Source organism: Xenopus laevis, chromosome 3L (genome assembly GCF_017654675.1).
Source record: "Xenopus laevis strain J_2021 chromosome 3L, Xenopus_laevis_v10.1, whole genome shotgun sequence".
Taxonomy (NCBI): Eukaryota; Metazoa; Chordata; class Amphibia; order Anura; family Pipidae; genus Xenopus; species Xenopus laevis.
In genome coordinates this window covers 152290912-152363000 of record NC_054375.1, presented here as the reverse complement: position 1 = coordinate 152363000, position 72089 = coordinate 152290912, and the positions used below count along the sequence as shown (strand labels likewise).

The 72089-nt window shown below is 42.0% G+C and overlaps 3 protein-coding genes across 5 annotated transcripts; 1 reads left to right on the top strand and 2 right to left on the bottom strand.

Annotated features, from left to right (window-relative positions):
* The first annotated feature begins 18284 nt into the window (after window positions 1-18284).
* Window positions 18285-24560, top strand: LOC108711739 (neurosecretory protein VGF). The gene is made up of 2 exons (XM_018253744.2): window positions 18285-18409; window positions 20824-24560. The coding sequence occupies exon 2, from the start codon at window positions 20826-20828 to the stop codon at window positions 22749-22751; it is 1926 nt and encodes a 641-aa protein (XP_018109233.1). The 5' UTR covers window positions 18285-18409; window positions 20824-20825; the 3' UTR covers window positions 22752-24560.
* An 8487-nt stretch (window positions 24561-33047) lies between these two features.
* Window positions 33048-51584, bottom strand: ap1s1.L (adaptor related protein complex 1 subunit sigma 1 L homeolog). 2 transcript variants are annotated; one of them, XM_018250850.2, is made up of 5 exons: window positions 51431-51584; window positions 43849-44027; window positions 39494-39602; window positions 35460-35597; window positions 33048-33598 (listed from the first exon to the last, which is right to left on the bottom strand). In XM_018250850.2, exons 2-5 carry the CDS (start codon window positions 44025-44027, stop codon window positions 33551-33553), a joined length of 474 nt encoding a protein of 157 aa, XP_018106339.1. In that variant the 5' UTR covers window positions 51431-51584; the 3' UTR covers window positions 33048-33550.
* Window positions 51585-61754: 10170 nt separating this feature from the next.
* Window positions 61755-67942, bottom strand: serpine1.L (serpin peptidase inhibitor, clade E (nexin, plasminogen activator inhibitor type 1), member 1 L homeolog). 2 transcript variants are annotated; one of them, NM_001097051.1, is given in 9 exon segments: window positions 61755-62078; window positions 63619-63702; window positions 64255-64341; window positions 64590-64690; window positions 65635-65833; window positions 66060-66254; window positions 66724-66969; window positions 67173-67417; window positions 67500-67594. In NM_001097051.1, coding segments are annotated over 9 exon segments (1212 nt in total). In that variant the 5' UTR covers window positions 67517-67594; the 3' UTR covers window positions 61755-62040.
* Between the last annotated feature and the right edge of the window lie 4147 nt (window positions 67943-72089).

Below are 72089 nucleotides of genomic sequence, written 5' to 3'. Positions count from 1 at the left end.
GCTGGGAGGGGTGGGAGCTACAACATGGAGCTGGTCACTGCTCCTGTATAACTATAACAAACAAGGGAAAGTTGTGCTCACCACTAATTTTTAAAACCATTAGGCGGGGGTGCAATGAGGGTGTGACCACAAAATACATATAGACACATACAAGAGTCCTCTGCACTCAACCCAATATATTTAAGACAGCGACAGTGGACTTCGCAGATTTACTGGTGCAGGCGTAACTTCGCTAGTGAAAGAGACAGACGCTAGAGGTGATTTGCACTCTTTCGCCAGGCGAATTTTTGCTCTGGCGAATGGACGTTACTCAGCAAATTTTACTGAACGTTACGCCAGACTTGCCTTCACCAGCTCAGATCAAGCGAAGTGCAATGGAGTAAATCTTCTGTTACTTACATCATATTTTTTAGTGGAAAAAGTTTCTAAGTCCCAAAAACAATGGCGACTTTTCCTTTTTTCAGAGTGATAGCCTGCAAAATTCCTTAAAAGTTTTTTTTTGGGTAACCGGGTTTCCCCCATACATTTTCTAACATATGGAACATAAACTATACACTGGACTCATGTGTAGGGCAATATAACAACTTTATTGACTTTATTGAGGTTCCCTGGACTTGTGTAATGTAATGTATCTGCTGCAACATATACGTCCATTCAACTTTATAATTTCTCGCCGTATGCAAATTAGCCTGAGCGAAGACCCCTAACGAAGTTTTGCTAGGCAGGATTGAACGCTAGCGCATCTTCGCTTTGATTTCTTCGCATTGCCGAAGTAACGCTAGTGAAAATTCACCAGCATTCGGCGTCCTGGACGGAACTTCGTATTATAGTAAATTACAGTTGTCTGAGTGAATTTTCACCTGGCGAAGTGTTGCGATGGCTGCAAAGCCGTCGATGGCAAATTTTCCCCTTTAGACAATAAGGCTGTGGACACAATAAACTTTCTACACTTTGAACTGTTGGCCTGGTGGAAGTTTGCCTTCATTGAGGGCCTGCTCCCAATTGGTTTTTCGGTTTGTCCGCCCCCCGTGCTGAGGACTCAGGGCGGTGCACCTGGGCCACTTCCCCTGTGTGGTGAATAATCACTTTACTTTTGGAGACCCTAATACCATAGATGTATCTTTGTTATTATTCAGACAATATAAATAAGCCCCTAGGTTTCAAACAAACAAAGTAAAAGATTTGACTTGTAAAGGCAAAAAATAAGCCCCCCATTTAAGTAATAATACAATATTATAGATTTCTAAGTATATAGTTTATATATATATATATATAATACACAAAAGCCATGAATATCTTGTAAATTATATCCTTATAAACGGTGAGTTCTGATGTCATCAGTTATAAACGGTGAGTTCTGATGTCATTTCTGTCACATGACTCACATGAAATTTGTGTATTATAATAAATAAAGTACCCCCAGTTGTAAAATATGAGGATATTAGAAGTAACCTCGGAGTTCCAAGAAACTCCTCGGTAACTTATAATATCCTTATATTTTACAAGAGGGGGTACCGTATATACTCGAGTATAAGCCGAGTTTTTCAGCCCCCAAAATATGCTGAAAAACTCTACCTCGGCTTATACTCGGGTCAAGCGCAAAAACGGTCGCCGGAGAATAGTGGCCGGCGCCTAAGAATATTCGCCGGCGCCTTAGAATAGTAGCCGGCGCCTAAGAATAGTCATCCAAAAACGAGATTGAAACTTACCAGAAGCTGCTGCATTTCTCACCCTCGGCTTATGCTCGAGTCAATAAGCTTTCCCAGTTTTTGGAGGTAAAATTAGGTACCTCTGCTTATATTCGGGATGGCTTATACTCGAGTATATACGGTACTTTATTCACTATATATATATATATAAATATCTGGCCTGCTTTATGGCTGAGATTCAGCAAGGCGACTAGGATAAGAAAGCTCAGGAAAGCAGAGGACAGAACAGCACCGTTTCCCAATATACAATCCCATGGTTATATTTAGTAGCAGAACCAGTCGAGCACTAATAAGATGTGCATAAAAAATGAAGTGCAAACATTTGAACAAGACCAAGATAGTCTCCCTCAAAGCCTTTGTGTTTTTTTTTAATAGACTGGCAGTTGATACGCCGGGCCATTTCAAGCTGTAACATGTGACTCATGAACAGAAGCAGCAGAAGGGAATGAATCGGTGAATTGTTGAAGTAACGCAGAGATGAATCAGAAGCCAGGGGAGAGAAAGACGTGCCGAGCTCCAGGGTAGAAATCAATTGGAAAAAAAAGAGCAGGAGATGATTTTCAGAGGCCGCATGTTCAATGGCATGTAATTGAGAGAGGTGTGAGACGGGGATGAAATATAAAACAACTCTTGGGATAAAGGGGTCGGGGGTGAAAACAATCAGAGAGCTCATGGGAAATAATAAGAAGCAGAGACAATGGGCTGAAGAACCACTTCTCTCAACCCCCAGACACTGTTTCACACTCAATTTACATTATTGTTATTTATTGCTTATCCTGTTTATCTTCCAGCCTGTCACTCAAAGCTCTGCCTGGTTGCTATAAACACTGGGGCCCTAGCAACCAGGTTGTGTTTAAACAGAGACAGAATTAAATGAAATCTAATGGAAACCATGCCCCTTGGGTGGTTATAAGTGCCCAGGTATTTATCAGAGTGGTCTGGAATCGAAGTTCTACACAGGCCTAAAACCCTACTGCTTGGGTTACAGGTTTGGGGCAATGCAATATTCCTCTAAGGGGCTCGAATTTAATAAGGTCCTCTTCCTTCTTTATCATGAGGTCAGTATTCCCCAGTCCTCCAATATCCCCCCTCCTGCCATCTTTTATGTATATATACCTCCAGTGAGTGCCACATTAGTTCTACTTTTGGAAAGAATGGTTTAGGGTTGTGCATAGGTTGACTTTTTGTCAAGCCCCACATCACTACTGAATCGGACACTGAAAATACCCGCCATTAGGGTATTAGTGCAATTAAGTCTGAGGTTTATTGAGGATTAGTTCACTACACTGGGGTTTAACTGGGAGGGAGAACCTCATAAAATAACAATAAAGTGCTATGAAGAATCAAATGGTAGGGTCGCTGAAAATAATTACCTGACATGCCTTACCTACAGAACTACACAAACGACTGGAATATTCAGGACACACTTCCAAACTGAACATGTTGGATTATGGTCAGTGCCTCATAGCACTGGAACCTTCACAGGACTAGACCACCCTGTAACTGATCAGCGAATTGGAACCTTCACAGGAATAGACCACCCTGTAACTGGAGATCTGGAACCTTCACAAGACTACACCACCCTGTAACTGATCAGAGAGACCACTGGTAACTGGAGATCTGGAACCTTCACAAGACTACACCACCCTGTAACTGATCAGAGAACTGGAACATTCACAAGACTAGACCACCCTGTAACCTATTGGAGAAATGGGACCTTCATAATACTAGACCACCCTGTAACCTACTGGAGAAATGGAACCTTCATAAGACTAGACCACCCTGTAATCTATTGGAGAAATGGAACCTTCACCCTGTAACTGATCAGAGAACTGGAACCTTCGCAGGACTAGACCACCCTGTAACTGATCAGAGATCTGGAACCTTCGCAGGACTAGACAACCCTGTAACTGATCAGAGATCTGGAACCTTCGCAGGACTAGACGACCCTGTAACTGATCAGAGATCTGGAACCTTCGCAGGACTAGACGACCCTGTAACTGATCAGAGATCTGGAACCTTCGCAGGACTAGATGACCCTGTAACTGATCAGAGATCTGGAACCTTCGCAGGACTAGACGACCCTGTAACTGATCAGAGATCTGGAACCTTCACAAGACTAGACGACCCTGTAACTGATCCGAGAACTGGAATATTCACAAGGCTCGCCCACCCTGTAACTAATCAGAGAACTGGAAGCTTTGTACACTATAGCTTGTGTGTATGTTACTGAATCCTGGATGCAGGGGTCATTTTAGGACTGAGACACCAGATCCAATGCCATGTGACTAGTCCAAGGTATTCTACCCTGACACAAACCCTTTTCCTCAGCCCTGGTGCCCTAATTCCCCAGCCCCAGTCTTTTGGGTGGAACGGTATCAAATGCATTCACAGAATCTCACTACATCACATCAACAGCCGTGTCCTGATCCACTTTACCACTGATTCTTCACAGAGGCTAATCTGATTTGCTTGGCACTAGCCATCCTTCATAACAAACCTGTGCCGTCTCTCTCTCTCTAATCAATTTATATGTTTTATAAGCTAATTCTGAGTGGCATCTATTAATATCCATTTAAATAAATCCATTGCCCAAGTACTGAGCCGTTGCTCATGGAGCTCTGTTTCCTGGTCGGGATCTTGTTCCATTTATAAATATTGTTCCTACAGGGGCTTCGTATCAGTCTATAAAAAGGAGCCCATCAATATTGCATGGACTTAGGTTCCTATCACTAAGCCGTAAGTGCAACACACCTGCAAAGGGAAAGTCATCCCAGTAAGATGTCCATGGGATGCAGGAAATGTCCTTTATTTTACACATACAACAAAAATGTCAGTAATTGGATGATGTTTGGCAGTTTGGATGTATATCTGGATGCGTCTTGGACCATTTCAATGGATTATCTGACCTGTTTGCTAAAAAAAAGCCACATCTTATTTTTGTTGTTGGCCTGAGCCAATGAAACGATAGCATGTGGCCATGTCTATGTATAGCCCATCGATACCTTAGCCAATGAAACAATAGCATGTGGCCATGTATATGTATAGCCCATAAATACCTTAGCCAATGAAATGATAGCATGTGGCCATGTCTATGTATAGCCCAACGATACCTTAGCCAATGAAACAATAGCATGTGGCCATGTATATGTATAGCCCATCGATACCTTAGCCAATGAAATGATAGCATGTGGCCATGTACTGTATAGCCCATCGATACCTTAGCCAATGAAACAATAGCATGTGACAATGTATATGTATAGCCCATCGATACCTTAGCCAATGAAATGATAGTATGTGGCCATGTATATGTATAGCCCATCGATACCTTAGCCAATGAAATGATAGCATGTGGCCATGTATAGCCCATCGATACCTTAGCCAATGAAACAATAGCATGTGGCCATGTATATGTATAGCCCATCTATACCTTAGCCAATGAAATGATAGCATGTGGCCATGTATATGTATACCCCATCGATACCTTAGCCAATGGAATGATAGCATGTGGCCATGTATATGTATAGCCCAACGATACCTTAGCCAATGAAACGATAGCATGTGGCCATGTATATGTATAGCCCATCGATACCTTAGCCAATGAAATGATAGCATGTGGCCATGTATATGTATAGCCCATCGATACCTTAGCCAATGAAATGATAGCATGTGGCCATGTATATGTATAGCCCATCGATACCTTAGCCAATGAAATGATAGCATGTGGCCATGTATATGTATAGCCCATCGATACCTTAGCCAATGAAATGATAGCATGTGGCCATGTATATGTATAGCCCATCGATACGTTAGAATGATGAATGGCCGATGAATTGCCCCTCAAGCTTAAAATGAGCATAGGACTGCTGTGCTAATTTAACTCCCATCAGGCCAATGTGGGTGTATGCCACTTGCACCAGGTGATTCATGCAGTTTTCTCCTCATTCCAAGTCTAATTATATTCCAGGGAATAACACGGCTGCCGTTAATGCACATTGAACAAGGAATTAGTCCATGTAATGGCCTATTTGATGCTCAAGTTTTGACACCCGGCTATAAATCTCTCTGTTTCCGGCACGTATGGTATTAGGATTTACCCAAGAGACTTCCCCTCTAGTAATCACTCTGTATATGACTGCATTTATAATGACAGCGCTTTCCACTACCTCTGCCCAGTGGATCCCGATACTTCCCCATCTCATCTTTCTATTCAGGCCTCTTCTATTCATATTCCAGTCTCTTATTCAAATCAATGCATGGTTGCTAGGGTAATAAGGACCCAAGCGACCAGACTGCTGAAAATGCTGGAGAGCTGCTGAATAAAAAGCTAAATAACTCAAAAACCACAAATAATAAAAAATGAAAACCAATTGCAAATTGTCTCAGAGTATCCCTCTCTACATCATACTAACAGTTAAAGGGATTCTGTCATGATTTTTATGGTGTCGATTTTATTTCTAAATGACACTGTTTACACTGCAAATAATTCACTCTACAATATAAAATGTCATTCCTGAACCAGCAAGTGTATTTAGTTGTAATATTGGTGTGTGGGTGCATCTCAGGTCATTTTGCCTGGTCATGTGATTTCAGAAAGAGCCAGCACTTTAGGATGGAACTGCTTTCTGGCAGGCTGTTCTTTCTCCTACTCAATGTAACTGAATGTGTCTCAGTGGGACCTGGATTTTACTATTGAGTGCTGTTCTTATATCTACCAGGCAGCTATTATCTTGTGTTAGGGAGCTGCTATCTGGTTACCTTCCCATTGTTCTGTTGTTAGGCTGCTGGGGGGAGGGGGTGATATCAGTCCAACTTGCAGTACAGCAGTAAAGAGTGACTGAAGTGACAGTATGTCTAGCCCATGTCAGATTTCAAAATTAAATATAAAAAAATATCTGTTTGGTCTTTTTCAAAATGGATTTCAGTGCAGAATTCTGCAGGAGCAGCGCTATTAACTGATGTGTTTAAAATAAAAACATGTTTTCCCATGACAGTATCCCTTTAATTTAAAGGGGAACAACCTCTTTAAAGCTTGGAGTGGCACGTTATGTGCTGTAATGCACCGGCTGCACTGTAGGTCTTGGCAAGGACCAAGGGCACAGCTATATTTGTAGACAGATAAAGCAGAACTCCATGTGCCAGTTCTAGACACAACCCTTTTTGTTGATACATTTATTTGGGAAAAATGAAAGCAAAATGGCCCCTCGTGAGCTCATTCAGCACTAAGGCCAGTGAGATCTGTTCTGTCTCTGTCTCTCTGTGTCTTGGTATATGAGCCCAATGGGTGTCTATCTGTATAAAGTGGCTGTGCCAGTGGGTGTATATAGTAGGTACAGTAATGTGTAGAACTGCATGTGGATGAGTGCCACGGGGTAGGAATAAGTATGCCAATATACAGGCTCCTGTAATATAGATAGATAGATAGATAGATAGATAGATAGATAGATAGATAGATAGATAGATAGATAGATAGATAGATGGATAGATAATATATAGTATATTATAATATAGTATATAGTATCATAGATAGATAGATAGATATATATATAGAGAGAGAGAGAGAGAGAGAGAGAGAGAGAGAGAGAGAGAGAGAGAGAGAGAGAGAGAGAGATAGACAGATAGATAATAGATTGATGGATAGATAGATAGATAGATAGATAGATAATGATAGATAGATAGATAGATAGATAGATAGATAGATAGATAGATAGATAGATAGATAGATAGATAGATAATAGATTGATAAATAGATAGATAGATAGATAGATAGATAGATAGATAGATAGATAGATAGATAGATAGATAGATAGATAATAGATTGATGGATAGATAGATAGATAGATAAACAGATAGATAGATAGATAATGATAGATAAATAGATAGATAGATAGACAGACAGATAGATAGATAGATAGATAGATAGATAGATAGATAGATAGATAGATAGATAGATAGATAGATAGATAGATAATAGATAGATAAACAGATAGATAGATAGATAATGATAGATAAATAGATAGATAGATAGATAGACAGACAGATAGATAGATAGATAGATAGATAGATAGATAGATAAACAGATAGATAGATAGATAATGATAGATAAATAGATAGATAGATAGACAGACAGATAGATAGATAGATAGATAGATAGATAGATAGATAGATAGATAGATAGATAGACAGATAGATAGATAATAGATTGATGGATAGATAAATATCCCAGGGTACCCCACACAGATGTTCCAGTTGCTAAGCTGCCATAAGAATATAAAGGCCCCAAAGAGAGAGGGAAGCAAAGGACAGCTAATTAACTATTGCAGTGGAACCGGTAACAAGAATCAAAGGCAAATCAAGGTGCCATATGGCCAGTCTGGCAGTGCAATGTGGGTTCCGACTCTCTGACAAATGATGATAGATGAAGGAGGTGGCAGCAGGGTCTGAGCTCATATGTATTCTCATACTCACATCCCCCAGCTCACCTTGAGACAGCAGCGCCTGGGCACCCTATACCAACCCAATCACCTCTGCCTGATTATCTGAGCAATAGCCTGAGCTCGACAGATGCTTTTATCAGCCTGAGCTATTATATACATATTTATTTGCTGATTTCTCATGTTCCTCTATATTTAGATCATGGGTTAACCCAATGATGCCCGAGCAGCACTGAAAAATCTCCCATAACATTGGGGGATCATGTAAAGCAACGGTAGCTGCAAGATATTCATGGTTTAAAAATAAGACAGAAACACTGTTAAAATTACATAAGAAGGTTGTTCTGCTGTCAAGAAACCAGTACAGTCTACATCATGTACACAAGTCTTCTTAGTATAGGGAGAATATTGTAGCTGCCATAGATTTATGGGATCTCTCTGTACAGACTATGAGCAAACTTAGGGGCTGTTCCTGCTGAATTGTGCTTAGTACAGGAGAATACCTATGTACCATAGTTTTATGGGATCTCTCTGTACAGACTATGAGCAAACTTAGGGACTGTTCCTGCTGAATTGTGCTTAGTACAGGGGAATACCTATGCTGCCATAGTTTTATGGGATCTCTCTGTACAGACTATGAGCAAACTTAGGGGACTGTTCCTGCTGAATTGTGCTTAGTACAGGGAATACCTATGCTGCCATAGTTTTATGGGATCTCTCTGTACAGACTATGAGCAAACTTAGGGGCTGTTCCTGCTGAATTGTGCTTAGTACAGGGGAATACCTATGCTGCCATAGTTTTATGGGATCTATCTGTACAGACTATGAACAAACTTAGGGGACTGTTCCTGCTGAATTGTGCTTAGTACAGGGAATACCTATGCTGCCATAGTTTTATGGGATCTCTCTGTACAGACTATGAGCAAACTTAGGGGACTGTTCCTGCTGAATTGTGCTTAGTACAGGGAATACCTATGCTGCCATAGTTTTATGGGATCTATCTGTACAGACTATGAACAAACTTAGGGGACTGTTCCTGCTGAATTGTGCTTAGTACAGGGAATACCTATGCTGCCATAGTTTTATGGGATCTATCTGTACAGACTATGAGCAAACTTAGGGACTGTTCCTGCTGAATTGTGCTTAGTACAGGGAATACCTATGCTGCCATAGTTTTATGGGATCTATCTGTACAGACTATGAACAAACTTAGGGACTGTTCCTGCTGAATTGTGCTTAGTACAGGGAATACCTATGCTGCCATAGTTTTATGGGATCTATCTGTACAGACTATGAGCAAACTTAGGGACTGTTCCTGCTGAATTGTGCTTAGTACAGGGAATACCTATGCTGCCATAGTTTTATGGGATCTATCTGTACAGACTATGAACAAACTTAGGGGACTGTTCCTGCTGAATTGTGCTTAGTACAGGGAATACCTATGCTGCCATAGTTTTATGGGATCTATCTGTACAGACTATGAGCAAACTTAGGGACTGTTCCTGCTGAATTGTGCTTAGTACAGGGAATACCTATGCTGCCATAGTTTTATGGGATCTCTCTGTACAGACTATGAGCAAACTTAGGGGACTGTTCCTGCTGAATTGTGCTTAGTACAGGGAATACCTATGCTGCCATAGTTTTATGGAATCTCTCTGTACAGACTATGAGCAAACTTAGGGGCTGTTCCTGCTGAATTGTGCTTAGTACAGGGAATACCTATTCTGCCATAGTTTTATGGGATCTCTCTGTACAGACTATGAGCAAACTCTCAAATGTCTCCCGGGAATACCCACAGATCCACAGGTCTGTATTTCAGTTCATTTAACGTGTGCTTTTCACTAAACTTTCGTCTGTGCTCTGTTCTGTAATCTGCAGATTATCTGAGCTACGAGAGATCCGACTTCTTCCCAAAATGAGCTTGTAAATGTGAAAACAGGAACCCTGGCTGCTGCTGCTGTACTTCTGAGCTGGGCACGATTCATGAAATAAACCTAGTGAATCGTGTATCCTAAGGGAATCAATATGGAGTCAATGTTTTATTTATCATTTGTGATCGAGTCAGTTCTGATACCTGATTTTTTTCCTGTAATTAATGTTTATCTACAATAGTCATTTACAGTAGAACCTTAAAAACTTAAAATTGTGGGATGTAAAATTGAGGTTTCACTGTAAATTTTTAATACTTATTTATAAATGTTTCACCTTTATATGGTCACAATACCCCTCAGTGACTTCTAATATCCTTATCATTTACAGTAGGGGGTACATTATCACTTATAATACATGAGTGATACTCAGAGTTCCCTGTATAACTCAGCCTGCAGCCTTGTGTCTTTATATGGTCACAGAAGCCATCAGAGACTTCTAATATCCTTATCATTTACAGTAGGGGGTACATTATCCCTTATAATACATGAGTGATACTCAGAGTTCCCTGTATAACTCAGCCTGCAGCCTTGTGCCTTTATATGGTCACAGAACTACCCCTCAGTGACTTCTAATATCCTTATCATTTACAGTAGGGGGTACATTATCCCTTATAATACATGAGTGATACTCAGAGTTCCCTGTATAACTCAGCCTGCAGCCTTGTGTCTTTATATGGTCACAGAACAACCCCTCAGTGACTTCTAATATCCTTATCATTTACAGTAGGGGTACATTATCCCTTATAATACATGATTGATACTCAGAGTTCCCTGTATAACTCAGCCTGCAGCCTTGTGTCTTTATATGGTCACAGAACAATCCCTCAGTGACTTCTAATATCCTTATCATTTACAGTAGGGGGTACATTATCCCTTATAATACATGAGTGATACTCAGAGTTCCCTGTATAACTCAGCCTGCAGCCTTGTGCCTTTATATGGTCACAGAACAACCCCTCAGTGACTTCTAATATCCTTATCATTTACAGTAGGGGGTACATTATCCCTTATAATACATGAGTGATACTCAGGGTTCCCTGTATAACTCAGCCTGCAGCCTTGTGTCTTTATATGGTCACAGAACAACCCCTCAGTGACTTCTAATATCCTTATCGTTTACAGTAGGGGCAAGTAGTATAAATGCATTATATATAATATTAACGATATATATATTATATACTGTATATATAAGAAGGTTGGATTTGAATTCTAATATTTATATACATCCAGGTGTCTCCCATGTGTCTTTGCTGGGTGCCCCCCTTCTACTCCCCGTCCACTTTGTGGTGACGCAGGGTCTCAGAGCTCTGCAGAATGAGTCACTGGGAGTCCGGGGAGAGTTTAATGGATTTGTGAGGCTTAGGGGCAAGAAACCTGTGTGTGTGTCGACTGTAGCCATTGCCTTGTGTTATCTCCGCAGCACAATATTCCACATAATAAAAAAGGAAGCAGCGGATAAGGCAATCGAGGGGAGAGAGCCACAGGTTTCCTATACATTTTTATAAGCCACTTAGAAAAGGAATAAATTCTCTGACTCTGTAGAGATACTCTATATATTTATAGATAGTATTACTTGTGCTTTGCCTTTATAGCACTGATTAAACAACCAATGTATTTACTATGAAACTAGTATTTATTTCAGTACAGGTATCTGGAAACCCGTTATCCACAAAGCTCCGCATTACGGAATGGCCATCTCACATAAGCGAAATAATCCAAATTTTGAAAAATGATTCCCTTTATCTCTTGATAACTAAAATATAAATAATCCTTATTGGAAGCAAATCCAGCCTATTGGGTTTATTTAATATTTATATGATTTTCTAGCAGACTTAAGGTATGAAGATCTTAATTGAGGAAAGATCCATTATCCGGAAAACCCCAGGTCCCAAGCATTCTGGATAACAGGTCCCATACCTGTATTTGTTTCATGATCTCTCCAGATAACAGAGAAGGTAACCGCAGACTGGCAGGGAATGCTGGGATTTGTAGTGTAACGGCAGCTTTATAGATTAATCGGCACAAAGGCATTAGCCCCGCTCTTATCTCCGTGTTGCACACTTGTTGCCTCTGCATGGTTATTATATATATGAGTAATACTCGCAGGCTCGCAGCTATGTTATCAGATAAGCTGTAATCACAGTGGGACGAATCGTTAACCACACTTTTGTCTCCCTACACAGGCACACAAAACTGCAACACAAATAATTTGCAGCTACACAAACACCAGTTACGGTGACGCAAAAGCTTCGCTTTCGTTGCACCCGCAGAACCATTGTCATTGTCAAATCCCAATGTCATCCAGCAAGGACACACACATACAAAAACCTGCATTACACATCAGGAACAAAGACAGACCCGAAAATTGTCTGAGTGAGTAAGTAAAAAGCACAACCCCCGACGATGAGACCCCTTTCCTACACATGCACCGACGCCCACACAATCTGCCACCATTTTACCGCACTGCGACAGGCGAACGCAGACCCAAAGGCACAATGAGACATTTAAGGGGTTAATAACAGGGTCAGTTTTTGGCACATTAAAGGTTAACGGAGTAATGGTCAGTAGGCAGTGCGTGGGGGACAAGACGGGATGATCATTTGACAAATACAAAAAAGTTGAAGAAAAAAGGTTCTATTGGTCTCGGCAAGTGAAGGGTTAATGAACAGACAAAGGGTGGGAGAAGTGTTAAAAAAAAGAGCAATATTCTGCTATTCTCATCAGCCGGGAGAAAGCTTAACAGAGTAATGGCAGCCTCAGATATTGGCAGGTATCTGGCAGGGTTAGGGTTAACAGCGCAGAACATCGTTAGTCAGAAAGAACAGGGAGATGCTCTGCAGGTATCTGGCAAAGAAATGGTTACAGGGGCACTTTATCAGTGGCTACTAGTTAGCAGCCAGGCAGGTTTTACATAAACGCAAAAGGTTGAACTTTTCCAACATGAGTTACTGTGTTTTATTAGTAGCCTCGAGGAAAAGAAAGGACAGGTAAATGCACTGCAGGTATGTGGCGGGGGAAGGGTTAAGAGAGCGCTGTCATGCTACCATGCGATCGGCGCAGACAAATGAAGGCAAGGGAAGAATTCTAGAAGCACCACATTAGTAGTCTCATATAAATACAGAGGACAGGGTGATGCTATGCAGGTACCTGGTAGATAAACAGTTAAAAAAGCACCACATTCTTAGCTTATGACAAGAGAAGGATTGGGTGATACTCTGCAGATATCTGGCCAAGGAAGGGTTAATGGAGCATCATATTCCTAGGAAGGATTGGGTGAAACAGATATTTTCCCAGGGAAAGGTTAAAGGAGCATAACATACTTCGTTTAAAGGGTTAAAGGAGCATCACATTCTTAGTTTAAGACAAGGGAAGGATTGGGTGATTCTCTGCAGATGTCTGGCCAGGAAAGGGTTATAACAAATTATCACAAGGTCTCAAATAAAGGCTGGATGGGGGGAATACATTAGCGTCTATATCAGGAATGGCTACTAAAGAGAGATACTCAGATATCTGATAATGAGTCCAATGTTTGTCTGTAGAGATGCTCTGCTGGTACAGTATTGTGAGATGAGACGTGCTCTGCAGGTACTATTAGGGTGGGCACACAGGAATTATGCTCTGCAGGTACTGCCAGTGACCACAAAGAAACATCGCTCTGCAGAAAGATAATGCTCTGCAGGTTCTCGGCATAGAGGTATGATGCTCTGCAGATACTATGTGAGAGAAACAGAAAAGATGCTCTGCAGTAATTGTGTGAGAGAAGGGACAGAGGAATGACAGAGAATAGGTCTGGAGCATTGATGCTCTGGGACTAAGTCTGGAATATAAAGCACCTCAGGAAGAAGTCATTGAACACAACAGTCTGTATGCGTCTTGCACAATACTAATATGGAGAAGCAGTTTGGGAGTAAATGCACATTGAAATAGTCTACTAATATATGAGAACAGAGAGTAATGGCATGTCCCTAGCAACAAACTATGCCAACACTTGACAGCAAAGTATATCCATCAAAGTATTCCCAGATCTCCTGATACAAAAGAGAGACAACAGCAACCCCTTCCTTCAACAGCTCCCTTAATAAACCCAAAATCAGAGACTTACCCAGTGTGAGAGGCACCCTACCCACATCATGTACTGGCACAGCAGCTGGCAAAGGGCAACCATTGAGAAGAAAAGGAAGGAAGGACAGGAATGAGGAAGGAAGGAAGGAAGGAAGGAAGGAAGGAAGGAAGGAAGGAAGGAAGGAAGGAAGGAAGGAAGGAAGGAAGGAAGGAAGGATAGATGAAACTGGGTGGACTTCATAAGATGATACATTTTCTAAGAAAGGCTTTCATGAATTTAGAGACTGGAAAGTGTGAAAATAGACATAAGAATGTGGCAGTAGAGGAATACAGAGAAGAAGACAGGGAAACCTGTTAAATACAAAGTGAAACAGAAGAGGAAAGTGAGGCCCTAGAGGAAATATAATTGAGAACCTTAGAAAAGAATGGATGAATGAAGACCGCAACCGGAAGTGGAGGCCCTGGTACGTAGAGGAGAAGGACAAGGAAGAGAAGAGGAAGAATTACCAGATGTGAGGAAAGGAAGATCCTGGCAAAGGAACAGAGGAAGGAAGAAAGAAGAAGAAAGGGAAGTACCAGGAAAGAAAATACAAGAATAAAGAGAGAGAAATAATAGAAATGTGATACTCTGGCAGGTAAAAGAAAAGAAGGAAGACAGAGGAGGCAACAAAGGTAGACTTTGGCTGGTAGCGGAGAAACACAAGGAAAGGTAGAGGAAGGAATATAATAAAGGAAGACTCTGGCAAATGTATAGATGAAGAAAGAGAGAGGAGGAAAGGAGGCCACTGTCAGGGAGCTGGAGCTGGAGGAATCATGAGAAAGAGAATGCAGAAATGAGAATCTAAAAGGAAAAAAGGAGGCAGCAGGCCCCTGAGAAGAATATAGAAGGAATATAGACAGAGAAGGGGACAAATAGATACCCAAGCAGATAGAAAGAGAAATGAAGGGAAGGCAGGAAGGACAGACATGTAGAAGGAGAAGTAAAAGATGGAGGAGGATATTGAGACTGAGGAGGTTGCAGGGGTAATAGAGAGACATGGGCAAAGGGAGGCCCAGACAGGTAGAAGGTGGACTGAAGAGAAAGGAGGAAGAAGAGGCCCTTAGTGGATAAAGAAGAAATACAAGAAATAACAGGAGGATTGGGAGACCCTAGACGGGGAAGTAAATAGAGAGACTGAAGAAGAGACTGGGACAAGAGGAAAGACAAAGATGTAATGGGGAGAGAAGTGATCTTCCTGATCATGGAGCACAGATATAAAGGCAGGAGAGTGAATGAGTGAATGAGAAATGAAAGGGCATGGAGAGAGAGAGAGAGCTTCAGACTAAGAATTATGTGACTCATTCATAGGAGACAGAACAGGGTGGAGGGACAGAGAGAGACAAGAGCAATGAGTGAATGGGGGAGTATAAACAGAGGCAAATAATAGTCTAAATAAGAAGGATAATAAATAATAAGCAATGGGTGGGGGAGAACTGGACCATTGAAAAGTAAGGTGAAGGGAGACATTTACATTGGAGAGAAGGAGAAATTAGATACTCTCCACTGCTATACATTACAGCTTCCTGCCTCGAAACAAAAAAAAAAAATCAGCCCCTTCTTAATCCCACAACTTTAAACCAGTCAGGAGGCGGCGTTGCCATATGAATAGTCAAGTGGCCCTGCACTCCTCTCTCACCCCTTACACTATCTGTCACTTCCAGGCCTGCTTCCCAACTGGCGACAGACGCAATCAGTGACGTCATTGGCCGTCTCCCTTCCTTCTTCCACAAATGACAATAAGGGAGAGAGAGAGAGAGAGAGAGAGAAGGAGGGGAGAGATTAGGGATTCATACACTTGTTCCTTACATTGTATGTGTGTGTGTATATATGTTGTATGTGTGTGTGTCTAATTGCACTTGTGTCTCTCTGGGTCTGCCACTGTCACTTTGTCTGTCCTCTTGTCACAACATTCATGCTTGAGTCTGTCCACTGTATAGTCATCTCTCTCTCCCTCTCTATTGTTTTGTCTCTGTATCTATCTATCACTCTCTGTCTCTCTCTATAACATCTCTGTCTGTCTCTATCATCTCTCTATCAATCTGTCTTTCCCTCTCTCTCTCTCTCTCTCTCTATCATCACTCTCTCTCTCTCTCTCATCAATCTCAGTCTGTCTCTATCATCTCTCTATCTATCTATCTATCTATCTATCTATCTATCTATCTATCTATCTATCATCACTCTGTGTCTGTCTCTATCATCTCTCTCTCTATCTTTCTCTCTCTCTATTGCTCTGTCTCTGTCTCTCTCTCTATATCTATCATCTATCTATTTCTCTCTCACTCTTTCTACCATCTGTCTTCCTTTCTATCTATCTTTTTGTCTATCTATCTATATCTCTTTCTATCTGTCTGTCTGTCTGTCTGTCTGTCTGTCTATCTATCTGTCTGTCTGTCTATCTATCTATCATCTATCTATCATAATGCAACTGTTTCTCAATCTGCCATCTCTCTCTCTCTCTCTCTCTCTCTCTCTCTCTCAGTACCTATCTCTTTCTCTATCCCTCTATCCTTTGTTCTGTCTGTCTGTACATCTACGTATCCATCTCATGAGTATTTGGGCATGTCTAGGAGTATTTGCAGAGGCTGTGGGTATGTAAGTGCACAGGTGTTTGTGCAGTAGAAGTAAGAGAGCAAATACGTGTGATTGTCTGTTTGTGTCTGGGGGAAATGAGACAGCCGGTAAGGAGATCAGTGAAGTGGAGAGAGAAATGGGGGATTATACATTGGTAACATATTCAGCGAGATAGCAGATACAAAGGAGAGGGAGCGAGCAGTGAGGTAAATACATTAGAGAGTGAGAATAGAGTTATGGGGTGGGGGGGATACAATCTATAAAGGTGTCTATATTGCAGCTGCAAAGCTGATAATGAACTGCAAATCTCACCCAAACCACAGCCCAGTTCATGGAGAGCTGGTTGAGCAGCCCTGGTGCAGTGTAATTAATCAGAATGGGAGATAAATGGGAGACTGCGGGCGGTGGGAGATTAAGGTAGAGGGGTCCACCTCCCACAGAATCCACTCAGCGCTGCTGCCAGACTAATGATGGGGGGGGGTGATGTGTTGGGAGGCAGTAGGGGTGCTGGGAAACAAAGAGAAATGTACTGGGGGGGGCCCTTAGGGTGAATATAAGGTGAGAGATGTAAGAAAGGAGGGAGACAGATAGAAATAAAAAGGTGTAGGGAGGGGTGGAGAGATGAATAGATGAGACAGACAGGGAAAGGATTATAACAGAGATAAGGGGAGCGGGGGGGGGGTACCTGGAATAAAGAGAATCTGAGATCATGAGACGTGTCCCACCTGATGCTTTGCCATTCCTATAGCTCTCACACACACACACATATATATACACATATATACACACACACATACAGTATACACACACACATATATACACACACATACATATACACACATACACACAGACATACACACACACATATATATATATATATATATATATATATATACACACACAGACATATATACATACACACACACATAGACACACATATATATAACACACATACACTGTACACACACACATATATATATATATATATATATATATATATATATATATATATATATATATATATGTATATATATATATATATGTATATATATATATATATATATACACACATATATAACACAGACACACACACATATATATACACACACATTTACACACATACTTATATATATATACACACACACACACATAGACACACACACACACATATATAACACAGACACACACACACACTTATTCCTCTATTGTCAGATGAGGATCCAGAGCCTCCCGCAGCCTCGAGTAAATCTGGATCGTTCATTCATGATTTTCTCCTCTCCCAGCCCCCCTCTTCTTTCTTCATCGACTCATTCATGTTTTCACCCCTCTCTCTCTCTCTCTCTCTCCCATTCACCCCTCCTCCCTCCGCTAAGCTCCATTCATGCCTCGGCTCGTTCTCTGTGCGCCTGCGCAGCGCCGCTCCCCCCACCCCTCTCCTCACCTCCAGCCAGGGCAACAATCTTATGAATGAACATTGACGTCAGGGAGGGCGGGGCCGGGAGGGGGGAGGGCACGTGACCAGGGGCTGTGGAATATTTAAAGCAGCCGCGCTGTCCCTGGTGCTGAAATTTGCGCTGAGACTCGGAGAAGCCGGAGACACCGGAGAGACCGACTTACATTGAAACTGCGGAGAGAGAGAAAGAAAGAGACTGCACGAAACAAGTGAGAGTCATTCCTGTGCATGGGGACAATATGGGAGATCAGTCAGTATAAATAAAAGCCTTTATTATTATTATTATTATTATTCTGTATATTAGTTCCCTGCCTATAAGAATCTCATAGAGCAGCAGGGATAGGGATAGCTGTAGTTCTGGGGCCAGCTGTTTATTAGTAATAATAATAATAATACATAAACATATATATTTATTTATTGTAGGTGTTTCTACTAGAGTTCACTGGGTGCTGGAAAAGCCCTATTGATTTTGTACAGACTGACAATAATGAATTGTAATAGAGAGAGTTACAAGCAACACATCAGTAGGACACAAAGCTGCCCATCAATTCCATCAATTCCCCCATCCCCTGGGGATGAATTAAGGACAGATTAGCCCATACACAATCATTTATTTATACCTCTCTTTTTTTTCTACCTCTCATCTCAAAGCCTTTAATCTCAAAACAATGTTAATTCTCTCTTATGGAGTGGGAAAAACAGGAAATTGCGGTGCCATTAAATCCCACAAGCTCACAGGATCTTTATTACTTAAGATTTTAGCACATTTACGTCCCTGCTTTATGGTGATGCTGTAATGTTTCTGTCGCTCGCTCTCATTTACACTGAGAATTAACCATGTAGTATTACTGCACTCCAGCAAAGGTGGGGTAAACAGAAATATCACTTTGTGGGGGGACCCCAGCTATATGAGAGTTAAATAAATCTCTATTTATAGTTGTGAATGTTTTTTTTTTTTTTTTTTGCTGTGTTTACTGGCAGGCATGGTGACAATAAGAATAGGCAATGATTTCTGAGTGCAGACCCAACATTAAAAATCCAGCTGGCGTCAACAGCAAATCAAATTGCTTATTTATTCCTGATTTGAGTGACGCGGGATCCTTAATGGGTTTAAATGCCCCTAATGAACGAGTGACGCATGTACTGACACATCTTATTATGATACATTGCCTCCTCCTTCCCAGATATTGAGCAGCTTCCATAGAAATGTGATATGGACAAATCTTATTGGGGTAGCCAGCCCCATTTTATTAGGGTGGGTTACGTGTATTGGAGACATGCTGGTGAATGTACTGGTATAGGGGTTTCCCAAAAACCTACATGCAAGAAGTAATAGACAAAGTAGAGAATAATCACTGATGGGAGGACAGGCACATAGAAGAGGTTCATAGAGAAACAGGAAGACTTAAGATTTAAGGATTGAGTGCAAGCCTTTGGTCCTATTTTGGAATTGCAAACAATCATCCAGCACTTTAGTAACAGGAGCTTACTTTTCAAGGGCTGCACGCAGAACAATGTGTTCACCTTCACATCCTCTTATACAAAATCCATAGAGAATTTCCTATTTTGGAATTGTAAACACAAGTGCCAATGATGTACCCCCTATTGTATTTAATGCAGCAGCAGGGCATCCCCTTATAGTGTAGGAGAGGGAAATCCTTCCCGATCTCACAGGGGTGTGTAGACTCCCACACCAGTCCCTCTGCAGTATTTGATGCAGTATACTTGTGCATGGGGGAGGAAAGGGAAAAAAATACTGGGAGTGGGTGGGAGGGCGGAAGGGGTCTCCTGTAGCCTCATCTCAGGTTCCTATAGAAACAGGCTAATGTTGCAGATAATGTCTCGGGATGAGAACAGAGAGAGAAAATGATGAAGAATATAATAATTCATTAGATACATAGCCCTGTATATTTACAAACCCATTCCCCATCATGGCAAGGCTGGAAGAAAGTATCGTTGGCCACACTCAGAGATTCCGAATACAGAATTAGTCCCTCACAAGGGTTAAATGTGTAGTGTAGGTTCTGATGGTGTCAGGATGGATTAGTGAGCCAAGAGTTAAAAGGCTTGAAAGAGGGAGAGAAATGGTGTAAGGGAATCCCAGACTGTGCTCGGCTGACAGAGAAATGTGCCCTGTAATCAAACACACAAAAAAAGACCTTCATCCGTATTGTTTTGTTGGATCATTGGGTGCTCTCTATAATATACTGTATAAAGCAAGGAGGGAAGATTTGGGAGAGACCCTCAGGATTCCCTTATTGGGACTCCCTTTCTGTCTCATACCTCCACTCCCACCCACGCAAGCACAATCTCTGTCTCCCTGCGTTCTGTCTGTGGCTCCCTCTCCTACGCTTCTCTCCCCGCCAGGCAAACATTTCCAAGAAGAGGTTGGTCTGCACTGTAAGCAAAACAGAAATGTCGTGTTCAGTAAAAACGTTTCTCGGCCAATAAATGTTTCTTTCTCTCTTTTCTCTCTCTCTCTCTCTCTCTTCTCTCATAACCTCATTTTTCCATTTATCCATATTTTATCTGAAACTCATTTTTATATGTTCATTTATTTCTATTTTCCCCTTCTGCTCATCACACTTCTTGTTTTTACTGTTTTTTTCCCCCTGTCCTCTAGAAATGTTTCAAGCTCCCCCTCTCCTCCTAACCCTATCCCTAACCATCCTACATTTCCACTTCTATAATGCCATTCCTGTCGGAGAGGAACAGAGACACCAGGCTATACATCAGAATACTCACGAGAGCCCTGCTTATCCCTCTGAAGCTGTAGATCATCAGGAAGCATCTTCACTTCCCAGAAGCCAGCATGAGAAGAGGGAGGGCAATGAAGAGAGTGAATCCACACAAATGCTTCCTCCAGCAACACAAGCTGAGGGAGATGAATTGTTTAGAGATATCAGTCCAAAGGCCTTGGCTGCTGTCTTGCTACAAGCCCTTAATTCTGATGGGGAAGAGCAGACCCCTTCAACCTTTGCAGAGAAAACTCCCCCTGACGATGACAAAGCCTTGAAAGAAGAGAAAGAGAATGTTCTGACAGAAAGCGTAAAGAGCAGATCACAACGTTTAGAAAAAGAGGAGGCTATTAGAGAAGATGCAAAAGTGGGAGATGAAGAAGACATAGAAAGCGTGAAGTCACTGTTGCAAGAACTTGAGAGTTTTCAGTCCCCACCTAAAGCAGATCAAGAAATTGAACAGTACACAAACCCTGATAATGATGACTTAGAAGAGCTAAAGGAGCTTCTAGGTATAGGAGGTGAAATAGAAGAGGAAAAAAGGGGCCCGATCCAACCTGAACCAGAATCACCCAGAAAATGGGCAGGAGAAGAAGAAAGTGATAATCTAGCTGGTGTTGCTCAAGACCTTCTGCTACAATATGTCCTGAATGGAGCTGAAAGTGAAGGAGAGCAGGGTGAGGAAGAGAATAATCAAGATGAGGAAGGTATTGAAGAAGCAGATGATTACCAAGGTGGAGACTTTGTTGGAGGTCAGAGGCCTATGTTTGAAGATGAGGAAGATGCTAATAACCTGGAGAAAAGATCAAATGATGATGATGATGATGATGAGGTTGATCCTCAAACTATTGACAAGTTGATTGAGCTCTCCAGTCGCCTGCATCTTCCAGCTGATGATGTTGTTGATATCATAACTGATGTTGAAAGGAGGAAAAGGAGAAGGATGAAAAAGAAGAAGGCAAGAGATGACTTCCTTGGAAGGAAGGAAAGGACAAGAGCCCCAACACAATCTTGGCCTGATGCTCCAAAACCTGCCTATTATCCCAGGAGAAGGCTGGAGCAAGAGCCAGTATGGAATAAAGTGCAAGATCCAGTCTGGAACAAGGTTCCCGAACCAATCTGGAGTAAGAAAAAGGAGCCAAGATGGAATAAGTGGGCAGAGCCCAGTTGGAATAAGCTGCAGGAACCAAGATGGGATAAAGTGCAACAACCAAGCTGGAATAAAGTGCAACAACCAAGCTGGAATAAACCAAGCTGGAATAAAGTTCAACAACCAAGTTGGAATAAAGTGCAACAACCAAGCTGGAATAAAGTGCAACAACCAAGCTGGAATAAAGTGCAACAACCAAGCTGGAAAAAGATGCAAGAGCCAAACTGGAAAAAGATGGAAGACCAAGGCTGGAATAAGGTGCAAGATTCAAACTGGAATAAGGTGCAAGATTCAAACTGGAATAAGGTACATGATTCAAGCTGGAGCAAGTTGCCAGAATCCAGTTGGAATGAAATAGAAAAGCCAAGCTGGAATAAGGTACAGAAATCAAGTTGGGATAATATGGAAGACTCAAGCTGGAATAAAGCAAAACAACCAAGCTGGAGAAAAGTTATGGAGCCACCTCCCCGCAGATATCGCACACGCCCTTCTTCATTCTCAAATTATATGCGCCCCAGGGCTTTCCAGTCCCCCCCACGATATTATTACAAACCTCCTCCCCCACAGATTGATGACTACTTTGATGAAGACAAGGATAGGCAGGAGGAGATGGAGAATTATATTGAAAGGCTCCTGCTGACCCATCCTGAGGTCTTCCAGTGATTTGTCCCAAGTTGTAGTCCCATAGAATACAACTCAACAACTCAACCCAGCTATTGAATCCAACTCAACTACATTGAACATGACTCAACTGAGCAAGATATTTATCTCTCCAGTTGCACCCTGTTTTGCCCAACTCAAGTGATTTTATGACCCACCATAATATATATATATAAATATGAAACTCTCTGAAAATGTCTGTGCATTAACCAACTTGCCCTCGGTGATGCCACAATAACAAACTGACAAAACCAGTGATGTTTTCCATAAATGACAAAAGAACTGCGTGGACACTAAAAACCTAAAAAAACAAAAACTTAAGAATCACAGAAGAACAAAAGACAATATGGATTGTTGAAACACCTGTATGTTTCAGATCAACCTGTGATAAATCTAAAAACTTTCTTTCAGAAGATCTGGTGCAGTTTTGGGCAACTTCATGCTCTGGGCAGATATTACTCATCAGAGTCAATATCAAGTAGTTCCTAAGAGAATGGTCCAAATTACAATCTCCCTAAGTTATGTAAACCTGATCAAGGCCCGTCCTACTCCATAAATATATATATCTATACATAAAAGAAAACTAAATAAATGATAAGAGTAATTTGCACTAAAGAGGTTTTGCTTTGGGACATGCAGAATCGCCCATACTGTTGAGACCTCTTTAAAGGAGAAGTTCACTTTAACCAAATTTTCAGCATTTGTACATTGAAGTTAGACAGACAGTCAACCGGTCAGAGGTTTTTGAATTATCTGTGTTTTGTATTTTGCCTCTCCCCAAACTGAAGCAATATGGTTAGTTAGGGCAATTTCTGAAGACCCCCTGCAGAAGTGCAAGAGCACTAAGGGGCACAAGAGCTCTTGCAAAGGAGAAAAGCACAGCTCCCTGCCATAGGACAGGCAGAAATTACAGGGCCCCATTGTAGCCTATGTCCAGTGCAGACCCTCATGAATACAGCTCTGCTAATTGCAAGCAGCCCTGTATTCATGAGGGCCACTGAAGGTGCTCCAAAATAAACAGAGACCTGCGGCAGTTAACTAGAGAGTAAGACAGGGTGCAAAGTGCAAATAAAAAGCAGATTGTGCCTGTGCTTTCCACTTTGTAAATTACCCTTAATGTGATTGGTAGATGGGTTGTTGGGATATATTTGATCATCAATATTTCTTTTTATTCAGCCCTCCCTCCACGATGCCTCGTTGCTGGTGTCCGTAAACCTAGCAGCCAGATAGTAGTTTCAATGCCAAACACGAGACCTGCAGAACAAAGAAAAGTTAATCCACAAACACACGAAGAAAACCATCTGCATTTCATCTTTGTTGATAGCATACTAAAATTTATTCTTAAAGTGAACTCCTCCTTGAAATCGCCTGTTGACGGACAGGAGCGTCACATTACGACAAGTGACAGCTTTCTCCCGCAACTGTCGATTTATTATGATTAACGATACTGTTACAACCGGTGAGATGGCAGTAGCCCTGTCAACTCGCTGTCTTTTTGAGCACAATATTTGTAATTATACCCAAAATCACAAAAAAAAAAGAAAAAGTATATATATATGATTTGAAAGAATCTCTGCATTAGGGGGTACATGGTCCCCTACTGGGCCCTCAAGTTCCTGCCTGACATTGCCTCCTGGATTCACTCAGTTTGCATGTTCCCCTTCTCCTTTCCCTCAGTGTCTTGGCTGCTGTGGCCCTCTCTGTGATGCTGTCAATGTTACCTTGCTAATAAAGAGCTTTCTCTCCTCTCCTGTTTGTACATATCACATAAATACTTTTTCAAAAAAAATAAAGCTGACTATTTTATTATGAGTTATGGTTGTTATTTGGCCTGCGAAGGAATCCCAGGCCTCGGGGAAACTGGTGAAGAGTAGAAGGGTTTTGGACCATGGAAGTGGTTCCTGGAGTCTTGTTCCTCCTCGGGGCTGGCACCACAATTAGTGTGAGCCAACCTTCCTTTAGGGCGGCAGATCAAGGCAGACAAAAGGACTTACAGTGTCCATCAAATCAAAGGGTGGTACAGTCAAATAGATGAAAGGCCCTTTGCTATGTTCTCATAAGCCATTGCAGAAGATCATTTGCTTGCTTTTAGCATTCTAGCCGGCCCAGTAAAAGTATGATGTGTAGCTATGGTGGACATCATCAAGACAGCAACAATGCACTGGTGTTACTGAAATTATTAGGTGGCCAAAGTCCACCTGTCAACAAAACATGAGCAAAGTTTTAGCTCTGACAAAATTTCTGCAAAGGGGAAATATTCCCATACAAAATTTCAAGTCTTAAAAGTCCAAGAAACCAGCAGAAGTAGAAGTAACTTGACCTTCATACATACATAGTTTTTCCATAGTCTGCAGGCCTTGGCCAGTAGAAGTTTGGAGGCATCCTTGTGATACTTTACAGACAACATTTACAGGCCAGGTACCAAGTCAAAGGGCCAGGTACCAAGTCAAAGATGAGCAACTACTCATAATGGAGGCCCCCTCTACTTTTGAATAATTGTGTAGGACCATCCATGAGTTATATATGAAAGCATCTTATCCATTGTGACATCTTAGACAGTCTGGAGGCATGCTCTTATTACATGAAATATAAGGATAGTAAGAACTCTATATCAGAAAGAGCGGCAAGAGCTTATGCTTATTTACCGAAGACTACCGTGGGGAATGGTAGGGCCTGATACCAGAGTTCATTTGTAAGGTATCAGATATTTTTCCCATGCACTGCTGCTTTTATGAGGATATTTACTTAACATAGCCTTGTATGAACCTGGGACCCATCCCCGTTGACTATTTGAGAAGTTATAGGAAGCTTCTTAAAAGACATGGAAATTTAAACTAAAGAAGTAGCTAGAAATGTTGTACATTATGTTTTGGGCTTCTGTACCAGCCCCAGGCAACCACAGCCCTTTAGCAGTAAAGATCTGTGTCTCAAAAGATGCTCCAGTAGCTCCCCATCTTCTTTTCTGCTGATTCACTGCACATGCTGGTGGGTCCTTCTGGCCCAAACTCTCCCTAATCAGTTTGGCATCTCTTGTCTCTTATACTCAGTACCCACCATTCCCTTGGTGATATCAGGTTCAGGTTTTGCTATATAAGAGAATGCAGCACATGAAAATGGGCTAGGCCTAAGTTGGAAGAGGGTGGGTTAGAGTTGGGGTGGGTGTGTAGGCAAATATATATATACACACATACAATATTGCCCTGGTGTCCAGTCTGCCGCTAGTCAAGATACCATTGGAGACCCAACTAGATGATGAGTCAGTCTGGGAGAAGCTTAGGGTTCTAAACAGACCACAGTTTGTGTAGTCTCAGACCAAAGACCTGCGGTGGCAGAGTTGGGTTGCAATGTCGCTTGCATAGATGCTGGGCCATGCCATTACTCCCACTCTCTGGGTTCCAGTCTGCCACAGCATACGTTATTTTGGGTGCAACACACACACATTCGGACCTGGAATTTTCTGTGAGACCAGTCAATATTAAATTGACACTGTTTAATATTTCTTAACTGGCACCTGTTGTGCGAAAATATTTTCCACAACCAATGCTGTGGGCTTATAGAATCCACACTCTGCTTGGGGGTATCGGGAGGGAGCTCACAGCGTGAACAGCCATGTTGTGCCGAGCACATGTGCATAACGAGCTTCTAACGTCCCACGCCTAATGAGTAAGTTGTGCCATCTGGTCATTATGTGCATGCGTGTGCCCCAACATGGCCGCTCAAACCCAGGAGCTCCCTCTCTGTGCAAGTGTCCTAGCGCTGGTGGGGGGCAATTACATCAAAAAAGAAAAAAAACTACTAATACCCCCAACTGGAGTGTGGGATCTATTAGCCCACACCCTTGGTTGGGGAAAATAGTTTCACCCAACAGGTGCACTTTAAAGGTCCTGTCTTGCCACGACAACTTACTCCATGGTACTAATTCTATTTTTGCTGGAACTCTATGAGAAAAAGGCAACACTTCTTCCACACCTAAAATTAGAAGATCAAGCAAGTAACTTAGGCTTGATGCATGCAGGGCTATATGGACAAAATATTCGGAAGAAAAATAGAGTGGCACACTGCCTCTTGGAGTAAAAAATACTATTTATTAGACATTAAAAAATTAAAAATTTAAGTTGGAGTGCATTAGATGCCGAACAAGTTTAGGAAACACCATTTAATCATAGGCTATATGGACACACTTCTAATTATGTTATTATGTACAAGGACACTTGTCTAGGGCAGTTCTGTCCAACTGGTGGTCTTATGTCTCTCTTCCTATCCCACTCACTCTACCTTGTCCTGCTCCTGGTCAGGTCCTGGATCCTGGATCATACTCTGGCCCTCTAAGAATTTGAATTAGACTTTCCGCCACCTAAAATCTGCCGAATTCCTGTATAAGTCAATGGGAGAGGTCCAGTGACAGTTTGTAGCCTTCCTGACATTCAAGTTTTTTTTCGGAGAAAAAACTTGAACCGATTTTGATCTGAGTTTTCGGGTCTGTAAAATTTGTTTACGTTTTCAATTGCTTTATAATTTTTTTTAAATAAATTCCAATCGAATTTTAAGTATAATCGAATTCATGTGAGTTAAAAAAAAAAAAAAACTCACATGAATTTGAAATTAGTTAAATGTGCCTCTAAATGTTGTATGGTCAGTGCCATTTAATGTTGGGTGGTTAGTGCCATGGTTACTGTGCAATTTAATGTTGGCTGGTCAGTATGTTGAGGTTTGGCCTTAAAGGTGGGTGTGGTAAAATGGGAGTGGCTTAAAGTAGATGTGGTTTAAAAAAAACTGGGCATGGTCAACACTCACTTCCATTGTCTGCCCTCAACCACATTGTTGAGAAAATTCCGGCCCTTGGTACCTCAGAAGTTGGACAGCATTGATCTAGGGATAGAGGTAGACACTAGATTTAATTCTTTAATATTCTCCAGATGTTAAAGGGAAATGATATGAGCAAACTATTTACACTAAATACAGAAAAGTTTGCTTCTTGGGAGTCCATAAATGGAGCACTTGCATCTCTAGATGTGCTGTGCTCTGGGTGCAACACCGTCAGGCACATGGGAGCCCTTCACTTAATATCTGACAATTAAGAACCGTGCTGCCAAGCCTCTCGCTTCCCCTTGGGCTGCTTGACTAAAAGATGCAAAAGATACAGGGTGTTCACACAATTTCCTTACACTCTCCTCTGTATAGAGTAACACTGGATTGGGCATTTTAAGGTGGTCAAACACAGGGTGATAAAAACAATTTGGTCCTTCTTGTGTCCAGGATTTCCAGGGAATCTTAGCAGGTTTCTTCCTTTGACTCCAGCACTACCACAACACAATATATTCAAAGGTGGTCTGGAGCCCAATCGGAGATACCTGGAGCCAGTGCTGTCCAACGTAGAACATACAGGCTGGAGTGCATTAAAATGCTGATGTCATACCGAAAACTCCATGGAGCCGTTGAGTAGACCGAGGGCCATAAAAATCCTTTGGAGGGTCACATCCAGCCCATGTGCCTCCAGTTTTAAAGCCCTGCCTGGAGCTGTAGGTCAACAATATATGGACTGTCAGCCTCATCTAACAGACTTTGCTCTAACTAAGCCAGGGATCCCCAACCTTTACAACCCGTGAGCAACATTCATAAGTAAAAGGAGTTGGGGAGCAACACTAACATGAAAAATGTTCCTGGAGTACCAAATAAGGGCTGTGGTTGGTTATTTAGTAGCCCCTATGTGGATTGTCAACCTACATTGAGGCTCTGTTTGGCAGTACACCTGGTTTTAATGCAGTAAAACTTGCCTCCAAGCCTGGAATTCAAAAATAAGCACCTGCTTTGAGGCCACTGGGAGCAACATCCAAGAGGTTGGAGAGCAACATGTTGCTCGCGAGCTACTGGTTGGGGATCACTGAACTAAGCCATTATGATTTGCAATAGCTCCCCACATTATTAAAACAGAGCAGTCACAGTGGTTTCGTCTCCTATAATAAGCACCCCATCCCTCCTTGACCTCCTAGTAATTTAATTAAAATGTAATTCTGCCCTGAGGGACTATAGCTTATTTATGTTTAAACTGTATCCATTGCCCTGGTTTCTATAGTTACTGAAATACTCCCAGTCTGATGCTCGGTGCCCTGCATTAAATGTGCTTTTATTTTTTTCCTTTAAAGGGGGACAACTGCCCACCTAGCAGCTTGAATGTGAAACAGACCTAGTAATTAGTGCAAGGGGGCCTTAGGCTGCCTCAAGGTTCACCCCAAACAGCTCATCAGGGGTCAAACATACAGATGGAGACACTTTCTTTTGTAAGTTTATCGCACTGGAACGCTGGATAAGCAGTAGCGCACCTATCCAGCTCAGTTACACTGCCCCAAACATACAAACCAGGCTGTATCTGTACAACCAACAATGTCACATGGCAGCATTACGAGACACAAAGAGGAAAGTGTATCCAGATCCGGCATAGCAGAGCTCAATCTAATCTCAATTAATTAGTCAGTCAGCCTTACGACCAAACATGGCGCTTTAACATCCGGCCCTTTTCCCCTTCACTTAGATAAATTCAACACACACTAGGAGTTTATTCCACCCGTACCCAGGGCCACCATCAGAAATCACATACAAAAAAATTGCACCCACCACAAGCCCCACCTACAGGTCCGCCTTCCCCACCCCACCGGTCCACCCCCCACTAAAAAAAAAAAAAATTGATGGCTATGGTTCCCACATGTTAATAAAAAAAATATTGGTGGTCAGCCCCCCCCACACATTATAAGAAAATTGGTGGCCAGGGCCCCCCTTAAACGTCCATGTAAAGTTTAAAAAAATTTGGTGCCCAGGGCCCCACCACACAACAGGGACCGCAAATGGGGGGCCCTGCCATGTCACACTTACTTCATTAGTGTGGCCCACCTGCAGTCAGTGAGCTGCCAACTACAGAAGGGAGGAGGGGAGCACAGGTGGCTGCATCTTCCTCCAGTGACAGCATTTTCGTCCCTTATTGGTCACAGAATTTCAAGTCCTGGTAAAGCTGCATGGTGATTGGATGAGCTGGAGGAGAAGTTCAAACCTCAGCTATCCAATCCCTGAGCAGCTCAACCGGGACTTCAACTCAGTGACCAATAAGGGGAAGTAATGGACAGAAGAATCCACCCCTTGTGCTCCCGCCCTGCCTTCCCGAAGTCAGCAGCTCTCAGAAAGCAGGGGGGCCCGGCTAATCAAGAAAGTGCAGCGTGGCCGGCCCCCCTTACCCTCGGGGCCCCCTACAACTCTCCCCCCTGATGACTGGCCTGCCCGTACCTCTCACATTAAAGTAGTGTCGTTAGTTATAGGTGATCCTAAAACAAAGACACTGAGTTTATTGACTAATAGGAACGAAGTAACAGGTGCCGAAAAACATTATTACCAGCCTCAAACTAAAGGTTCAGCATCTCTATAGTAATTATGATTAGGGATCCACTATTTTGGATTCAGCCGAATCCCCGCCGAAAGATTTGGCCGAATACCGAACCGAATCCTAATTTGCATATGCAAGTTAGGAATGGGAAGGGGGAAATTTTTGTGACAAAAAGTCACGTGATTTCCCAGCCAACCCCTAATTTGCATATGCAAATTAGGATACGGATTCGGTACGGCTGGGCAGAAGGATTCGGCCGAATCCTGCTGAAAAAGGCCGAATCCCGAACCCTGGCTTCGGTGCATCCCTAGTTATGATCCAGGCCTTCAAAGTTGTCACAGGAGTTTCCAATTTTTTTTAGTAGTGTCAGTGGCACTGCACATGCTCAGTGGGCTCTGAGCAGCTGTTGAGAAGCTAAGCTTAGGTGTCGTCGCTAATTATACATCAGAAAATGAGATTTGTCAGCTTCTTCTGCGGTAATCATCGTGTGTTGACGGCATTTTTGGTGCGTGTGCCCGAACAACTGCACATGCACTGAAACTCATGAAGATTACCAAAAACCTTTAGAAAATTTCCGTGACTTTCGGCGCATGCGCAGTGGTTTGGGACCGGAAATTTACTCCAACTGTGCATGCGCCAAAACTTCAGAAAAAGACTGAAAAAAGAAGATGGCTGCCATGAACTCTGAGAACAGAATCTGCATGGAGGGGTGAGTAAAAAATTAGGGGCATTTGCTGGGGGGAGGAGAGAGGGTTTTTTTATTACGGGTTGAATTCACCTTTAAGAATAGTAATAAAAGTTAAGTTTTACCCATTGACAGAGAATCATGAACCATTAGGTTGGAAGTTTTGGCATTAGGGGTCATTCTTTCCCTTTCTCTTTGGGAGAAATTACTTTTGACCCTGCACACCACCGTTACTTCTCTACAGGATGGCAGGTGCGCCCATACAATAATACTTTTTGTCCGTCTGGGGCATCTTCAGGGGCACAGATCTTCCCTGCTTTAGGGCTGTGGTTGCCTTGAGCTGGTATAGAAGCCCAAAACTTAATGTACAGGTATGGGATCTGTTATCCAGAAACCCATTATCCAGAAATCGATGAACTACGACGAGGCCGTCTCTGATAGAGACTCCATTTTCTCTACATTTTTTCAAATGATTCCCTTTATTTGTGTAATAATACAATAGCTTGTACTTGATCCCAACTAAGATATAATTAATCCTTATTGGAGGCAAAACCAGCCTATTGGGTTTATTTCATGTTTATATGATTTTATTTTATACAGAAAGATAACAGGTCCCATACCTGTACAACAATTCTACCCTACTTCTTGAGTTAACCTTTAAGTTTCCTTTAAAATATGCAGCACAATTGCTAAAGAGCATTTCATGGGACTGTGATCCTTTTAATTATACAATCAAGTAACATATACAGCTAACCCCAACCCTATTACCAGATTCACTGTAACCAGACATATCTTTTACAATTTTGGATCCAATCACTCAGCCATCACTATATATACCGTATATACTCGAGTATAAGCCGAGTTTTTCAGCCCCCAAAATATGCTGAAAAACTCTACCTCAGCTTATACTCGGATCAAGCGCAAAAAACGGTCGCCGGCGCCTAAGAATATTCGCCGGCGCCTTAGAATAGTAGCTGGCGCCTAAGAATATTCGCCGGCGCCTTAGAATATTCGCCGGCGCCTTAGAATATTCGCCGGCGCCTTAGAATATTCGCCGGCGCCTTAGAATATTCGCCAGCGCCTAAGAATAGTCATCCAAAAACGAGATTGAAACTTACCAGAAGCTGCTGCATTTCTCACCCTCGGCTTATACTCGAGTCAATAAGCTTTCCCAGTTTTTGGAGGTAAAATTAGGTACCTCGGCTTATACTCTGGACGGCTTATACTCGAGTATATACGGTACTTAAAACCATATCCTGCACCCCAACAGTCCCATGCACCCACACATACACCCTTTACTAAGAGTGTATTAGGCACTGTACCAAAATAGTCAGATATCAACTGGACAGGTGTGAAAATTCATTTGAGGACCGTAATGCGGTATCAGTGCAGTTCTCTCCTGACTCTGTAAGTCCTCATTGTGAGCCAATCACTGACTCAATGGCCAAACAAACGATTGGATCATCCCGACCTCATCAAACATGTAGATCTTACCATGAATGCCCAGCTTAAAGCTGGCCATAGACTATATCTGACAAATGATCGGCCTTGCCAATCTTCCGACCTGCATCTAACCATACAGATTAATATTAAGTAGTAAAGAGAACAAATCACGATGCTCCACATTAAATGATTCCTTCTTATTTAATCAATTAATAACCAAAACAGGGGTCCCCATCCGCCAGGCCGTGGGCCAAAACCAGGCCGCGGACAGTCCTGAAGAGGGCCGCCGAACAATAAACTAAATGGACCCCTCCCGACCCTCTCCCCTCCCTGAACACCCCCCTGGTCCTGGCAAAAAAATGTGGCTCTTCTTTGGTCCCCTGGCCAAAAAAGTTTGGGGACCCCTACTCCAAAAGGCTTATAGTCAGGCTCTTCAACAGTTTAGTAGAGTAGCCATCTCCACAGCAGTATCATATATAATGAAAAGGACTGGAGAGCCTTCCAGTGTGAATAAATGTTGTTTTTTTGAAGCACTACATGTTTCGGATCACACCAGAGGAACTGGTGAACTTGCACCAGAGGAAGGACCCGTGTGGTCCGGAACATGTAGTGCTTCAATAAAAACTTCATTTATTCACATTGGAAGGCTCCCCTTCTAATTTGCTTAATCACATGCCATCTTGGAACCACATGGACTACACTTCCTAGGCTCCTCAGCCAACTAGGAGTGTGCTCACTTTCAACCACAGGAGCATACACACCATTGTGAGTTGATTTGGAACAAAATCACAGATACAACGGCTGAGATAAATTAGCAGCACCTATGTTTATTCCAGAACGTGCAGAGGGGGGTCCTCGTGTCAGTTATTGAAGGAGGAAAGGATGCCCTTAAAAAAAAAATTACAACTCCCCGCATCTTCTTGAGCTCTGCTGCGGGTCATAGAGCAATGGGCAGAGAGCAAATAAAGGGGCAAACACAAGTGCCCATTACCAAGTGTGCAAACAAGTTCATCTGTGCAGCTGGATATACAGAAATGGAATGATCTGGTGGAATGGAGAGTGTGTGCTTGAGCGGGAGTAGGTGCGGCTGAGCGATTGGTCCCTTTTTCACATTGCTTTCAGACAGCAGAGTGCACAAACACACAAGCGGCGACACACGGTGACACACATACCTATACAAACTCCTAAATGGCAGTGGTCAGTGTGTGAGCGGAAGAAGGGGAGAAGTGTTTAAAGAGTCGCAATGATGGGAAGGGTGGGAATGTCGCAGTAATGGGGAGGGGATGTATGTGGGGTCTCGGTGTTTCAAGCCAGTCCCATCTCCTCTAGAACGCTGCGTGGTGACTCATCCTCCTGCAGAGACGGAGAGAACAAGTGTACAGGGGTCAGATGGAGAGAAATCAAAATAAAGATACGCTTAAAGCAAAGCTTCTTTAGATTTCCTAGTGTACAGCAGCATTTATTTCTCCTTCTCATCGGTTCTGTAGTCATTCAGTACTCACTTATAAAACCTACACTTCAGCACTTTCCTTCTCCATCTCTCAGTCTTCTTTCGCCAGATTAAAACATGAATTTCTCCACCTTAAACTTTCCCCTTTACACAGTCTCCTATTGCTTTAAGGGACACTGTTGCTCCTTTTGTAAATCTCTTTGCCGCAACATCAAACTTACGATGCTCCTCTCGTGATCACACACTAAATGCTCTCTCCGCAAGCCTCTACTCTCTCATTAAACCTCCATTTCCATAAAAAAAATTTTTTGCATTGCATTTATATAATGCACATCATCTACCCATCATTAACCCCCGCCATCCTGAACCCCTCTCCCTCCCACCAGAACTCCAGTGTAGAAATTTCTTGCTCTGAAAGCGAGTGGGTGGGAGTCAGTGAGCTGTGACAGGACAAGAGAGATGTGTGATTCATCCACTGCAGAGAATGGGGGGGGGGGAAGAAAGAGCAAAACAAGGAGAGCGCGGGAGACACAAAGGAGGGAAGAAAAGACACAAAACAAAATAAAAACAAGCGGAGACATAAAAAAAGACGGCACAAGCAAAGGTCTTAGATGTACGTACAAATGGGAGAATAATACTTGTCAGTGATATGAAAGACAAGCAAACGTAACCTGAAAAGGTGAGAGAGAATATAAAGCGCCTTTCCCTCGCGGATCACTCTCCCCCTTTCAATTAAAGGGGAACTATCGCGAATATGAAAAAGCATTCTCATACTGAAATAAAGAAGTTTTCTAAATATAATCCATTAAAAATTCTGTACAGTTTCTGAAATAATTAAGTTTATCTTCACTATTGCTCTCAGCATCTGTTTCTCATCATTCTGTCTTCATGCAGCAGTTGGGTGTCAGATATTCACTGACAGTTAGATCCAATATATCTTATAGGGGGGCTCCTTTTGCCTAGATGTATTAGAGCTCACTCTATTGAAATCACCAGACATCATGTCTCTCTACATGCAGGATTTGTGCAAAAGGCAGTTATTTTGTTAGATGAATGATGCAATATATCTTATAGTGGGGCTCCTTTTGCCTAGAAGGTGTATTAGAGCTCACTCTATTAAACTCACCAGACATCATGTCTCTCTACATGCAGGATTTGGGCAAAAGGCAGTTATTTTGTTAGATGAATGATGCAATATATCTTATAGTGGGGCTCCTTATGCCTAGAAGTTGTATTAGAGGTCACTCTATTAAAATCACCAGACATCATGTCTCTCTACATGCAGGATTTGGGCAAAAGGCAGTTATTTTGTTAGATGAATGATGCAATATATCTTATAGGGGGGCTCCTTTTGCCTAGAAGATGTATTAGAGCTCACTCTATTAAAATCACCAGACATCATGTCTCTCTACGTGCAGGATTTGTGCAAAAGGCAGTTGTTTTGTTAGATTTTGTTTGTACTGGAATCAGCTATTTGAATGCGTTCTAATACATCTGCTAGGAAATGAAGCCCCCCTATAAGATATATTGGATCTAGCCATCAATGACTATCTGACACCCAACTGCTGCATGAAGAGAGAATGAAGAGACACAGATGTTGAAAGAGGGATAGTGAACATAAACGTGATTATTTCAGAAAAGGTACAGAATATTTAATTGACTGTATTTATAAAGTTTCTTATTTCAGTATGCTGAAGCTTATATTAAATTTACATTTTTGCGATAGTTCCCCTTTAAGGGCAAATGTTACTTTCCTGTCCTTACCTCCTGCAGCATGTCTGACTGCTCAATTGCCTTCAAGACGCTTTTCTTGGACGTATCCTGTATTTCCCCTCCCATCAGGAACTCGTCCAGGATGAAATAAGCCTTCTCAAAATTAAATATGATGTCCAGCTCACACACCTGCATGGAGATTGGGGTAGGAAAGAAAGAATTAAGTCTGATACAGAATAAAGTAGCTGACAAGAGAAAGGTAGAAACGAGAAAGAAGGAGAAGCAGGTTGTAATGGAAACAAAAAAAGAAAGGAAGGGATGGATGGGGGGTACAAAGATAAGTTAGATAGGAACAGACACTGGTTGCTTCCAAGTACAGGCATTGGGACCTGTGATCCAGAATGCTTGGGACCTGAGGTTTTCCGGATAACGTATCTTTCTGTAATTTGGATCTTTATACCTTAAGTCCACTAGAAAATCATGTAAACATTAAATAAACCCAATAGGCTGGTTTAGCTTCCAATAAGGATTAATCATATCTTTATATTACCTTTCCGTAATTCGGAACTTTCTGGATAACGGGTCCTATACCTGTACATTGATTTCAATTCATACGCAAGGTCATCGTTACACTGCATATTTAAAGGGGAACTATAGTGAAAATGAAAATTGAATATTAAATTCATCATACTGAATTAAGAAACTTTCATTCAGTTAAAAATTCTGCATTGTTTCTGCAATAATCAAGTTTATAATACACAAAAGCCATGAATATCCTGTAAATTATATCCTTATAAACAGTGAGTTCTGATGTCATCAGTTATAAACGGTGAGTTCTGATGTCATTTCTGTCACATGACTCACTGAAACTTGTGTATTATAATAAATAAAGTACCCCCAGTTGCAAAATATGAGGATATTAGAAGTTACCTCGGAGTTCCATGACCTGTATAAAAACACTCGGCCTTCGGCCTCGTACTTTTATATGGTCATGAAACTCCTCTGTAACTTATAATATCCTTATATTTTACAAAAGGGGCTACTTTATTCACTATATATTCACTATCCCTCTCTCAGCATCTGTTTCTCTTCATTCTCTCTCCATGCAGCAGTTGGGTGTCAGATGAATGATCCAATATATCTTATGGGGGCTTTCTTTCCTACCAGATGTATTAGAGCTCACACAAATAACTGTTTCTAGTACAAACAAAATCTAACAAAATATCCGCCTTTTGCGAAAATTCTGCATGTAGAGAGACATGATGTCTGGTGATTTTAATAGAGTGAGCTCTAATACATCTTCTAGGCAAAAGGAGCCCCCCTATAAGATATATTGGATCATTCATCTGACACTCAACTCCCGAATGAAGACAGAATAAGGAGAAACAGATGCTGAGAGAGAAATAGTGAATATAAACTCGATTATTTCAGAAACGGTACAGAATATTTAATGGATTGTATTTAGAAAGTTTCTTATTTCGGTATGCTGAAGCTATACTTGGATTTTAAATTTCGCGATAATTCCCCTTTAACCAGAATGAAGGCTGTGATATTTGGGGGTTTTGCCTTATCCATACGGCAAAACACATTTTCTGAATTGTGATCTCATACAATTCTTTGTGCCAGAGAGACAAACAAAACAGTGTCTGAGCCTGGAATCCTCAGCTTGCTTGATGTCCTTTGTCGTTTAAATTGACCGTATATTTTTGATGTCGGCGTTCAACATGTGGCCTAACTACAAATTCTAGTACAGGTACGGGATCGGTTATCCTGAAACCAGTTATCCAGAAAACTCAGAATTACAGAAATACCTTTTCCCATAGACCCCATTTTATCTGAATAATTCAAATTTTTAAAAATGATTTCCTTTCTCTCTGTAATAATAAAACAGTAAAACTTTATTCATATTCACATTTGGGTGTACACACATGGCTCTGGCTAACTTCAAATCTAGCTATGGTGTACCAATATGGCACCCTACAAGAGCTGGGTGTAGCTCTATTTTGCACCTGTCTAAGCTGCACATAGGGATTGCTTTATATTGTGAGCCTGGTGATTGGATCATTGGGTTAAGTGATGTGTTGTTTTGATTGGTGCACACTTGTTTAAATACCTGTGTATAGCCTATGACTAAGTGTTTGTAAACTGAAACACATAAGGCTGTGGACACAATAAACGGTTTACTTTGCTTCAACTACCTGATGGAAGATTGCCTTCATTTGAGTGCCAGCTCCATAGTATTTTCACCTGGGCCTCTTCCTTAAAGGACCAATAACATCAAAAAAATTTTTTAAAAATTTGTTAGTACACAACGAAAAAAAAAACACCTACACAAATTATAGTTTCTTTATTAAGAAAAACTCTGCTTCCTGTCTTCTACAGAAAAGGCGTTAGCAAGAAGAAAACCGGCACTCAGAGCTCAATGCAGCCGGGCAAAGCCCTGCGTGTTTATTGCAACGTTACGTTTCGGGGGCGTACCCCTTCGTCAGCAACGTAACGTTGCAATAAACACGCAGGGCTTTGCCCGCATTCATTGAGCTCTGAGTGCCGGTTTTCTTCTTGCTAACGTGCTTTATTAAGGGTTGCCGATCCCTTCTAACTGTGCACCGGGCCAGCTTATACCAGAGAGGCCAGGGAGTGCTGGTGGGTTTTGGAATTTCTACAGAAAAGGCGACCATCCATTGAGCGGTGCTTGATTTCTCCTCCCTGGCTCTCTGCTGCTGGATCCTTTAGCTGCCACATTCTGTGCTTTCTGTAGTGCAGCGGCGCTTCCAGCATGAACTTGAGGCGGATCTGAGGTGCCGGTGTTCCTATGGGGCCATGATCTGTCTCTCACTGCTGTACAGGCTCAGGCCCCACAAGATCCCCCTCCGCCCGGGGAGGTGAGTCCGGGTCAGTTCCCTGTAGGGCGACTGTGTGGCAAGGGGAGAAGGAAGACATGGAAAGGGGGCACCGATGAATTTAGGACCGATGAATTTAGGGGGGACCGGGGGTATTTGGGGGTTCTCTCACACAGTTTGCTGGGACAACCAGTAGCGCGCCCTAGAGCCCTCACAGCTGCGCACAACTGCTGCAACTCTATTTCTCTCAGGGGAGAAAAACTACAAGTCCCACCATGCATCCGTCCCTTCTGCTGGGCAGCTTCTCCCAAAGCGCTACCGGCAGTGGGACGCAGGGTCTTGTAGTCTTGTAACAGCTGGATGCCGAGTCCTGCAGCTCAGCAGTGCCTGAGCCTGTACAGCAGTGAGAGAGAGATCATGGCCCCATAGGAACACCGGCACCTCAGATCCGCTTCAAGTTCATGCTGGAAGAGCCACTGCACTACAGAAAGCACAGAATGTGGCAGCTAAAGTTATCCAGCAGCAGAGAGCCAGGGAGGAGAAATCAAGCACCGCTCAATGGATGGTCGCCCTTTCGCCTTTTCTGTAGAAAACACGAAGCAGAGTTTCTGTAAGTTATTTCTTAATAAAGACTTTTTTTAAAAAACATTTTTTTGATGTTACTGGTCCTTTAATGTGGCGAGTAACAACTTTACTATTTGGAGACCCCCATTCAAGTTAAAAAAATAATAATAAAACATTAACGTGTACTTGATCCCAACTAAGATATAATTAATCCTTATTGGAAGCGAAGACAGCCTATTGGGTTTATTTCATGTTTACATGATTTTCTAGTAGACTTAAGGTATGAAGATCCAAATTAGAGAAAGATCTGTTATCCAGAAAACCCAAGGTCCCGAGCATTCTGGATAACAGGTCCCATACCAGTTATTCACTCTACCACAACATTTTTAATATGATGCCTTAAAGGGTGGTTCACCTTCAAACCTTGGAAATCATAGACAGACGAGATGAAAAACACAAGGGCAGAAAGTAGTGCACATGGCAATAAGACTTGTCAAGGTGAGGATTACATGCACAGACTGTGATCTCTGTTAAACCTAATTAGCAAAGATTACATTAATGCCTGGGAAGGGGATTAGTCACAGTGGAAGCACGAAGGGTTTGCCCCCCACGGAGTACATACACTTTCCTTTAGCTGCTCCATCTGACTACCCCCCATGTCTAGGTCAGAACAGCACTCACGCTGCCAAAATATTTGTCCAGAAGCTCCACGTATCTGTGTATGAGTTCCAGGGTCAGCAGCTCATTATCCTGATCTTCAACAGCACAACAGAAATACAGGCTGGCGTATCTGTAGGAAAGAGACGGTTAGAGATGAGGAAATTGAAGCATAAAGCTCAGCGTGAGATGCATGTATGTGCATTTATATATGAATATAGTGCTACATGTATACACAGCACTGTACACTCAAACAATGCATTCAAAGAGACAATAATGGAACATATATAATTATATACAATTACATTCAAGGCCAAGAGCTACCTGTTAAAGGAGAAGGAAAGGCTAAAATTAAGTAAGCTTTATCAGAAAGCTCTATATAAATACTCCAGTAACCCCTCAAAGTAATGCTGCTCTGAGTCAAAACAAACACCACATTTCTTTCCTTCTATTGTGTACTCATGGGCTTCTGTATCAGACTTACTGTTTTCAACTTAAACCTCCAGGGCTTGGGCTTGAGCATGCTCAGTTTGCTCCTCTCCCCCTCCCTCCTCCCCTTCCTGCTTTAATCTGAGCCCAGAGCTATGAGTGAGCAGGGAGAGACTCAGGCAGGAAGTGATGTCACACCAAGCTAATATGGCAGTAGTATCCTAAACAGAGAGCTGTTTACTCAGGTATGGTAAAGTATTCTACAGAATTAGGGATGCACCGAATCCAGGATTCGGTTCGGGATCCAGCCAGGATTCGGACGAATCCCTCTGCCCGGCCAAACCGAATCCGAATTTGCATATGCAAATTAGGGACAGGGAGGGAAATCCTGTGACCTTTTGTCAGAAAACAAGGAAGTAAAAAATGTTTTCCCCTTCCCATCCCTAATTTGCATATGCAAATAGGGTTCGGATTCGGTTCGCTATTCGGCCGAATCCAAAATAGTGGATTCGGGGGTTCGGTGCATCCCTATACAGAATTAGGGATGCACCGAATCCAGGATTCGGTTCGGGATTCGGCCTTTTTCAGCAGGATTCGGATTTGGCCGAATCCTTCTGCCCAGCCGAACCGAATCCAAACCCTAATTTACATATGCAAATTAGGGGTGGGGAGGGAAATCACGTGACTTTTTGTCACAAAACAAGGAAGTAAAAAATGTTTTCCCCTTCCCACCCCGAATTTACATATGCAAATTAGGGTTCGGATTCGGTTCGGTATTCGGCCGAATCCTTCACCAAGGATTCGGGGGTTCGGCCGAATCCAAAAGAGTGGATTCGGTGCATCCCTATCCAGAATAAATAAAGTCTTATAGCTTGCACTATTGCAGCTTATCTATTGGCAATAAACTGCTTTGGTAGCTTTCGTTCTCCTTTAAGAGATACAAAGGGAAAGCCCTCCCTGCCCTGTGGAGCTTACAATCTCAGTAAGTGATCAAAGAAAAGCATAGCATTAAAAATTGTGTATTTAATATGGGGGGGAGGGTTACATTTATTGAAGTGAGGATACATTTAGAGGCACATTTATCAAAGATCAAATTTCGAAATCACTTGAGTTTTTAAAAACTCTCCTAAACTCCCATAAATTCGACCAATCTAAATTTATTTAAAAAACGGGTGAATGCAATCGACGCGAAAACTCTATTCAATTCAAATGTCAGGAAAGCTGCAAACAACTCCAAATTGATCCCCGGACCTCTCCCATTGACTACAGCATCAATATGGCAGGTTTTAGGTGGCCGATAATCCAATTTGAGTTCTTAAAGGGCCAGAGTACGATTAATCTTGAAAATCGAATTTGAATTTTTTAAAAAAACTTGAATCGAATTTGAATAACTCCCTAGTTGAATTTGACAGTTTTGACCATAAAGAAATTTGAAATTCGACCCTTGATAAATCTGCCCCTTATTGTATTGTCACCATACAACAGAATTATTGCTGGATTTCCTTGCTGTGTGCAACACGAGAGAGAGAAATGAAATGGACCTAGATATGAAAGTTTATATTTCGCATAACAAAGCAAACATATATGCTTTTATATATTTTGTAAAGAATGTTCCTCTGAGCAGTAAGCAAAAGAACCACATTTCTGAGAGAATCCCTGAGTGGGGAGCTGCCTCTGAAGGGACCCTGGAATTCTCTATGTTGTGTGAGCTGTGAGTAACATATAATGACGGATACTAAAGAAAAGTCCAGATCTGGTAGAGCAGGGATCTCCAACCTTTGAACCCGTGAGCAACATTCAGAAGTAAAAGGAGTTGGGGAGCAACACAAGCATGAATGTTCTTGGGCTGCCAAATAAGTGCTGTGATTGGCCATTTAGTAGCCCCTATGTGGATTGTTAACCTACATTGAGACTCTGTTTGGCAGTACACCTGGTTTTTATACAACCAGAACTTGCCTCCAAGCCTGGAATTTAAAAATAATCACCTGCTTTGAGGCCACTGGGAGCAACATCCAAGGGATTGGAGAGCAAGATGTTGCTCACGAGCTACTGGTTGGGGATCACTGTGGTAGAGGTTAAAGGGGGAACCAAGTAGTTAGCCTCCTCCCAGTGATTTAAGCAACACACCTGCCAGGCCAGCAGTTTTCTTAATCCACCTCTGAGTACTTTATGCAGAGTGCTATTCCGCACATTTGCAGCTCAGAAACCTGAGAAAAGCCTCTATGTTATATGTGCACTCGTCTAGGGAGGCCATAAAACATGGCAGCACTCAACATAAAGTATCCTAGAATTAATGGAGGTTGCATAACAACTTAGCAAAAGGTTTCCTTGTCCTTAAAGGAGAAGGAAAGTCTGTTTGCACTTGTTAGGCACCCCCAAGTGATTGTATCGGCTTACCTGAAACTCCAGACGGGTGCTCCTATTGGCAGGAAACTGCACTGGCCCAGGGTTTTTCCAGTGAGCACCATGGAGAGATCCTCTTCCAGCTTCTTCTTTCTTCAAATTCCCCGCGCCAAACGCATGCGCAGTAGAATGAAACAGCTGACTTTTTAGTTAAAGTTTGGCTTTGCGCAAAAAGAAAGAGGAAGCAGGAAAAGAATTGCTCCGTTGTGCTCACTGATATAAACCCGGGCCGGTGCAGTTTTCTGCAGATAGGAGCAGGCCCAGAGTGGCAATCTGTGGGTTCGGGCAAATGCCTGATGGGCCACTTTCTCTAAAATGTAAATGGACCCCTCACCTAAAAATGCTAATTAGCTCTGTCTTTAATATGTAAATGAATCACTCACTTTAGAAATGTAAATGAGTCCGTAACAGCCAGCCACAGCTAAGCTTATTCCTGAATTTGTTAGTGCACATGCCAGTACTAGCATATGGCCGGGACCAGGAATTCTGACCAACTTCAGTTAGTAATATTAGAGTTACTTGCTATATACCCAATCCCATATGCGTATGATAGGTACTGTATGTTGGCAACAGGAGGATCCGTGCTCAGAATATGGAAAACGGTCATATGTGGCATTAATTGCATGAGGCGGCCTAGTCTCTTTAAGTTTGCCAAACTTTGGCCCTGGAACTCACATGGTAATTAAAGTCTTCTTATCTGTCAGGTTGCATGGTCTAGCTGGGGGCTCACAAAGGAAAATTTAGAATATACTGTAAGTATAGGGCCACTAATCCATCTGATAGAATAGTTGTGATAGAAACTAGGGCGAGATATTTGTTGCAAGGGCCAGTTCCAGCACATGGGGTGTATAATATTGCTGGGGATTATATGGTAATGGACTCTTAAAATATCTAATAATAAAGACTAGTTCTAGTTAACCTTGGGGTTGGAAATAGAGATCATACTTTGCATGCGTGTGAATACATGGACTGCTTTGATACTTTTGCCAGGGCTGCTTTTTCTTCCCAATCTGGCCTAGGATAGGAGCACCGGCCCGGGGTTTCAGGTAAGTCAATACAATCACTTGGAGATTTGGCACCCTCAAGTGCAAACCTCTACTTTAAAGGAGAACAAAACCCTAGCAAATTTTCAACCCCCTCCAGGCTACCTCCGGCACCATCTATTCTGTTGAAAATATGCCTTGTATGCCAACCTGCCATAAACCTACAGAGTTGAGCAGCCGAGTCTCCATTTTCCCTTGCCTTCTGATCCTCTTCTGTCATTTCTTAGATATGGATCTTGCAGGAGCTTGTACAGTCAAAGCGGATTCAGGACATACATTAAACTGTGCAGGGTAGTGCAAGATCCATGTTGGTAGTCAGAAGCGGATCAGAAGACAGGGGAAGATGGCACCTTTGAAGTCCACTGCTCAGCTCTGCAGATTTATTACAGGTCAACATACAGGAGAACATTTCAACAGAACAGATGTTGTGAGAGGGGGCAGTGGAGGAGGGAGATCTAGGGTTTAGTTCTCCAATAAGGCACCTCTTCTATGAGGAACCCTCACCTTTTGTAGACAACTTTGAAGTCTTTCCATTCCAGGAAGCTGCACATTTTGGGTTTCCTGCTCAGCACTGTCTGCATGAGATCTCGAACCAGTTTCTTCTTGTCTCTCTCCGGGATGGCCACGTACCATTTCTGCAACCGGAGCTTCCCTTGCCGGCTGAAGAGCAGCATAAACCTCATCTAAAAAGTAGAGTAGGAAAAAAGAAAAAAACCTTAATAATCAATAGTGATGAGCAAATTTATTCAACCGCCATGGATTTGCCAGGTGCAAATTTTTTCGCAAAACTGTGGCAAAGGTTTGCTTCATGGAAAAATTTGCCGCAAAAAAAAAGCCCATTGCCTTTAATGCATTAGGACAGAAAAAGATTCCATAAGAAAAAACACCCATTGACTTTAAATGGGTGTGTGAGAAAACATGTTTTTTGTTTTAAAACACATCAGTTAATAGTGCTGCTCCAGCAGAATTCTGCACTGAAATCCATTTCTCAAAAGAGCAAACAGATTTTTTTATATTCAATTTTGAAATCTGACATGGGGCTAGACATATTGTCAGTTACCCAGCTGCCCCCAGTCATGTGACTTGTGCTCTGATAAACTTCAGTCACTCTTTACTGCTGTACTGCAAGTTGGAGTGATATCACCCCCCTTCCCCCTCCAGCAGCCAAACAAAAGAACAATGGGAAGGTAACCAGATAGCAGCTCCCTAACACAAGATAACAGCTGCCTGGTAGATCTAAGAACAACACTCAATAGTAAAAACCCATGTCACACTGAGACACATTCAGTTACATTGAGAAGGAAAAACAGCAGCCTGCCAGAAAGCATTTCTCTCCTAAAGTGCAGGCACAAGTCACATGACTGGGGGCAGCTGGGAAACTGACAATATGTCTAGCCCCATGTCAGATTTCAAAGTTGAATATTAAAAATCATTTTGCTCTTTTGAGAAATGGATTTCAGTGCAGAATTCTGCTGGAGTAGCACTATTAACTGATGTGTTTTGGAAAAAACATGTTTTCCCATGACAGTATCCCTTTAATGCATTTGGAGAAAAAAAGTCGCCATAAGAATAAACACCCATTGACTAATGCATTTGGAGTGAGAAAAATGATCACATAAGAATGTTGCGCATAAAAACGCACATTGACCTCAATGCGTTTGGCGAATTTTTTCATAGTTTTGAGAATTTTTCGGCAAAGTGAAATGGGACAGATTCGCTCATCACAAATAATCAACTCTATTACAGTGACCCCCCTCTACTGGCGAAACAGGGCAGTGCATCTTTGTAAACACTTAGCAGCAATTTGACTTTGTAATGATTTGCCATGAATGAGTACTTGGCAATTGAGATAGCACTAATATGCATATATAATTATTACATTCCGAAAACAGAGATGAATCATCCAGCGTCAGATGTTTTGCTGTAAGGCACATTAATCCTAAAATAGCCTCGGTCTACCAATCTGGGATAGGACAAGCACCACCGATTCTACTTGACGACTGCAAATTTCTTTGACAGCTGCAATTTGTTTTTTTTTTTTATGTGCCCTACTAGCAAACAAACAAGGGATAAAAGCCGGGTGTCTTAATTCCGGAGCTGTAACGGAATACTTATTATAAGAGAAAAATGAAAAGGGGTGTCAGAGGCAAATGGAGATTGCAGTTGGTCTATTCATTGACTTGTCAATGCACAAGCTGCACAGCTTATAAAAGGCTTTAGAAAGGACTTGTCGTCAGGCAGTGGATTTGGAGGAAATCTCATGTTTAGGCAGATGACTCCACAGAATGTGATTTGAAGAACTAGTTCTTCTTGGAGACGTCAGGCATTCAGCTGTTGTGGACACAGAGTAAAGATGAAGACGGATATGGGTGCCCAGCAGCTGTTGTTGGAGAGTCCAGATCCCACAATGCAATGCAACACCATTGTTTTTTATTGGCCGATGGATGGCATAAAAGGAAGTGGCCACCAAAGGAGACAACAGAGGATGGCCCATAAGGATAACCAAACCTTAAAGTTTGAGACGGTCAGGAGCTAAACGGTTATACTTTCCAAAATTTAAGTTTGAAATTTAATGTCCCTGTCTCTGGTGTTTGAGTCTGGCAGCTCAGTAATTCACGTGCAGATTCTGAGCCGAGATACCTTGAGCCGAGATACCTTGAGCCGAGATACCTTGAGCCGAGATACCTTGAGCCGAGATACCTTGAGCCGAGATACCTTGAGCCGACAGATATGGGTGCCCTGCAGCTGTTGTTGGAGAGCCCAGATCCCACAATGCAACAGCATAGTTTTTTATTGGCTGATGCTTCTTAAAAGGAAGTGGCCACCAAAGGAGACAACAGAGGATGGCCCACAAGGATAACCAACCCTTTAAGTTCGAGACGGTCAGGAGCTAAACGGTTACATTTCAAACTTAAATTTTGGAAAGTATAATGTCCCTGTCTCTGGTGTTTGAGTCTGGCAGCTCAGTAATTCACGTGCAGATGCATTGAGCCGAGATGCATTGAGCCGAGATGCATTGAGCCGAGATGCATTGAGCCGAGATGCATTGAGCCGAGATGCATTGAGCCGAGATGCATTGAGCCGAGATGCATTGAGCCGAGATGCATTGAGCCGAGATGCATTCCGCCGACAGATATGGGTGCCCTGCAGCTGTTGTTGGAGAGCCCAGATCCCACAATGCAACAGCATAGTTTTTTATTGGCTGATGCTTCTTTAAAGGAAGTGGCCACCAAAGGAGACAACAGAGGATTGCCCATAAAGATATCTCAGTCTACCAACTAAACAATCAATCTGTGCAATCTGCCCACTCACATCCCATACTACATGGCTGGGAACTTTATTTAAAGGGGTTCACCTTTAAATTAACTTCTAGTACGATGTAGAGAGTGAAATTCTGAGACAATTTTCAATTGGTTTTTTGGGTTATTTAGCTTTTTATTCAGCGGCTTTCCAGTTTGTAGTTTCAGCCATCTGGTTGCTAGGGTCCAAGCTACCCTAGCAGCCATGCATTGATTTGAATAAGAGACTTGAATATGAATAGGACAGGCCTGAATTGAAAGAGGAGTAATAATAATAAGTAGAAATGACATTACATTCATAGCCTTACAGAGCATTTGTATTTTTAGGTGGGGTCAGTGACCCCCATTTGAAAGCTGGAAAGAGTCAAAAGAAATAATTAAAAATACTATTTCAAAAAAATGAAGGCCAAATGAAAAGATTTTTAGAATTGGCAACATTTTTAACATACTAAAAGTTAAAGGGATACTGTCATGGGAAAAAAAAAAATTCAAAACACATCAGTTAATAGTGCTGCTCCAGCAGAATTCTGCACTGAAATCCATTTCTCAAAAGAGCAAACAGATTTTTTTATATTCAATTTTGAAATCTGACATGGGGCTAGACATATTGTCAATTTCCCAGCTGCCCCAAGTCATGTGACTTGTGCTCTGATAAACTTCAATTACTCTTTACTGCAAGTTGGACTGATATCACCCCCTCCCTTTTCCCCCCAGCAGCCAAACAACAGAACAATGGGAAGGTAACCAGATAACAGCTCCCTAACACAAGATAACAGCTGCCTGGTAGATCTAAGAACAACACTCAATAGTAAAAACCCATGTCTCACTGAGACACATTCAGTTACATTGAGAAGGAAAAACAGCAGCCTGCCAGAAAGCATTTCTCTCCTAAAGTGCAGACACAAGTCACATGACCAGTGGCAGCTGGGAAATTGACAAAATGTCTAGCCCCATGTCAGATTTCAAAATTGAATATGAAAAAAATCTGTTTGCTCTTTTGAGAAATGGATTTCAGTGCAGAATTCTGCTGGAGTAGCACTATTAACTGATGCGTTTTGAAAAAAAAAAACATGTTTTCCGATGACATAATCCCTTTAACTTAAAGGTGAACCAACCCTTTAAGTTTGAGATGGTCAGGAGCTTAACAATTATAGCCACGCTGTCCCTATAGCAAACATCATTAAAGGGTTTGTTTACCTTCCAAACACTTTTTCAGTTCAGTTGTTTTCAGATTGTTCTCCAGAAATAGTCTTTTTTCAATTACTTTCCATTTTTTACAGTTTTTCCAAAATTTAAGTTTGAAGTTTAATGTCCCTGTCGCTGGTGTTTGAGTCTGGCAGCTCAGTAATTCACGTGCAGATTCTGAGCGGCTACATTGAGCCGCTACATTTTGCAGCAGCACCTCTGGAGTATAAGCAACTATTGTATCAATTCTAACAGCCGCCTGTAATGAAACTCAGGGATCCTGACAAAAAAAAATGAATAAACTAAATTCATCAATCAACAGTTTACAGGGTAAACAACCACCCCCCCCTTCCCAGAGCAGCTTTAAATAGGTGAAAAATTAGATTTCCACTTCAATATTAGAACGGTAACACAGAAAATAAAAAAGTAGTTGGAAAAAGTCTTTATTTCTGGTGAACTCTCTGAAACCAACTGAACTGAAAAAAATGTTGGAAGGTAAACACCCCTTTAAAGGAGAAACAAACCCGTACTAGAAAAAAAACCCTACCTCCTACCCCCTACCCTGCATAGACCAACCTCCCCCTAGTTACAGCCTAACTGCCCCCAGCAAATGCCCCTAATTTTTTACTTAACACTCCGTGCAGATCTGGCCTCGGTAGTTCACGGACGCCATCTTCTTCGGAATCTGAGAATGAACGACTGCGCAGTCGACAAAAGTCACAAAAGTTTCGGAAATGTTCGTAACTTTCAATGCATAGTTGTTCAGGACCGGAAATTTACTCCAAATGTGAATGAGTGGAAACTCTACTCAGATTCAGAAGAAGCCAGAAAAAAGAACATGTCGTCTGTGAATTACCGATGCCAGATCTGCACGGAGGGTCAGGGGTAAGTAAAAAAATTAGGGGCATCTGCCCGGGGGCAGTTAGGCTGTAAGGGAGGAGGGAGGTTGGTCTACGCAGGGTAGGGGTTTTTGCTAGTACGGGTTTGTTTCTCCTTGAGAACCTATAGACATCCAGGGTACAAAGATATGGGTTGTAATTATTGGGCCAACACACACACACCAGAAACCATTGTATCAGCACAATTACAGCAGCTCAGAGACACCACGTTACCCTCTACTGAGCATTTTCCTGTAGCCTAGAGCTGGCTCTCATATAGTCCGGGCAACCCCCTCATTGACCCGGTGGGGCTAGAAATGCAGCCCCAAGTTGCTGGCCACATCAGTTCCAAACTCAAGCGCAAGTGCCAATTTTCCCCCGTATGGCGACAGCCTGCCATCACATTAGCAACCAAGGTTTAGGCCCTAATAGTGAGGTCAGTGTATTTGTTAGAAGAGAAAACAAAAGCCCAGGGCTACAGCTGACCTTTGATCCTGTGCAGGGGGCTGACAGTTAGGCCAATGTAAATGTCAGCAGGAATGTTTGGGAAATGAATAAGACAAACTACCAGGAGCTGCAGGTCAATTTCAGGTTATAGCAAACAAACCTACACAAGTGCTGTGATGGGTTACACAGACTGGGGGACCCGCAGGATTCATACAGTCATTTGTTTTCTAAAGCTAAAATATTTGGCCTTTAAACATATGAGGAAGCTTCCCCTCTCTAAACCTACATGGTCATGTTACTCATTTTCATCTATTTACAGGCGTGGATTGTTTGTTTATACCCAAACAGCTTTGTGTGAACTGTATACAGCAGCATAGATGCACACTGAGTATCACCCACTGTGTTTCTTTTTTAACATTACATGACTGCAGGCTGAGTTATACAGGGAACTCTGAGTATCACTCCTGTATTATAAGGGATAATGTACCCCCTACTGTAAATGATAAGGTTATTAGAAGTCACTGAGGGGTTGTTCTGTGACCATATAAAGGCACAAGGCTGCAGGCTGAGTTATACAGGGAACTCTGAGTATCACTCATGTAATATAAGAGATAATGTACCCCCTACTGTAAATGATAAGGATATTAGAAGTCACTGAGGGGTTGTTCTGTGACCATATAAAGGCACAAGGCTGCAGGCTGAGTTATACAGGGAACTCTGAGTATCACTCATGTATTATAAGGGATAATGTACCCCCTACTGTAAATGATAAGGATATTAGCAGTCACTGAGGGGTTGTTCTGTGACCATATAAAGGCACAAGGCTGCAGGCTGAGTTATACAGGGAACTCTGAGTATCACTCATGTATTATAAGGGATAATGTACCCCCTACTGTAAATGATAAGGATATTAGAAGTCACTGAGGGGTTGTTCTGTGACCATATAAAGGCACAAGGCTGCAGGCTGAGTTATACAGGGGACTCTGAGTATCACTCATGTATTATAAGGGATAATGTACCCCCTACTGTAAATGATAAGGATATTAGAAGTCACTGAGGGGTTGTTCTGTGACCATATAAAGACACAAGGCTGCAGGCTGAGTTATACAGGGAACTCTGAGTATCACTTTTGTATTATAAGGGATAATGTACCCCCTACTGTAAATGATAAGGATATTAGAAGTCACTGAGGGGTTGTTCTGTGACCATATAAAGACACAAGGCTGCAGGCTGAGTTATACAGGGAACTCTGAGTATCACTCATGTATTATAAGGGATAATGTACCCCCTACTGTAAAAGAGAAGGATATTAGAAGTCACTGAGGGGTTGTTCTGTGACCATATAAAGGCACAAGGCTGCAGGCTGAGTTATACAGGGAACTCTGAGTATCACTCATGTATTATAAGAGATAATGTACCCCCTACTGTAAATGATAAGGATATTAGAAGTCACTGAGGGGTTGTTCTGTGACCATATAAAGACACAAGGCTGCAGGCTGAGTTATACAGGGAACTCTGAGTATCACTCATGTATTATAAGGGATAATGTACCCCCTACTGTAAAAGAGAAGGATATTAGAAGTCACTGAGGGGTTGTTCTGTGACCATATAAAGGCACAAGGCTGCAGGCTGAGTTATACAGGGAACTCTGAGTATCACTCATGTATTATAAGAGATAATGTACCCCCTACTGTAAATGATAAGGATATTAGAAGTCACTGAGGGGTTGTTCTGTGACCATATAAAGACACAAGGCTGCAGGCTGAGTTATACAGGGAGCTGTGAGTAGAGGGAAGACTATGAGAGAAGACAGTACAGGCCTCAGTATGGGAGTGTCACTAGACGAGGATACAGTCACAGAGAGAAGGGGCCCGTGTAAGTTCCCATAGGAATAGACACTGCACCACATTCCCGCTTTCCCGGACACATTTCCGGACTACTTACACTTCCGGCTAAGATGTCACCAGCAACAAGCTCCCGGTCTCCGGTCTTATAGAAAATCCTGACGCCACACAACTCTCATCACGCAAGACTGTGACGTCACGACTGCACCTCAGCGCCGTGACGCCATCACGTAGCCGGAGTGACCAGCGTATCGCAACGCTACATCACTCAGAAGCAGCGCTGGTGCCCAAGTTGTTACACACATGGGTCCTACTCCCTAATGTCTTTGAATAGCGACCTCTGGTGTCGGACAATGGAGGTGCCAATGCTATTATTATATGTTATAATACTGTAACTCACTGCCTGGCCGCCCCTATACTTCCCATTTCTCACCTTTTGCTGCCTGTTCTGCGTGCGGTGGCTCCTGTTGCTGCTGCGGCCTGTTCTCAGGCCACGGTCCTTGATCTCTCGTGGCTAAGTGTCTTGGAGCCTCCTCCTCCTGCCCCGGCCTCACCCATTAGGGCGGAGGGTATTCACCTGCCGCGCATGCGTACTAAAGACGTTTGAAGCTATGGCAGGTCTCTGAGACGCTAGGAGACTTAATGCGCATGTGCCGTGATCTGGCGCAGCCCGATGCTTTCTCTGTGTCCATGGTAACTGACGTCAGGTGACGTTTGGGCGGGCTTTTGCCTCACCTGTGCTACGTGTATATTTCTGAGCTTACTGCAGAGAAATGAGTTCTGTCTGCTCAGTTCAAAGTGGCTCTCGTGTAGTAGCGTGTTCTCTCAGGCAGGGATAACAGCTGCCTGGTGGATCTATGAACAGCACTCAATAGTAAAATCCAGGTCCCACTGAGACACATTCAGTTACATTGAGAAGGAGAAATAGCAGCCTGCCAGAAAGTAATTCATCCTAAAGTGCAGGCACAAGTCACATGACTGGGGGCAGCTGGGAAACTGACAATATGTTTAGCCCCATGTCAGATTTCAAAATGAAATAGAAAAAAATCTGTTTGCTCTTTTAAGAATTGGATTTCAGTGCACAACTAGGGTTGCCACCCGGCCGGTATTTTACCAGCCTAGCCATAAAATACAATCAAAAGGAGCCCTCGGCCTGCCCCCAATCCCCTGCAACTTACCATTTTTTTGCCTCTTCTAGCGTCCGCGGGTCTCCGTCGTGTGGTCTCGCCCCTTTTAACGTCACACCCAGCCCATTTGAGGTCCCGCCCCCCAGCAGCCGGTAAAATTTTTTTATAAAAGGTGGCAACCCTATGCACAACTGATGCGTTTTAAATAACAACACATTTTCCCATGACAGTGTCCCTTTAATACCAACTGGGAATGCTGCAATGTCTGTGGATTCATTATGTAAAACACATTCCCAGCAGCTGCGTGTTACCCAATCCAGACATCCAAAGTCAATGTAGTCTAACAAGATATACTGAAATGGCTCTTCAAATGGATTGCTGGAAATAATATATCATATCTCTCAACATTCCATAACAAGAAAGAGGGTCAAAAACACACAATTAATCATTTTTTTAAAAGCTCATTAATCGATTCATTAAAGTTTAAATATTCAGTTGATTAGCAATTCCTTATTTAATTGTAGTCATTGTCTATAGTCCCATGAATTTATTAATCAGTCCAAATGAATTCTGTTAAAAAATCCGAGGATAGATTGGCCCAAGAAAGTTTCCGCTGTAATAAACAGCAATTATTATGCCCCCTCGGCAACAACCCAGATTCAAAAGTTAAAGGAAAACTATACCCCCAAAATGAACACTTAAGCAACAGATAGTTCATATCATATTAAGTGGCATATTAAAGAATCTTACCAAACTGGAATATATATTTAAGTAAATATTACCCTTTTACATCTCTTGCCTTGAGCTCTAACTGTAACAGGAAGAGATCACCTGACCAGAAATACTGCAGCTCTAACTGTAACAGGAAGAGATCACCTGACCAGAAATACTGCAGCTCTAACTGTAACAGGAAGAGATCACCTGACCAGAAATACTGCAGCTCTAACTGTAACAGGAAGAGATCACCTGACCAGAAATACTGCAGCTCTAACTGTAACAGGAAGAGATCACCTGACCAGAAATACATCAACTCTAACTTTAACAGGAAGAGATCACCTGACCAGAAATACTGCAGCTCTAACTGTAACAGGAAGAGATCAGCTGATCAGAAATACTGCAGCTCTAACTGTAACAGGAAGAAGTGTGGAAGCAAAAGACACAACTCTGTCTGTTAATTGGCTCATGTGACCTAACATGTATGGTTTGTTGGTATGTTTGTGAGTGCAGTGAATCCTACGATCCCAGAGGACGGCCCTTATTTTTTAAAATGGCAATTTTCTATTTATGATTACCCAATGGCACTTACTACTAGAAAAGTATATTATGAAAATGGTTTATTTACATGAAGCAGGGTTTTACATATGAGCTGTTTTATGCAATATCTTTTTATAGAGACCTACATTGTTTGGGGGGTATAGTTTTCCTTTAAGCGTCTTTTACTACATACGATGATCCGGCATACAATTACATACAGGTGCTGCGCTCTCCTCCGACACTTCACCGCGTCTTCAAGTAGCGTTCATATCGCACACTCTAACAGAGCTATGATCCATGGCTCTCGTTGATCTCACCTTCTGCTGCAACAGTCTGCTGGCAGATCCCCAGAGACAGAAGATCATCGCTGCTCACAACTAGTTCAGCGCGAGAAGTCTCTTGGGTCTGTGAGGAGAGAGGCGAGACGTGCCAAGCACCACCCACCCACACACTGCACCAGAAGGAGTCAGTGGAGAGAGAACGAAGGTCGGAAGACAAGGCAAGATGCCACTGCCCGTGCCCGGAAGATCAGACAACAAAAACTTCCGTCATGGGTCCGCGGGACATCTTCACTACTATCCGGGACAGCGGGACAAGCAAGAAAATCAGGACTGTCCCATGTAATGCGGAACAGTTGGGAGGTATGATATATATATATATATATATATATATATATATATATATATATATACATATATATATGTATATAGTGCTGCGATATCCATCTTGTAGTTCTAAAACTGTTAATAAAAACAATGAAAAGAAAGAAAAAATGATAAAATAAAGAGAAATTTCTCATGAATTATGTTCTTGCAGCTCCCCCTACACTCCATGGACCTCCTGCAGCCACAGGGTCTGCTTCCTCTGTAGTTACTCTCCTGCCCGGCAGTCATGTTTGCTTCCGTTTGCTAATGTTTAATAGTAGTACAATAAATATCACTTGAAAAGCAAAATGCAAATGTGAAAACAGGGTTGCCCCACCCGGGGCCGGTATTACACCGGCCTAGCCATAAAATACAATCAAAAGGAGCCCTCGGCCTGCCCCCAATCCCCTGCAACTTACCTTTTTTTTTGCCTCTTCTAGCGTCCGCGGGTCTCCGTCGCGTGGTCTCGCCCCTTTTGACGTCACACCCAGCCCATTTGAGGTCCCGCCCCCCAGCAGCCGGTAAAATTTTTTTATAAAAGGTGGCAACCCTATGCACAACTGATGCGTTTTAAATAACAACACATTTTCCCATGACAGTGTCCCTTTAATACCAATTGAGAATGCTGCAATGGATTCATAATGGATTCATTATGTAAAACACATTCCCAGCAGCTGCGTGTTACCCAATCCAGACATCCAAAGTCAATGTAGTCTAACAAGATATACTGAAATGGCTCTTCAAATGGATTGCTGGAAATAATATATCATATCTCTCAACATTCCATAACAAGAAAGAGGGACAAAAACACTCAATTAATCATTTTTTTAAAAGCTCATTAATCGATTCATTAAAGTTTAAATATTCAGTTGATTAGCAATTCCTTATTTAATTGTAGTCATTGTCTATAGTCCCATGAATTTATTAATCAGTCCAAATGAATTCTGTTAAAAAATCCGAGGATAGATTGGCCCAAGAAAGTTTCCGCTGTAATAAACAGCAATTATTATGCCCCCTCGGCAACAACCCAGATTCAAAAATTGGGAAGCAGTTGTGGTAGTATGCAGCCTAATGTGTAATGCTCTTGACTTCAGCTCGTTACTGGCTTGATCTTAGTATAAGTCATGTAAGTGGCAGTTCTTTTAAGGGATCCAATTACTTATTGTAATGCCAACTAATGCGTGTTTGTTTGGGAACGGGAGGGTAAATTAGCAAAGTTAAAGGAAAACTGCACCTGCCCGAAACTACAGAGCACCACGGAGCGATCCTCTTCCATCTTCTTCTGTCTTCAAATTTCCCAGGGCAGAGGCAAGCGCAGTAGAGTGAAAAGCCGAACTTCAACTAAAAAGAGGAAGAGGATCGCTCCGTGGTGCTCACTGGTATAACCCTGGGCCGGTGCAGTTTTCTTCTGATAGGAGCACCGACCCCGGGTTTCAGGTAAGTTAATAATTACAAAATGACTTTCCTTCTCCTTTAAAGAGTAAGGCATTTTTAGTAGTTTAAATGGCACCCGTTGGGTAAAATTTTTATCCCCAACCACAGGTGCGGTTCTAAAAGAGCCTGCATTCCTGTTGGGGACAACAGTAGCTCCCGGTGCGAGCTGCCATGTTGTGTCACTCGCATGTGCATAACGCGTAGGTGACGTCACGTGCATGCGCATAATGAGCAATTCGTGGCACATTTTCATTATGCGCATGCAAGTGACCGGACATGGCTGCGAGTGACCAGGAGCTCCCCCCGGTGCGGTTAGCGTAGCACTGTTATCTACTGTTATCCCCACCCGGAATGCGGGCTATTAGAACCTTACGTTGGGGATAACATTTTTACCTAACAGGTGCCTTTTAAGGCACAAAAAAGCAGAGGACCACTTGTATTTGGCTAAATGTATTAGCTGAAAACGAATTCCACCCCTAATTCCTACTAGCAGGTTGGTCCTGTCATTTCCGATACGTCTCTGCTCCTCCCCAAATTTCGTTATCTTTACTGCCCCCTTTTGCATAATAACCCTGTCCATTTTGTGTCATAGCTCCATCAGTAGCTGACTTTCCCACCATCCCTGTCACCTAGCCACTATTATTACTTAAAGGAGAACTAAAGTTAAAAATTCCCTACTCTACATAGACTCCCTTCCCTCCTCCCCCCCAGCCTAAGTGTTACCCCGGGCAAATGCCCCTAACGTTTTACTTACCCCTCTGTGCAGATTCAGGCATCAGAGTTCCTAATTAGGAAAACCGGGCAGGCAGTTTTGACCCGGACAGCCCTTCAAATAACCACTAACCTCCCTTAGTTGCCACACAACTAAGGGGGGATCATCCAGACATTATACCCATGGGTGTCCCAACATAGGAGCACCCAGTTCTGACAGCCAAGCACATTCAAGGGTAGGGTTTCTTCACTAAATATTACTATTCCCTGCAGCTGGAGTGCAGGCTTTATTAGCTTGCCAATGGGGGAAACATTACAGTCATTACAATCCTTGGGGGTGCCCTAACATTTGTCACCCCCCTTCTATTGGAACTTTCATTCTCCTTAAAATTTGGTCACTGTCTCTAAAGAGGTATTTAGGAATCGTGATAAGTGCCATTTGCATTAGATTAAATAGACTACAATTAGGCGCAGATTTATCAAGGGTCGTATTTCAAATTCAAACAACTCCAAATTGATCCCAGGACATCTCCCATTGACTAAAACACCAATTCGGCAGGTTTTAGGTGGCGAATAGTGGAATTCAAGTTCTTAAAGGGCCAGAGTTTTATCAATCTCAAAAATCAAATTAGAATTTTTAAAAAAAACTCTTATCGAATTTTAAAAATTCCCTAGTTGAATGTGACAGTTTTAGCCGTACAAAACTTGAAATTCAAAATTTTCACTTCGATCCTAGATAAATCTGCCCATAAATGTATTTATGTATTTATCTTGCCAAACCAATTAAAGGGCAAGGATTTCCATTTGCTTAGTAAATTCTCAGTAGGGAGAAATATTTAAGCAACATTTTTTATTTTATTTTAGCTCCTAAGGCCAAACTATGATCCCTTTCTGCAAGTACCTTGTGCGTGGGGTACAAGAGGACATTTTTAAAGATGTTCATTTTGGCATTTTCTGACAATTGTGGGCGCTTGTTCATTATCTGTAGAGCACTCACTATATACTCAGTAATAGTCATAATGGGATAAATGACTCTGTCCTTTGGAGATTTTGCTCTTCTGGGAGCAACAAGTTTCTTATTATATTAAATGCTATATGTTTTGTTTGTCAGGGGAAGGCACACTACTGAGAAGTACCATTATTATGAAAGAACTCAAGCCCACGTTTGCAGTAATTTAGTTAAAGGGGAACTAAAGCTTAACTAAAGAAGTAGGTAGAAATGTTGTACATGATGTTTTGTGCTTCTGTACCAGCCCAAGGCAACCACAGCCCTTTAGCAGTAAAGAGCTTCCGAGGGGATTTTTGCCTCGGCCGATCGACATCTACATAGTTACATAGTTAAATTGGGTTGCAAAAAGACAAAGTCCATCAAGTTCAACCCCTCCAAATGAAAACCCAGCCTCATACACACACCCCTCCTTACTTTTAATTAAATTCTATATACCCATATCTATACTAAATATAGAGCTTAGTATCACAATAGCCTTTGATATTATGTCTTTCCAAAAAATCATCCAAGTCTTATAGTCATTAACTGAATCAGCATCACAACATCACCCGGCAGTGCATTCCCCAACCTCACTGTCCTGACTGTGATGAACCCCCTACGTTGCTTCAAATGAAAGTTCTTTTCTTCTAGTCTGAAGGGGAGGCCTCTGGTACGGTGATCCACTTTATGGGTAAAAAGGTCCCCTGCTATTTGTCTATAATGTCCTCTAATGTACTTGTAAAGTGTAATCATATCCCCTCGCAAGCGCCTTTTTTCCAGAGAAAACAACCCCAACCTTGTCAGTCTCCCCTCATAATTTAACTCTTCCCTCCCTCTAACCAGTTTAGTTGCACTCAGTCTCTGCACTCTCTCCAGCTCATTTATATCCCTCTTAAGGACTGGAGTCCAAAACTGCCCCCATACTCCAGATGAGGCCTCACCAGGGACCTATAAAGAGACATAATTATGTTTTCATCCCTTGAGTTAATGCCCTTTTTTATACAAGACAGAACTTTATTTGCTTTAGTAGCCACAGAATGACACTGCCCAGAATTAGACAACTTGTTATCTACAAAGACCCCTAGATCCTTCTCATTTAAGGAAACTCCCAACACACTGCCATTTAGTGTATAACTTGCATTTATATTATTTTTGCCAAAGTGCATAACCTGCATTTATCAACATTGAACCTCATTTTCCAGTTTGCTGCCCAGTTTTCCAGTTTAGACAGATCACTTTGCAAAGTGGCAGCATCCTGCATGGAACCTATAGTTCTGCACAATTTAGTATCATCTGCACAAATAGAAACAGTACTTTCAATGGCCACCTCCAGGTCATTAATAAACAAGTTGGCCAGATATAGACCGGGGAAGCCCATCGGAGGGCCCCACACAAGGGCCAATAAGCTGCCAACTTGGTCTGTTGGCAGCTTTTATCGGCCCGTGTATGGCCACCCTCTGTGCTAAAGCAGTGATCCCCAACCAGTGGCTCGTGAACAACATGTTGCTCCCCAAACAACAATCATGAGAACAGTTCCTGGTGGTGCCAAATAAAGGATATGTTTGGCTTTTTGGCAGCTGTATTAAACTGCCAGCCTACAGGAGACTCTGTTTGACCATAAACCTGGTTTTTATACAACCAAAACTTGCCTCCAAGCCGGCAATTGAAAAATAAGCACCTGCTTTGAGGCCACTGGGAGCAACATCCAAGTTTCTTATGAGCCACTGGTTGGGGGTCACTGTTTTAGATGCTATTCAATAATTGTGGATTCACTGGGGCATAAGACAGAGAGTCTGGGGGGTAAATAAAGAAGAACACTGGGAGGTTCCTTTGTTCTCAGTTTAATGAGAAAGCACCTGTTTTGGAATGAAATGATCACATGCACTATTGATTCTCATCAAGCTGGTTTGCGTCAAGAAGTGATGATAAATTCTTCTACAATTGTGTAGCGTTTGGGTTGAATAACTGTAACATATTGTATGTTATCTCAGAATCAGTCAGCTATTCCTAACCCCCCCCCACCCAACCCTCATATCTCTCTTGACTGGTCTGCTGATTGAATGGGTTACTAGACATGATGCAAACACAGACCTCCTCACATTAACTATTTCGTTTCTGCATCAGGGTGCACCCCTTTAGCTCAATGAGAACGAGCGTGTCTTTACTTTAGGCTGGGTCAATAAGTTCGGTGTATAAAATATGAGATTTTTAGCCATATTCATTTTTAGGGTTTAGTTCTCCTTTAAAAACAGATTACTCTGGGAAGTAGTGTCGGGGTAATAAGGTGTTTTTCTCTTGACTGTAGAGAACTTTTATAGAACTATAGCCCTGCCATAAATTCTCTTATTTTATTACTATTTTTTTTTTTTCTATCCAATATTGTAATTCTCTAACTTGCAATTTAAAAAGCTTTCCAGCTAGCGGGGTCACTGAGACTAGTCGCTCGGAGTCTGAGCTCAGTAATATCTAAAGAAACGCCTTTCTGATCGACCCTTCTGTGTTCTGCTGCTCTGACATTGGTTCATGCCTGAAAATCCTGAATCAGAGTGCAGAGAATTGTGTCGATTTTTCAACCTGGAGGGCAGGAAGCAAAGGGTAAAAAACATGGCGGATTATACCCGTTTTCCCACTCCGCACCCTGCCCAGCAGGTAGTAAAAGCCCCTTCATGATTCCCAAACTTTTCTTTACACCCAGGGGCTTAACTATAGAGGAAGCAGACCATGCGGCTGCAGGGGGGCCCAGGAGGTATAGGGGCCCCATGAGGCCCTAATTCATATAAAATTTCAATAAATATTGGAGAAACAAGTCAACCTCTAAACATTTTGGGGGCCTGAAAAATAATTTGCTGCGGGGCCCAGTAATATCTAGTTACGCCACTGTTTACACCTAACCATTAATTTATTTCCATGAGTGGGGCGCAAGTCCTTATTATCGTCATATTCATGTTTTTCAACATTTCTAACAAGCATGTGTGTTCATTCATTAGCTGTAGAGCTCTCCAAATACTCAGTAATAGTCATAATGAAATTAACTACTCTGTCATTTGGAAAAATGGACCTAATCACCCTACTCTTATAAGAGAACGACTTACTTATTAGGTTAATGCTGTACATTTTGTTTGGGAGGTGAAGCTGTACTGCACTGCAGCACATTTATTATTAGAGAACTCAGACCCATGCGTGGAATAGTTCTAGTCAGTAGAAAGCGAAAACCAAGAGACGTTGCATACTTCAATAACTAGCTAATGTTTAAAGTGACCTCCCTGCTTTTAAAATATTTTTGTTATATTAGATAATGTTTATGCCTTTACGTTTGAAGGGATACTGTCATAGGGAAACGTTTTTTTTCTTCAAATCACATCAGTTAATAATGTTGCTCCAGCAGACTTCTGCACTTAAATCTTTTTCAAATGAGTAAACTGTTTTTTTTAATTTAATTTTGAAATCTGACATGGGCTAGATATATTGTCAGTTTCCCAGGTGCCTCAGTCATGTGACTTGTGCTCTGATAAATTTCTGTCACTCTTTGCTGCTGTTCTGTAAATTCGAGTGATATCTACCCCCCTAGCAGCCTAACAACAGAACAATGGGATGGTAACCAGATAACAGCTCCCTGGTAGATCTAAGAACAACACTCAGTAGTAAAAATCCATGTCCCACTGTGACTACTTCAGTTAAGGTGGCCATACATGGATAGATCCGCTCGTTTGGCGATGTCGCCAAACGAGCGGATCTCCCTCCGATATGCCCACCTTGAGGTGGGCAATATCGGGCAGATCCGATCGTGGGCCCTAGGGCCCAACGATCGGATCCTAGCATTCGGCAAACGGGCGGTCGGATCGCGGGACCGCATCAACGAACAGATGCGGCCGCGATCCGACGGGATTTTTAAACCCATCCGATCGAGATCTGCCCGACTTTCGGCCAGATCTCGATCGGGGACCCCGTCGGGGGCCCCCATACACGGGCCAATAAGCTGCCGACACAGTCAGTCGGCAGCTTTTATTGGCCCGTGTATGGCCACCTTTACACTGAGTAGGAGAAATAACAGCCTGCCAGAAAGCAGTTCCATCCTGAAGTGTTGGCTCTTTCTGAAATCACATGACCAGGCAAAATTACCTGAGCCTACACACCAATATCACAACTAAAATAAAATACACCTATTGGTTCAGGAATTCAATTTTTTATGGTAGAGTGAATTATTTGCAGTGTAAACGCTGTAATTTAGAAATAAAAACTGCACCATAAAAATCATGACAGAATCCATTTAAAGAAGATACTGGAGTGGCTTATTGAAAAGTCACAAGGCATCCTGAAGATCCAATTCTAGGTCATGTATAAGATCAAGATCATGTACGTATATGCCTTGTGATCCCTGTAGCCATCATTTCTTGCACAGGCTACTGATAAGCCAACATTTGGATGCTGCACAATAACCTCTATTTTTACCGGACGCCCGATCCCATGTAACAGTGGAACAATTTTGCAGTTATTGGGTTGGAACTTCCCCATTAATTTGCACATTTCCGTGGACAATCTGTTTCAAAGTTAACTGATTCCGTTGGTGAGAAGGACAATGTATGAATAAACCACACAATATAAATAAATATATTTAATAAATAGAAAAAAAGCTCAATTTAAATGCTTTACAAAATTCAGTAGTATCAATACTCTATAAAATCTTACTTATGAGGCAATGAGACTCTTACTCCATGCCCATCGATTTTCACTCACTCATACACTCACACTCCTTGGCGCTTTCATACTACCCGTTATTCTTCCCTTTCCCACCCCTGCAACGAGTAGGCTTTAGGGTTCAGCTGAGTGTTGTTGACACCATCTGTCTCGTAGGTACAGGAGGGTCAGGTTGCACAGAATATTCCCATCAGGGCTCCATGACTTGTCCCACGAATAGCAGTGTACCTGGAAGGTAGAAAGATCTTTTAAAGGGATACTGTCATGGGAAAAAAATTTTTTTTCAAAACACATCAGTTAATAGAGCTGCTCCAGCAGAATTCTGCACTGAAATCCATTTCTCAAAAGATTTTTTTATATTTCATTTTGAAATCTGACATGGGGCTAGACATATTGTCAGTTTCCCAGCTGCCCCCAGTCACGTGACTTGTGCAAAATACTTCCCTGTGTCTAACAGTACAAATGTCTGCTTAGGTAGCTTTATTTGAATGGAAAGCAGCTACAGGTGGGTATGGGAATTATCCCTATCTTCTCTGTGAGGACTGTGGCAAAAATTTCATGTGTGCTATTAACCTAGGGCTAGTTGCACACATAGCATTTTATACACTGGTGTAGATCTGTATGGATTAAACACACTGAAATTCACTCCTTGGGGCACATTAACTAGAGCAGTGATCCCCAACCAGTAGCTCGGGAGCGACATGTTGCTCTCCAACCCCTTGGATGTTGCTCTCAGGGTCCTCAAATCAGGTGCTTATTTTTGAATTCCAAGCTTGAAAGCAAGTTTTAATTGCATAAAAACTAAGTATACTGCCAAGTTGAGCCTCTTGTAGGCTGCCAGTCCACAAAGGGGCTACCAAATAGCCAATTATAGACTTTATTTGACACCCCAAGGGACTTTTTTCATGCTTGCGTTGCTCCCCAACTCTTTTTACATTTGAATGTGGCTCACAGGTAAAAAAGGTTGGGGACCCCTGAACTAGAGTGTGAATTTTCTCTTCACTTAACTTCACCACAGTTCACTTCACTTCATTTCCCCATACAATAGTAGTAGGGAGAATTTTTGCCATGGAGAAAAGTATCATGGAAAGGGCAATGTTCATTGCGATCTAAGGAGAATTCAACGCCCCACTTATAAAAACCTCTACCCATTGTCCTATATAGTCCCCCCTCCCTGCTCTCCCCCGCATAGGTGATAACACCTATAAGTGCCCCTAATCCTTTACTCACCTATACTGATGTAGATATGTCATATCTGTATGGATTAAACACACAAGGGGGCAGGTGCAAAGTAAGTGCAGCAGAGCACGTGGGCACCATCTTCTGGCTCTTCGAGATTTCTTCAGGAAGTGAGCGCCATATTGGCGTATGCGCAGCTGGAGCAGACTTCCTGTTCGTAGCAACTGTGCATGCACCAAAAGTGACGGAAATTGCCGAACGGAAGGAAGAGGACCCAAAGAAATCTGAAGAGCCGGAAGATAGCGCCCATGATCTCCGCTGAGCTTACCTTCCACCTATAGGCGAGTAAAGGATTAGGAGCACTTATAGGTGTTATCCCCTATGCGGGGGGAGAGCAGGGAGGGAGGACTATGTAGGGTACTGGGTAGGGTTTTTTATTAGTTCTCCTTTAAAAGTGGCTGCTCTATCTTTATAAAGGGAGTTTCACCAGCTTGAACCTGGCGAAATACACTTTAACAAAAAGGGTTCTCCCTTTTGATATAAATACAGTGTTTTGGAATCGTTTGGGATAACATAGTATTTCTCTCACCTGTTGGGTTGTGTCTGACCATGAACAAGAAAGGATGGTCCATGATAACCTCCAGAGGAGCCATTCGAGCTAGCAGGATAGCAGCTGTGGAGATGAGGAGAGTTCTAATTTAGCTAAATATTTACATATCAGTTTCCAAGGAGATTTTGGTTTTTATTCCTCTTCACGTTATTTCGGCAAATGGACATTTTATCAATATTCCTTGATCCACCAGGATCACACGATCCATCTTAACTTGCTATAATTTTGGGCATGTATGGCCAGTATTATATTAAGACATATATAGTAAGTACAGGTATGGGATCTGTTATCTGGAAACCCATTATCCAGAAATTACAGAAAGCCCGTCTCCCATAGACTTCATTTTAATCAAATAATTACATTTTTTAAAAATTATTTCCTTTTTCTCTGTAATAAAAAAACAGTACCTTGTACTTGATCCCAACTAAGATGTAATTGGAAGCAAAACCAGCCTATTGGGTTTATTTAATGTTAATATGATTTTCTAGTAGACTTAAGGTATGAAGATCCAAATTACAGAAAGATCTATTATCTGGAAAACCCAAGGTCCCAAGCATTCTGGATAACAGATCCCATACCTGTATGCTGTTAGTAGTGCATGTTTCTTTTTCTCACCTGTTGCTGCAGATGCTCTCGTACCCCTTTCTGTCACTTCCACCTTGATTTTTTGAAAAGCTTCAGAAACATATAGTGGTTTTTCAGCTAAAGAAAAACAAACAAAAAATGTCAGTGTAAACAATGCTATAAATCTAAGAATGTGGAATAAGTAGAGGGGACATTTGTTATATAGATTGGAAGAAAGATTAAAAAGTATTAGGGATAAATTTAAGGCAAAGACACAACAATTGGGAAAGGAGGAGAGAATATAAGAGAGAGAAGAATGATAGAAGAAGATGGGTAAATGACAGTTGCTAAGGTTTCACGGTAAGCTCCCAATGAAGCTCACTTACAGGACAAGCGGCTGAAGTCTGCCGTCTCTTCAGTGAACATGTTAGTAATTCCCAGACGTTCTAGAGGCTTCTTCAGATCTACTTCACTAAGCAGAGAGAACCTAGAACCGAGAACAGGAGAACCTTACTGAATGAGAATGTAGAGGAAAAACATTTGCAAGAGAAAACCAACGAAAGCAAAGCAACCTATTATATGAGTCTCTGGCAAACTGGATTCATGATGTATATTACACTCCAGACAACTTGTTTTGTTAGTGGGGAAGGAAATGCTGCTACTCTGGGATACGCCACATTATTACTGTATGATTACAGACAAATACAAGAAATTTTGTGGTCACGGCCTCATTGTACCCCCACTTGATGTTTTTAAAAATTAGTGGCAAGCACAACTTTCCCTTGTTTTTTACTGTATGATTATATATGCTGTTAGTACAGGTATGGGACCTGTTATCCAGAATGATCGGGACCTGGGGTTTTCCGGATAACCTTAAGCCTTAAGTCTACTAGAAATTCATTTAAACATTAAATAAACCCAAGAGGCTGGTTTTGCTTCCAATAAGGATTAATTATATCTTAGTTGGGATCAAGTACAAGCTACTGTTTTATTATTACACAGAAAAAGGAAATAATTTTTAAAAATTTGGATTATTTGGATAAAATGGAGTCTATGGGAGACAGCCATTCCGTAATTCGGAGCTTTCTGGATATCGGGTTTCCGGATAAGGGATCCTATACCTGTACATTATAAAGTTGGTGCTATAGCACAGGACTGTAAAGACATGACTACAGAGTAACTCAAGGAGTTTATAAGCTCACTGAGATGGTAGTCTTCAAGAAAAGGATGGAAATAAATTATTATATGGAAATATTTTGGGGATGCTTTCAGTCATCAGATGTTCTGGCTTTTGGTTGCTTCTGGTGTTACACTGGGATAACATGAGTTAAGACAATGTTGTAGGATGACCACATTAATAAAAAAATTGTTGACCAAATCTAGGTGTGTATGCGCAGTTTAGTAGCTCCTGCACTTTGTAACTGTACTTACTTGGGTAGGACTAGAAGTCGTGCTACTTTCTTCATTTGGGCTTTCCATTGGACAATGAGCTCAGATGTCAGGATGTTGGTGATGGTGGATAAGGGAACACCTTTTTCATAAGGAGCAGCAATAATCATGCTGAGCTCCTCTCCTTCATATGGCAGCTCTATCACATCATAAAAATCCCCATCTGGGGTTGTGAACTCACCTACAATAAAGGTTACAGTTAAAAATACTGAATAAATAGAGCAGATCTTACAAAAGCATCAGACACGCAATGGGTCATTTATTAATGAATAGGATGCAAATGGGAGCACTAAGGAGTGCAAAATTGCACCTTAAATGCCCTTATGTCCAGGGCTTATCAGCAGACTGTTGTCTGGAACCTTTTATCTATGTATGTGGTCAATTAGAGGATGAAATAGAGTACTTACCGTAGTTGTATTTCCCAGTGTTGGCCATCATTTGCACAATCACGTGAGACCCATCAGATCTGTAGAATGGGCGCTGGTGTGTTGCCTTCTCCGGGAATGGGACAGTCCATTTGCCACTGAAGTGTACAGCACTTAATAGCACCAGACGGGTCAGTGGAGGTATGTTGTTGCTCCCCACTAAATCTTTGATCATACCTACAAAAAAAAAGAAGATTATTGGTGAAGATTATTCTGGGAATCACCTGGGAATACAGGGTTAACATGCTAGAGGGTAGAAGGTGGATACGAGTACCAAACAAAGGTGCAAATAAGAATTGATAGGGGTACAATGGCCTATAGTTGTTGGCTATAGGATGGTTTAGCCAAGTGAATGTGTTAATGTAAGCTGACCTGGCCCTAACGGTCTAACTATCTACAAGTTGGTCTTCCCCTGTTGTTGGATTGTTCTTGCCCCTTCCTTATCAGAACATTTAACTTTTTAATATTGGAAGCATTTTTATGAAACAATTATCTCCTGACTTTGTTAATAAGGTAAAGAATGAAGCAAATAAGGTTGACAGCTTGGTGAAATGTCAGAATTTACACAAGAAGTATAATGTGATCAGATGATAGTTAATATACACTGTTATTAACATAAAATATATGTATCATTGGTTATACTTACCATCTGTTTTTTTCTCTACCCATTGATTAATGATGTCCTTGGCTTGGGCTGCATCAGTAAAATTGATTTGGCTAACATGTCGGTGGAAAATTGCTTGAAATCTTTGAAGGAACCCTGGGGTCAGTGACAGGTCCCGCTGTACAAAGAGACCATCTGCAACGTGTACTGGCTTGGGGTCTTCAGTAGATTTTTGTTGTCTGGAGATCTGTACCCTCAGCTTATGAAGTGACAAGGCCACCGCCCATTCTGCATAGGAAGAAGAAATAATGCCTCCTTTAGTCTATCTCTATAAGATCGGCCACAGATCATTGTTGATTGGTTTGATGGGTTACCACAAAGGCAAATTTACCAAAAGACACTAGATTCTTTATCTGCAGGTTTTATATGAATACCGCTTACTAAATCCTTTCACTATGCATATTTGAGTATCGCATGTTTGGCTGCCGTACCTTTCTGTCCAAAATTTAAAGCTTTGCGGATCTGATCCAATGTTTTCCCAGCTGCTCCTGACTGAAGGACGGTCAAGGCGGACATTACCCCATAAGGCGAGAAGCCCAGGTTCTTCCCCCGTTGGTCTACAAGAACCTCTTGAAACAAACGTAACCCAAAACGTGTGCCTTTCTGAGCCACGCGAGATATTCTATTTTGGGCAGAAGTTACCAGTGTCAGGGAAAGTAAGAAGACCAGCATGCACCTGCGGAGAGAAATAAGAAGTTCAGGAGAAAGTACGAGAGAGTCAGATAACAACATTACCCCAAAGAAATTGAACGACTCACCTTATGTTGTATGACATTTTGTCTGATGTTCTGGATGACAAACCAAACTCAGACAGCGAGGCTTGTTCTGTGCAGCTGTTTCCCCTTCAAGCTTTTGGCTGCTGTGTAATATTCAAGCACGTAGCCCTCTATTTATACTTCCTCCTACCCCTGACATCGCCGGGGTGTTTCCCAACACATGTGGAAACCACATGTTCAGTCTAGAGTTCCAAAGATGAATAATAGGATCGGCCTCCAGATTCTGGCCAATGCGAGTGCTTCTGTCTGTCTGTGTGAGTGTGAGAATGTCTGTGTGTACAGTGAGTTCGCTGTCAAGTGAGAGGAATTCTTTCGGAAAATTCTGGCGCTGTCCCTCTAGCCACTCCAGTCTAAGCTTGTTTATCGTTTATTTAATATTTCAAGACAATTGTGTCATATAGTATAGAACAAAAATTGCCCATTTATTTGGAGAATGGAAGTGCCAATCTACAAATATAATGTCTATCCCAGAAGAGACTTTAAAACAACTTCAAATAAACAGTCTAGTATACTGAATGAGAAGGGACAAGTCTATTTTAATCTTTACTGTGAAATTGCCGTTATCCTAACTGAAATAATCTTCGAACCGTTAGGCTCACGGGTATTTGGCCACAATACTGCTCCCAGAGAGAATCATGTCAATGTCATTCACCTCCTGTCACTGCTTCCCATTTATAAACATAGGCAACATCTACCTGATGCCATAGCTAATCTGTACCCATCGCTCACCACCAGTAATTGCCATTCTGCCAACATATACACAATTTACATGACTTCTTGACTGATGCTGGGATCCTTCACCCTGATCTTGAATCATTAAAGGTGGTTTGGAGAGGTCAACAAACGAGTGGATCTTACACCTTTATGCCCACCTTGAGTGGACAATATCAGGCTCATCCAATCCTGAGCCCTAGGGCCCAACAGTTGGATCACAAGACCAGGAATGCAGGTGGAAGGTTTGAGGTCCTCGATCAAATGGGAATTTTGATCGACATCTGGCAAATGTTGATCAAAATTTCAGCCAGGTATTGATTGCGGAAGCCCGTCAGAGGGCCCCATATACTGGCCAATGAGCTGCCGACTTTTTTTGCTGGCAGCTTTTCTTGGCCCATGTATGGCCACCTTAGTTAATTTTGCTTACCCATTTATCATTTAAATTATCAAAAGTATATATATTGATAAAGGCCCCCAAAGCGAGCCGAAACGTTGGAGACACTGTGACAATAAATTATTGTGTTTTGAAAACGGAGTGCTGGTCCGCTTCATAATTATCTACATATTATTTGGCCAAGCACCCGGAAAATGCGGGTATCACCTGTATTATTGATACATATATATGGGATCCGTTATCCGGAAACCCATTATCCAGAAGGCTGGATAATGTTTTTTTTTGGATTATTTGATTATAATCAAATAATCCAAATTTTGAAAAATGATTTCCTTTTTCTCTGTAATAATAAAACAGTAGCTTGTACTTGGTCTTGATCTCAACTCAGATAAAAGGAATCCTTATTGGAATCAAAACCAGCCTATTGGGTTTATTTAATGTTTATATGATTTTCTAGTAGACTTAATGCACGAAGATCCAAATTATGGAAAGATCCGTTATCTGGAAAACCCAAGGTCCCCAGCATTCTTTATTGCTGTTTGTGCACAGTACAGCCTATACTCTGTCTGTGGAGGGGGGACAAATAATTTTATTTGGCATCTTTCTGCTTCAGCCTTCATAGAACATTCATGATTTTTTTTTTCCCACTGCTTAGCAACCACTGGGATAGACGTTATAAGATAACTTTATAAGAATTGGAGTGCTGCTTACAATGGATTTCAGATTGGATCTATAACAATAGCTAGAATGGCAGGACTGCAGCTTACTGCAGGGGATCTGTGCCCTTTTTGTAAGAGTCCTAGCCTCTTGCTTGTACTGGACCCCTGGCAGTGTTCCTGTCTGCCCTCCCAAACCCTAATTATCTAATAAAGCAGCTTTAGCTAATGATGTCTGTACTGTTGCATTCCCAACTCACTGCATCTAGGGCAGGGATCCACAAACAGTCGTTTTGCTCCCAGTGGCCATAAAGCAGTTGCTTATTTTGAACTCCAGGCTTGGAGGCAAGTTGTGGTTGTATAAAAACCAGATGTACTGCCAAACAGAGCCTCCTGTAGCGGCCAGTCCACATAGGGGCTACCAATAGCCAATCACAGCCCTTATTTGGCACCTCCAAGAACTTTTTACATGCTTATGTTTCTCTCCAATTTATTTTACAATATGTGGCTCATGGGTAAAAAAGGTTGGGTATCCCTGATCTAATCTGTCACTTTTAGTGGACACATTTGATTGTGATGTTGGTTGAAAAGAAACATTGGTTGCTATGGGTTACTAGACCAGATAGACTTAGAACAAACACTGCCTCTCATCACATTAACTCCTTAGTTTCGGCATCCGGGTGCTTTGAGAATGGAACATATTGAAGGGGGAGTACTGCCTTGATTGATTGATTGATTGATTGATTGATTGCTGCTTGATTGAGTTTTTCCCAATATGCCCTGGTACAGGTATGGTCCAAATTATCCAGCATTCTTGGGACCTTGAGTTTTCCGGATAACAGAACTTTCCTTAGTTTGGATACGTTAAGATTACTATAAAATTATATAAACATTAAATTAACCCAACAGGCTTGGTTTGCCTCCAATAAGGATTAATTATATCTTAGTTGGGATCAAGTACAAACTACTGTTTTATTATTACACAGAAAATGGGAATCATTTTTTAAAATTTCAATTACGTGTATAAAATGGAAACTATTGGAGAAGGCCTCTCCGTAATTCGGAGCTTTCTGGATAACGGGTTTCCGGATATGTGTGTATTGGATCCCCATTGGAAACCCATTATCCAGAAAGCTCTGAATTACGGAAAGGCCATTTCCCATAGACTTCCCAAAGATTCCATGCCATATAGTGTTTGCTATGGCAGTGCCAACATGTGTTCCAGAGAAACAATCGCATACAGTATTGTATACTGTATCTATGCCTATCTGTTGCCGTTAAAGGGATCCTGTCATCGGAAAACATGTTTTTTTCAAAACGCATCAGTTAATAGTGCTACTCCAGCAGAATTCTGCACTGAAATCCATTTCTCAAAAGAGCAAACAGATTTTTTTATATTCAATTTTGAAATCTGACATGGGGCTAGACATATTGTCAATTTCCCAGCTGCCCCAAGTCATTTGACTTGTGCCTGCACTTTAGGAGAGAAATGCTTTCTGGCAGGCTGCTGTTTTTCCTTCTCAATGTAACTGAATGTGTCTCAGTGGGACATGGGTTTTTACTATTGAGTGTTGTTCTTAGATCTACCAGGCAGTTATCTTGTGTTAGGGAGCTGTTATCTGGTTACCTTCCCATTGTTCTTTTGTTTGGCTGGGGGGGGGGAAGGGAGGGGGTGATATCACTCCAATTTGCAGTACAGCAGTAAAGATTGATTGAAGTTTATCAAAGCACAAGTCACATGACTGGGGGCAGCTGGGAAAATGACAATATGTCTAGCCCCATGTCAGATTTCAAAATTGAATATAAAAGAATCTGTTTGCTCTTTTGAGAAATGGATTTCAGCGCAGAATTCTGCTGGAGCAGCACTATTAACCGATTCATTTTGAAAAAAATGCTATATTCCCATTACAGTATCCCTTTAAGAGTCAGGCTGGGGTCAAGAAGCAATAAATTATTGCAGAATTATCAGATCTTCAGTTATGGAAAGCAAATGGTTTTGACATGGGAGGGGGTTGGGTGACATTGTGTTTGAGGTGATTCACTGTCACATATAGACAAAACTGCCGTGACACTGTCTCTAGGGGAATCTCCTTCCCTTTCACTCAACTGTCATCTCTGAATCAGGCAGCTATTCCTACTCCCCCAACCCTTTCTTTCTATTAGGTCACTTGTTTCCTACCTACAGAGGAGAGGACATGCCTTCAGGGACTACTGAGGGCACAGAATGACCTCCATTCCCATTGTTTACACAAGCTAAAGTAATGGTGTCTTCTTTTCTGTCACATCAGAGTTTTATTTATGAATTTAGTGCTGCATTTAATGGCTTGTTTAGTGACCAGTAAGGGGCTTGTAGCACTTGTGCATGGCCTCTACGTCTGTTAATAATTTCCAGCAGATTCCCCCTCCTCATGCTTTTATACAGTATGTTTCTGTTATTCCGCTGTCCCGTCTCTTTTCCCCCTCGCTTACAAATATGTGCGAATATTTAATGCAGGTTGCTATTTGTACCGTCACCAAAACACAGTCTAAATATAGTCTCATTATCCTAAACAAACAGCCGTTCTCAGGAATAAAACTGACTCTGACCAGAACCCAAATATATGCAGATTTTGGGAAATCTGAGCTTAAAAAAAACCCCATATATAAATATAATAATATTCAGGAAGTGACACAGCTGTTTTCAACTGTTCCGTACCCAAACCAGTGAGGCGGGAAACTGTGTATTTCCAATAGGCCACATGACTGGTGACAGATTTTTTTTTGTCTGTGTCACTGGGGGTCATTTGCTAACCGGCTGCCACAAAGGTT

Bases quoted from the DNA above. Each gene is read 5' to 3' on its own strand.
- LOC108711739 (XM_018253744.2), top strand. From the start codon at position 20,826: ATGTTTCAAGCTCCCCCTCTCCTCCTAACCCTATCCCTAACCATCCTA.
- serpine1.L (XM_041585292.1), bottom strand. From the start codon at position 67,473: ATGTTGTTATCTGACTCTCTCGTACTTTCTCCTGAACTTCTTATTTCT. The intron at 66,970-67,172 runs GTACGGCAGCCA...CTTCCTATGCAG, and splicing joins TTTAAATTTTGGACAGAAAG to AATGGGCGGTGGCCTTGTCA. The intron at 64,691-65,634 runs GTAAGTACAGTT...TCTCGGTTCTAG, and splicing joins CGACTTCTAGTCCTACCCAA to GTTCTCTCTGCTTAGTGAAG.
- ap1s1.L (XM_018250850.2), bottom strand. From the start codon at position 44,027: ATGAGGTTTATGCTGCTCTTCAGCCGGCAAGGGAAGCTCCGGTTGCAG. The intron at 39,603-43,848 runs GTGAGGGTTCCT...TCTTTCCTACAG, and splicing joins TTCAAAGTTGTCTACAAAAG to ATACGCCAGCCTGTATTTCT. The intron at 33,599-35,459 runs GTAAGGACAGGA...CCGTCTCTGCAG, and splicing joins AGTCAGACATGCTGCAGGAG to GAGGATGAGTCACCACGCAG.